The sequence below is a fragment of the Anomalospiza imberbis genome, chromosome 14 (assembly GCF_031753505.1).
Source record: "Anomalospiza imberbis isolate Cuckoo-Finch-1a 21T00152 chromosome 14, ASM3175350v1, whole genome shotgun sequence".
NCBI lineage: Eukaryota > Metazoa > Chordata > Aves > Passeriformes > Viduidae > Anomalospiza > Anomalospiza imberbis.
This window is the reverse complement of record NC_089694.1, coordinates 5,086,437-5,157,471: the sequence shown is the minus strand read 5'-3', so window position 1 is coordinate 5,157,471 and position 71,035 is coordinate 5,086,437. Positions and strand designations below refer to the sequence as shown.

Sequence of the window (71,035 nt, the reverse complement as noted above, 5' to 3'; positions counted from 1 at the left end):
CACATTAATATGTAAACACAGCCTATTGGAAACAGATGAGGCCTCAATATTTACATGCCCTTTCCTCTTAGTTTTGGGTGTCTGGTTGTCCCCCAGAACACACAACATCTGTGGTGTCTCATAAAACTCAGCTCAGGAAGCTAAAGGAGAGCTTCAGATAATTATAAAATCGCTGGTGCCATGGTGAGTCTCCCATCCCAGATGGATTTTGGGTTCCGGGTGCAGGGGGATGCATTTGCAACTCCTGTGGGGTTGTGCTACGAGCACTCGGTGACTGGAGCTGCACTTTGCAGTGCCACAAGCGAAGTCTCATTTTTTGGCATTTTCTGGATGAAATTTATAATTTTCTTTACTGCTGTGTCACTTGGAGCTATGACAGGAACCATGGCATTGCTTGGAATATGCAGGAACTTCATCCATGCCCACTCCGTGCTCCACCAGCACTGCACCCACTGGGAAAAACAGCTTTTAAAACATCAAGAACAATTTTTTTAATAAATTAATTTCCAAAAGGAAAAGGAAAAGCGCCTTCCTCACAATGTAAATAAAAGCTTTGACTTGTTAATCACCTTTTCTTTCACTGGTTTATTTGCATTTTGGGATGCAAACTCCAGGCATCCCTTTCCATGGCATCCCAGACCGCCCGGCCCAGGGAGTGAATGCCGATGGATGCAGCAGTCAAGGCTGTTGGGAATTACAGGGGCTGAGAGGACTTTTGCAGATGTTGGGAATTGCCCTGCAAGCTGTTTGTGCTTAATAGAGCTCTGGTCTCCCCAGGCTCATGGACTTTCTGAATTTTGCAGTTATTTATAAAGCCATTTCTCCACTGTGTCCTTTTGGTGACATTCCCAAGAAGGACCTATCGTCTACTTCCATCCATCAAACCATTTCCTCCCAGACTGCTGCTCCTAACGCACCAAGTTTTCAGTTTATTGTAGCAATTAAGTACAAGAAGGAGTCCAGGTTTTGAGAAGGACCCCTTGAGCTTATAAATCAAACACAAAGCAGCAAGTAAAAGTCAAGACCTTTCTGGAGAGGGAAACACCAGCAATAGGGAGAAAACTTCGGAAAAATAATTTTTGCTGCCTAAGGAGGCAGATCCTGAACAAAACCAGAGATGGGGGAAGGAGCTGAGGATGGCTTCTGGCTCTCTGAAGTCTGGATACATTTTGCAGATATTTTCAGCTATTTTCTCTTATTTCAAAAGCCTTGCTTTTCCATGTTTTCAGAGAATGGTGTTTTGGAGAAATTCACTTTTTCCTTCTTGGCACTGGCTCCAGATCTCACCTCGGAGCTGGGTCCCAGCTCCAACAATATCCTCAGGGCCCTTCCCAGCAGCTGGGAACACTTAGCAGCTCATCCACCCGCTCTGCTCACCTGCCTGAAGAGCCCTGACAGGTCCATCTGCTTCCAGTCAGGCCTCAAATAAAACCTCCGGCTCCAAGGGGAAGAAACGAGTCAGGGACTTGTGTGGTGACTTGGAGTTACTGCTGAAATTACTCAGCTGATGCTCCAGGGATGGATTCTGCCCTCAGCTCCTGGGCCATCAGAGTGAGCTGCTGCATCCCTTCCCCCTGGATCTGCAGCCTGAAACCAACAGAAATTTCCTTTTTCAGGCAGGTCTGGGTGGATATTAAACACTGAACCACAATCCTACTGTGCCCACGTCACCTCAAGAATTCAGTGGTTTAAACCATCACACAGTACTTTAACCACCCTGTAGGTTTAAGGCAGTTTGATAAATTTTGGGGCTGGGGCTGCATTTCATGTGAGTTTTCAATCCCAGGACAAAATGGTGTGATCCAGGAGGCTGGACTGGTTTTTTTCTCAATAGCACCACAATACCCTCTGTGCTGAGTGCCTTTTAAACTTAGAAAAGAGCATAAATCCAGATACAAAGCAATATTTCAAGTGCTAAGTGGTTCATACCCATATAATAGTGAAATATTATTATTATTATTACTGTTACTATTATTATTATTAAATACCAGGCAATGAAATGCAAGGAGTGGAGGCTCCTGTGCCCTCCAAAGCTGTGAGGACAATTAAAGGCACCTTCAAGTGAGTCCAGTAAGGTCCCATCCTCTCACAGGACTGCAGATTTGGGGCTGGAATTAGGGATTTTTCTTCCTGCAATGAAAGCATTTCACATGTCTATCCCTAGAAATATTCAACTAGGGTTTTAACACCACTGCCTGTGCAAAATAAACAAATTTAATTTTACACTGATATCTTAATTTCTTGCAGCAAACCATTATGTCTAGAAGTGTTAATAAACTTAAAGATGAGAATGCACAGTCTTAAAAAGTTTGATTATCAACAATTTTTCCTCCGTGGAGGTCAATCCATGTTGAATACCCAGCTGCCCCACTCAGGACATGCAGGTACCACATGTCTCCCTTCACCAGCAACACTTTTAGCTTTAGTCCTTTGCTGAATTCTTCCTTTATGTTCGTTAAAGGTCGTACTGTAAAATTAATCAAAGTCGATATGCTATTTCCTGTATCGTATTTCTTCTAACGTTATCAATATTGCTAATAAAAATAGAGATTGGAACAGTATGTTGTAATGTCCAGGATATAAGCCAGATCCTGCTGCAGCTCAAATAAATATGAATTTGGCCTTTGGCTTTCATAAAAGCAGGATAATGTCTCTATCTGGGCTCTTCTAACGGATAACATCAGCCCCCTTTGCTTCACTTCTCAGAATTCCCAGGATTTGAGAATTTAGGCTGGTAGAAGAAATAAAACTCTGTGTCCTGGAGATTTTCAAGATTAAACCAAACCAAAGTAAAGCAGAGCCCCAAACTTCATTCCCAGCTGAAACAAAATCTGGCATTTTCAAAGACTTTGCGCTTTGAAAGTGATGACACTTCCCATGTTGGCCCTTGGAATTGCAAATGAGGAGCTCTTGAGGGAAAGAATGGGAAGGAGAGAACAGGGAAGAGCTTATATGGATCTGGTCAGGTCCAGGTACTTCATCCCTGCTGCTGTTTCTCCTTCCCAAGACAATATCCCCTCTTTCTGAGGTGGTTTTTAGTCAAATTTTTGGTCAAAGAATTAGGAAAGAATTCTTCCCTGTGAGGTGGGGAGGCCCTGGCACAGGGTGCCCAGGGAAGCTCTGGCTGCCCCATCCCTGGAGGTGCCCAGGGCCAGGTTGAACAAGGCTTGGAGCAACCTGGGCTAGTGGAAGGTGTCCCTGCCCATGGCAGGTGTGGGAATGCATGAGCTTTAAGGTCCCTCCACCTTAAACAATTCCATGATTCCAGGAAATGGGTTTGGGTGGTGTTTGAGCTGTGTGTGCCAGTGAGGATTTTCCCCCTATGTCCAGCTCCTCTCGCCACCTTGAGGATCCCATGGAGTGTCAGGATTTCCTCAATCACACTTGTATGAAGGATCCATCTGGGAATGCATGGTCTTAGCTGCTGACCCTGGGAGTCTGCTTCCAGGTCCTGCTGGCGAGACAGCCAGAGCATCCCGCTCCAAACCGGAGCCTCCCAAATGACCAAATATCACTTATTTTTTAACTGGTTTTGAATATCACTCATGCATCTGGAGCCATGAGCTTTAATGAGCCATAAAAAGGAGGAATTTTGCTGGGTAGGTCTCCTGGACACAGAACAGAGCAGAGGATGGAAATGAGATCCAGCTCTGCCCAAGCCAAAACTTTCTGGAGGCAATGGTGAGTGTCTCTGTTGGCCATCCTGCATCGGGCTCGTGGGGCAGGGATGCTCCTGCATCCACTGACTTCTTCCATGACCCTGCATCAGATCCAGACCATGCTCAAGCTCCTGGGAAATCTTTCTCAAAAATTTGGAAGCTTCAGTGTCTCCTTGGGGTTGTATCTCTTACCAGAGCCATGGCTTGGAGGTAGCAGGCATTGGTCCACGCTCTTCCTGTGGATTTGCTCCTCAGCAGGTGAAAACAAGGATTTGCTCCTCAGCTTAAAAAACAACAACAACAAAAAAAAATTAACAAAAACACCTCTGGGGTGAGAAAAGTGTTTTATTTGCAGAAATTGGGCTTGGCCAGTTTGGATACTGGCATTCCTGTCCCAGCAGCCACGTGGCCCCAGCACCAGCCCCCACATTTTAATTCTTCCCCTATTTTTTCCTTAAAATAGGGCACACCTGTATGGAAGGCGAGTTTCTTCAAGACATTCCTGATCTGGAGCATATTAAACTGATATTTTTGTTTTGTATTTTGGATGATTTGCTCCAGTGATAACATAATAGCATGATATTTAGCCTGGGACTGATTAAAACATTTCTTTTGATCAGCGCAGCAGATTGGAACAGTTGTTTATTACTGGACAAAGCTTGGAGAAAAGGAATTAAGAAAAAAGAGCTGAAAAAAGAAACTGCTCTGGGTGGCTGTTGGATTTGGTTTGTGCTGGGATATTTCCTTTGGGAAAATTCTCTGTTCCAGCCGGGGTTTGGGAAGTGAGAGAAGGGAAGGATGATCCATCACACTGATGGACAACGGCTGAAAAGCTGGGCACTGGCTGTTAAAACCACACGTGTGGGGAATAAAAGTCATTTCTCCCTCTCAGGACACACCGGTGGCCCAGATCACCACCGATGAATTTCTACATCCAAATTTAGCATTTCCTAGTAGGAAACTTCTCAGCTACATCAATCACTGCACACTTCAAATCTGCCTATGTTTTAAAATATAAGATTTAACTTTAAAAACCTTTTATTTTGCTTTCTTGACCAAATGCAGAGTTGTTTTGTTACAAACCTACAACATCTGAATGTAAACGCGTTACTCTGGTTTAGCTCCAGTTCCTCTAAAGGCTTTTAAGGCTATAGATTTTAATTACATTAATATTTTTAATAAAATCCTCTTTTTAACTGCTGGCAAGACTGTAAGGGAAAAAACAATAATATCTGGCTCTGTCTCTCTGACAGAATAATTCTTCAAGTTGCATTTGCCACATCCTCGCAGCTGCGACCAATAATCCTCTGTCTTTATGATTCTCCTCCGATATGAAATTAAAATGAACTGGAAATGTTTATGCTGCAAATGGTGTGCAACACATTAAACAGATAATGCCAGCGAAGGGTTTGCTTCAAACAGGGGCTCCTCCTCCAGCAGAGCCCCTCTGTAACTTAATCCCCCCTTTTCCCAGGCAGCAGAAATTGCTGCTCCGCAAAAAGCCTCAGACACATCACCATATCTTCATTAAAGAGGAATTACTTCCATCTCACCATCCCCAGGTGCCACTGAAAGCAGGGCTTTGTTTCATGTGGCCCATTGCAATTCCTGTGTTTATAGCAGTAGATTCCTTGGCTTCATGGGACATTTGGAGATAAATCTATTTTGAGTCCTGTTTGCTTCCCCTGGCCTTTTCCCTGCAGCATGTTTATAGCTGCATATTAATTCCTCGGTCATGCCTTTGGAATTTTTCACTGCTTACAATAAAAAAAAAAGAGGCCTCATGCTATTTAATCATCTCAGCCCAATATGTTTTTTGCTTGCTTGCACCAATCGATACATTGGGCTAAATCAAATTCTTTCAGGTTGTTAATTCTGAGGGGCTCCATTCCCAAGGCCTGCACCTGCCCCATGTTTTCCTTGCAAGGGGACACCTCTCCCCAGCTCCCAGGGTGACTCCCTGACGTGTGTGCAAAAGGATCTTGGGGATGTGGAGAGCCTGGGGCTGGGGAGGCGAGAGTTGCGCCGTGGTCCTTTGTGTCACGTGGTGTCCCTCAGTGTCCCACAGCCAGACACTGTGTCAGTGACCTGGGAGGAAAAGGAGCTTGTCCTTAACTGGGGAATTTTTCCAGCACAACCTATGGGATTTTCATGTCCTGCTGCTTCCTGGACACCACCACCACCGGATGGTTTGGGTTGAACCATAAAGCCCATCCAGTTCCATCCCCTGCCACGGGCAGGGACAGCTTCCACTATCCCAGGGTGCTTCCAGCCCTGTCCAGCCTGGGCTTGGACATTTCCAGGGATCCAGTGGTAGCCACAGCTTCTCTGGGCACCCTGTGCCAGGGCCTCCCCACCCTCACCTCTGCTCAGAAACATGGTTTCTGCTACATGGCTCTGACTTGAAGACTGGGAAGTCCAATCAACTTTGCTTTAATATTTCAAAGTGTTGGGAATCATCACTATTTGTTCCTCCAGAGAAACCCAACCCCTCTAGACAGAACTGGCAGAACAAAAAAATTAGATTTATAGGAGCACATTGTCATTTTGGGTTGGACAGAGTTTATCCCACACTCTCTGTACAGCAGCATAAAACTGGCCAGGGAGGGAAGGAAGGCAATGGCAGCACGAGCTGTCAGCAACTCCCTGGGATCTGACAGAGTCCAGCAAACACTCCCCCCATCCTGACCCTGCCTGTCAATCAGCTTTTGGGGAGAAGCCCCTTCCCACCCTCCCCTCGGCCCTTCGGCGAGGAGCAGCAGCCAGCTCCAATTTGGAGTAGCTGTCATTTATCATTATTTCGGGGGGGAAGGGGCCAAGAAGGTTCTCCTCACCCCGAAGGTGCAGGCAGAGCAGAATTTGAGATGATGGGTGGGGATTTCCACTGGCACAAATGGGAATAAGACTCAGAGCTTTCCAGGCTGCACCAAAAATAGCGGCCCAATTTCAATCTCAATTAGAGCTCGGTAACCCCGGAGTATAATTCAGGAGTCAGCTTCTAATATTTCAATTCAGGATGAAGAATAATATTCCACTTCCCCCTCTGCAGCCCGAGCGATTTTCATTTCATAGGGGCTAATCTTGACTCGAACATGTGTTTCAGTGAGATGCTCAAGGATATGAGTGTGCTAAAGAAAATACGGGAAAAAGTTGTGTAGAAATGGCTGTGTAAAGGTCTATGGAGGAGTTAGCTCCTTGGAATCATCGAATCATGCAATGTTTTGGGTTGGAAGGGATGGTAAAGCCCATCTCATTCCACTAGCCCAGGTTGGTCCAAGCCCCATCCAACCTGGCCTTGGACAATGCCAGGGATCCAGGGGCAACCACAGCTTCTCTGGGCACCCTGTGCCAGGGCCTCCCCACCCTCTCAGGAAGGAATTTATTCTCAAAATCTCATCTAACACTCCCCTTTTTCAGTTTAAAGCCTTTCATTTATTTTTCAGATGTCCCTATTACTACAGAGCTCCCACCAACAAGCCTGATGGAAAAGAAAAATATGCAAAAAAACTCCCAGATTTATTCTTTATTTTGGAAAACATTCTTTTTCCAAGGCTTCTAATCAGTATTATTCTAATAGTAAATTCGTCTAAGAATTAACATTTTCAAACTACTGCCTGAAGAATGTCTTGCATTTTAGAATGTGAGTCTCAATCTGATTACATTCTGATGACATAGGAAATTAGCTTTAATATTCAAATTAAAATTATTATTTAGGAAACATAATATTTTTCACTCACATGCCTCACCCATGAGCACTTTTTTAGGAATTAAAAGTAAAGAGTTATTTGAAGGGATTGATCCCTTGGGCAGGAAGAGGGAGGAAAAACATACGTATTTTTGCAACAGCAAAATAAAAATTTTCCAGCCCTTTTGCATTTTGTCACTGGAAACTGCTGGGGTAGAAAAGCTCCTTCAGAGTTTTTGCCCCCCTCTGTGGACTTTGCTGCAGCTTTGGCTCGTCCCTCCAAACGACAAGGCCGACACGTTGGCGAGTGCCCCTTCCCTGTGCCGCCGGCGTTCACCCTTTGCCGTAGGAATTATTTCTTTGTTACTTAATCATCTGTAATTATCTCCTGGAGTAAATTCTGTTGGTGCATCAATTTTCAAACACAACAGTCATTTTTATCAGTCATGTTTATTTAATTTTAGCTGATTAGCACAGAACCTAACAAGTGGCTTAGACTAACAGTGTGTCACTGCCCAAGTATTTTGTAGGTAACAAGAAGACATGGAATAGTGCACATGTTGCTTTGTCTGCATTAATCTATTTACATTGTAATTCTTCAACTGTTTTTAATGGCTGGTTCAGCTGGAAGCAATTAGTTGTCTAAATTAAAGCCACATTTCTCACTTAGTGCACTGGGAAGGCTTTTTGCCGTTGTCTTTGCTTTTTGTTTTCCAAATCAAGACAGATACCGTTTGAAAATGCATGAAATCTTATTGAGGGGATTGATCTGGGTGTTTGGAGCTGAGTGTTTGCCTGGAAGCCAAAGTTTTGGATGGGCCAGGGAATGGTGTGTTTGGAGGTGCACCCTGGAGCAGGGCTGTCAGTACAGCAGCAGCAGCCGGGCCTCGGAGCGAGACCTCGGGGCAGCTCTGAGAGCAAGAGTGGAGCAAAGCCAGGAGAAGAGAAAGCACTGGATACTCTGGGCTGTCCTGCAGGGCCAGGAGCCCGTGGTTTATATATCTTAAATTAAAAAACAGGTTTGTGTTAAGTAGAATGTAATTTATGCAGCACTTCAGAGCACAGTGTCAGTGCGTGTTGGATCTCACCCTCTTTTTTATTTTACATGTTAAAATGTCACATTTTTAAAGCAGGCATGGAACACTTGGAGTTAGGCTGGTGTTGCTCCACCCCATCTCTGCTCATCTCATTCTATAACTCAATGATATTACAGTCTAATGTCTCCCATGAGGTTTGGACTTTCTGTGCAAGGTGAGAATTTTTCCTTAAAAAGTATTATTTTATATCATTTGTTTAAAAATAAAATAAAATAAAATAATAAAATAAAATAAAATGTTCTCCATGCATTGACTCTTGAAATCAATTTTTAAAGTCAATGACTTATGAAGGCAAGGAAAGAAAGCCCCACTGTGCCTTCCCTGGACTTCAGAACACCCTATAAAGTGGTACCCAGTGCAGCAGCCTGGGAAGGAGGATACCCCCACAGAAAAGAAGGATTTAAGTCACTGTGTCCCAATGCACCTCCAGGGCCCATTGGACAGGTTTCAGTTTGAGCATCATTGAAATTGACACATTTTATTTTCATTTTGGTAAAAAAATTAATTTAAAAAATTAATGAAATTCACATGTGGCCTAGTCCAGACTGAGTCTTCACTTGTCGATATTCCAGTAAATTAGGTTTGGTCCAGATTTCCTCCTAAGGAAGGTTTAGCTGGTGATCCAGCAAAACAAGGGTGAAGGGAGGGAAGGCTATCACCCTGTTTGCTGCTCTTCTCCTCACCTCCAAACCGTAAAGCCCCAGTGAAGAGTTCTCTGCCTTCTCTTCAGTTTGTGCAAAGCCAGGAGCCCCTCGTGTGTGTGTGTGTGTGTGTGTGTCTGCTCCTTCTCCCACAGACACTGTGTGTGTGTGCTCCTTCTCCCTCAGACATGGTGTGTGTGTGCTCCTTCTCCCTCAGACATGGTGTGTGTGCTCCTTCTCCCACAGACACCATGTGTGTGCTCCTTCTCCCTCAGACATGATGTGTGTGTGCTCCTTCTCCCTCAGACATGGCGTGTGTGTGCTCCTTCTCCCTCAGACATGGCGTGTGTGTGCTCCTTCTCCCACAGACACCATGTGTGTGCTCCTTCTCCCTCAGACATGGTGTGTGTGTGCTCCTTCTCCCTCAGACATGGCGTGTGTGTGCTCCTTCTCCCTCAGACATGGCGTGTGTGCTCCTTCTCCCTCAGACATGGCGTGTGTGTGCTCCTTCTCCCTCAGACATGGTGTGTGTGTGTGTGCTCCTTCTCCCTCAGACATGGCGTGTGTGTGCTCCTTCTCCCTCAGACATGGTGTGTGTGTGCTCCTTCTCCCACAGACACTGTGTGTGTGCTCCTTCTCCCTCAGACATGTGTGTGTGCTCCTTCTCCCACAGACACTGTGTGTGTGTGCTCCTTCTCCCTCAGACACCATGTGTGTGCTCCTTCTCCCTCAGACATGTGTGTGCCCCCATTCCCAGCCCATCCCAGCTGTCCCTCATTACATGCTCCGCCTGAGCCCCACGCAGGGTCGGGTTGCGCCGAGGCAGAGGTCAGAGGAACCTCCAGCCTGCATTTTGCCATCGCTTGATTATTCAGATAACAAACAACCCAAAGACTGACGGGGCTTCTCTGTGCCCACAGACAGGGCCCGATCACTGTAGCAAAAGAAAAAGGCCATTTCTAATTCTTCCTGGCTTCCCTCTATCCTGAATCTCCCAAAAATAATTCAGCGAGCAGATGGTGTTTGTGGAGCTGGTGCTTGGCCACAGACTCCTTGCTCTGCCACGTCCTGCTTTTAATATACTGCCCAGCATTAATCAAGCAGTTTAGAAGCATCCTGTATCAGTTGTGCAAAACAGGGCTTAAATGATTTACTGTCGGATTCTTTCAGCTCCTGTTAGGCTCCTGTTTTTCTTTCATGTGGGGAGCAGGGGTCAGTGGCGGCAGGAGATCCGTGCTTTCACTTGGCCAACATTTGCTGCTGTCATTCCGAGCCCGCTCCGGTCCCCGCCGAGCGACGGATGTGTTCATGCTCCCAGCCCTGGATGCTAATTGATTTTAGGGAGCCCATTCATCAGTTAAATTTAGTAGATCACCCACCAGGTTTGCTGTTCACTGTCAAAGGTAATTCAATTAAAACTCCACAAGTGTGACTAACCAGTGGATGGTAAATATGTTCACCAGCTGTGTTTGCTGGGCCTTCTCCACCCTATTGTGTCTGTGCCTGGTGGAGGATGTGCCCGAGCCCTATACCTTGGCTGATTAATATATACAACAAATCTGCAGCACTGCCAAAAAATTAAGTGCAAATGCCGTCTTTGGGATTTGAATGTCTGGACATAAAAGCCTCAGAGAAGAGAAATCCTCAGGTGTGTTCAAGGCAGCAGTGCTACAGTGGTTGAATTAACTCAGGTCTTGGGGTTTTAAAAATACCTTCCAAGGAATCAAATTAGTTTTTTTTGTTTTGAAAATAATTTCCAAAGAATCCAATTTGGCTTTTAAAATCCATTGACAGTTTGGTTTCTCCTCATTCACTCCCACTTTGCCCTCAGCCAGAGTTGATGTGAAACCATGGTGATGGTTATTTCCATCACCAGAGCCATGTATAAATCAGGGATGCATCACAGGAGCTCATGGAAAGATGTTTCTATTAAACCCTGAGGTGGGGGAACCTTGCTGGACCCTCCCGCCTGACCAACTGAGCTTTGAGTCTCCTGCCTGCTGCCATCGGGCGCTCACATGTGGTTTGGTAGTAATTAAGTGCATCGTTAACGATCCCATTGCACGCCATGGGACAAAATGGTGTGTCTGCTTAATAGATTAAAGGAAAACATTCTCTGAAAAGCACAGGTAAACAAGACACTCATCCCTCAACCTTTCACCCTGGAAGACCAAGGTTCACATCCCACTGGAGCACAAATAAATAGGGACTGGACTCCCCTGGCTCACTGCTGGGGGGTTTATAGTCATGGTGAGACTATTTTGGAGCATGACAGAGTTGGTGGGGATGGGAGAGGATGAATGGGATGTGGGCTCGGAGCAAAGAAATTCCTTAAATCCCTGCCCATCCAGAAAGTAACATAGATTTACTTACAGTCAATATAGTACTTAGAGTGGCTGCCCAAAATTCTTAAAAAATTAATTAGGCAATAATGTGGAGTTTGGAGTTTCCAGGAGCTTCCACAGCACAGATCCCATTCCAGCAGCCCCTTCTGCAAGAGCAGAAGCCCACACAACACTGAGATTTCCTGATTTCCCTGTGGCTGTAGGAAATAAATGAGCTGGAACGACTCCACAAACCACCGGCCTTCCTGCACATCTCTGTAGTGCAGGAGGAGGAAAACCTGTGTGGTAAAGAGTATCCTGAGAAAACAGCCAGATTTCCCAAACATCCCCATAAACCTTAATGAAGAGCTTGGGAATATCTGGTTTATTTATTACTCCAACCACAGGCTAAAAAAAAACTTCAGCAAAAGCATTAAATTTGGAAGAGAACCTGGGATATTCTATATTTGCTGCTTTAAACTCACTACACACCAGGCAGCTTGGGGTTTGGTGAGTATTAATCTTTGTATTTCTAAAAAACTTGAATGAAAAAACAGTACTATTGTTAAATGTAATAATTACCACTAATAAACTATTAATTCTACTCTCTACACATAAAACTACTCTGCAAAAAAATGTTGTAATTTTACATGAAAATATGAAGATTTTAAGCAGTGGTCAGATACTTACAGAGAGGTAACTGGATAAGGAATGGCTTTGATATACAGCTGCTTCCAGGAATTCTCTTTTGGTTGGTGCTGTTGAATCTCTCCCTTCTTCTGGCATTATTAAATAAAGGCACCTGCTCTACAAATCAGCAGAAATCTGGAAAATCATTATCACTCCAACACGGAAACGATGCCCATCACGACAGAACAAATGGGGAATGGAGCCTACACAGGACTTTAAAAAAGGGCTCTATTTGTCAAATTACCAGAGGAAAAGTTGATCTTACTGTTATGGACTTTATCCACTTCCAGGTCACATCAATTAGTCACAGCAGGCTCGTGGAGACTGGAACTAATTTACAACACTCTGAACAGGCCCGCCAGCTTCTCCGATGGATTTCCAGGCAAATATTGGGACTTCAGATGGAGCCTAGAACTGAAAAACCACCAGCGACAGAAATCCAGCTTAATGGTTCCAGTAATGACCTCTTTTGCAGCACGGGAAACAAAAAGCCCTGGTTGTGATAAGAATAAAGGGAAATATCTCCTGTAGAGAGTCCAGGGTTATGTTTATCTAATCTTTGAAAAATGAAAGGAGTCATAAAAGGTTTAATAAAAAATACTGAGCGTCTTTAAAGGAAGTTTTCAAATGCTTTCCTATCTATGACAGCTCATTTTGACAGAAATTGATTGTGATAAAGAATTATGAATCAGATAGCAGGGAAATTAAATTAAGCTGATTATTATCTTGTCAGATACACACATTATGTCATGTTCGTTGCTTTAGACTTTTGCAAAATGATTGTTTCATTCAGGTTTAATAAATTTAGTCTATCTAAGCAATACACACAGGCATGACAGTAAAACATCTTTTTTAGACATTTAGATTTTATTTATTTTTATATTTTTATTTATATTTTGGTTTATTAGTCTATATAATTAGCATATATATATAATTCTCTAGATTGTTTGGATTATTAAATATGCATATTTAGATTAGAAATCTGAAATATTTTATTCTCTGAAATCTCCCTTATTTAGGTAAGGGCTGTGAGCAGTCTCTGCGTTGAGTCTGGATCTGGCAGCTCCTTATGGTGACTGGCACCATTGGAAGACCCTGGAAAGCTTTCCCAAAGCATGGATCCTGCAGCCCCTTTGATTTTCCCTTTTGAACCATTTCGTGCAGGTGATCCAGGCTGAGTTCCCTAATAAAGAGCAGCAAAGGGAAGCAGGAGCCTGGGAGACTCTCTCAGTGCATCTTCTCCCAATGAAAGCAGCTCCAGTGGCACGTGAAATTAGTTACAGATTGTTCACGTCGGGCCTTTCCCTCATGGAAAGGTAATGAAGGGAGCTGCTTCCGAAACAAGCAAGGCCACTGACCCTACTCAGGGTTCCACTGGAAAAATACTGTTTGAAACAAGAAAGTTTTGAGCCAAGTGCTGTCGTGAGCTCAAAGCAGCCTGAGCAAGAGGTGAAGGCAGAACTGCAGAGAGAATCCTGAAATTAAAGTCAATCCGTCATCAAAGTAAAGCTCATCAAAGCTCTGATAAAAAAATAAAATTTAGCACTAAAATCCATTTCCATCAGTGCATACTGAGTGTTTCCTGTATAAACCAGAAGAATTATCACTGGTCAAGAGTAGAACGACAACAGCTGAAAACCCCCACGATTTAACTAAAAATGAAATTTAAACCCAAGTTTTAAGCACAAGGTTACTCACTATCCTCCTCACTGCTAACAGATCTCAGAGACCTAAATTACTCCCAAAGGCAACAAAGGACCTTTAAGAGAGTTTAGTGCAGTGTGACTCCATTCAGCTGATGGCCCCGTGGATGTGCTGCTGAGCTGGATTTTGGATCAAAGCCCCGGCACAGGTGCGTCCTACAGCGAGTGGATACTGCCCAAACAAAGGTTCCACGGGAGACACTGCTCCCGGAACCAACCATCCCTTAACCACTCCAGCCAGTCATTTCTGTAGGATCCATCAAAGCAAAGCCTCAGGTGCCCTCTGCTGGCTCTCAAACGACTGAACAGAAATGTTAAAATTGAAGATTTTTAGGTCTGGGAAAGCCAAACCCAATCCCAAACTCAAACCCACACTGCCTCCTTGCCAGTTTTCCAGTGGTCCCTTGCTCTGGGTGTAAGGGCAGAAAACCCTCAGAGATGTTTAAGCACGGGGCTCTCTCCATATCAGACTAAACATTTTTAAACACTCCATAAAATCAAAGTTTATGTTGTTACACTTAATAATAATTACTCCCCAACTGTCCTAAATCTCTCTCAGTAGTACCCTCTTTATTTTTTTCTTGTTTTCTCTCCACAAAGATTGAATTTTCTGGATGCCTTCCCACAGGAAAGACATCCCATCTGCTTGTACAGAGACCTGTTGCAGCCACACAACCTGGACACACACCCAGAATGAGTTGTCTGTACAATTTTATTTTCTACCTGCAGTTACATTTACAAACTGTCCCATACAAGTAAAGCAGTTTTCAAAGTGAAATCAACCAGAGCTACAAAAATTATTCTCTTCTCTATACACGGCACCAGCTTCAGAATTTATGCCTATACACAACTGCTGATTAACAAAAATTCACTATTTTTTGGCTTGAAGGATCTCCACAAAGGCAACTTTGTAAGTTTTATACCGTTGCAATCATGACATTAAAGTCCTTGTTTTTGTTTTGCTTCCCTCTCCTTTCATCTGAAGCTTTGCATGGCTTTGTTTTGGATTCTAATGAAGACAAAGCTACCACAAACCAGCAGTTTTAGAAATAGAGGATAAAAATGCTCAGCAAAACCATCCAGCAACATTTCAAGCAATGTTTCACTTTAGATGTGCCTGCTCATCAGCAGAAATATTGAAATTTTAACTGGCAATAAGGTTCCAGAAAAGCACAAACAAGTGATTTAACATGAAATGAACTTTACAAACAGTCAACTTACAGAGACAAAACAATGTTGGAGTGAGGAGCCAGAGCTGCTGAGGGAAGGGAAATGTTTTGAGGAGCCTGAAAGGGAGGAAGGATGAAACTCAAATATTGCTTTAAGAGTAACTTTCAGCTTTAAGCATTTCCAAATGCAGTAAGAAAAATGTATGTATTTAAAATATAACGTCAACCTTTCTGGATGCAGCTCCCAGCCAGGAGTGAAAGCATTTCCCCAGGAGAGGGCAGGAGTTCTGTACACAGGAGCTGCCAGCCCCAAACCCTGGCACGGCTGAAATACACAGCAACTCCTGGAGTGGAGTCAACAGGGGAAAAATTCCCTGTCTCAAACACCTATTTCTGCCTAAGCCTCTTTGCACCACAGTCCCCCAGACATAACCTTAATTATGTCAGTCAAACCTTTGTATTTGTTAATTCCTTTCAAGAGACAACAGTGGAAATCTGCACTGGTTCTGGAGTTCACCAGTCTGGGATAAGATCAAAACTCCACAACAATCAACAAAATAATGAAGCTTATTTAACCTTTCTGTCGCAGCAACCTCAGCCCCAGTCTATTTTTAAATCCCTCCAAGGCTCACAGCAAGGCAACAGACTGGGAAAATCAACCATGTGGGAGCTCAGAATTGCTGTCTGACCCTCAACTAATTCCAGAATGGCCCAAACCAGTCTAACAGCAGCATCATTTTTACCATTAGAAGAACCCAGACACAGTAGCTGGAGCTGTCTGCTTTCAGGCACTGAATCCTCAGTAGTTCATGGACAGCTCTGCGTAAACTCCGGTGTGGAGCAAATCCACAGCAGGAAGCTTCCAGCACTCCCATGATATGAAGTAACTGAATATTAAAAAGCTGAAGGAAGTCCAGCTAGGCAAAGGCACACACACAGTCACCCCAGCTGGGCAACTGGGTTGCATAGATACACCATGACCTTGGTTACAATGCTCAGAGCAGCCAGGGAAGAAAATGCAGGGAAAAGTTCCTTTCTAGGATGTTTTATTAATCATTTGAAGGAATCATAGCTAAACTACAACTGTCAGTATGTGGTTTCTAAACACCTTCCAGCTCCTCCTGTTTACAGGAGGAATACTCAAGGTGTTTACATTTATTTTAAAGACCACTTTCTTTCTAACAAGTGAAAAGATCCCATTTTAAACTCGGTACAGCTGAGTTTAGTTCAGCTGCCAGTATGAGAGAATCCCGCAACATTTCAGGTTGTTTTGTCTTATTTTCCCTATTTTTGCAGTAACCTTGATTACTTCAGTACATAACATCCTGCTCAACCCTCCCAGTGATTTGGGTAACACATTCAAAATAATGTCTGAAACTGCTCTGAAATGTTTCATCATTTTTGCACATTTTCACTGAAAAAATCCAGCTTGAATAAAAAACTGAGTTTTAACTTTTTCCTTAAACAATTCCCTAACACTGGAAAACCTAAGTAGCCCTGAATACCAGGCATATAAGAACCAATTCCAAGCCTGGTGCTCCACACCTTCCCTCACCCCTACAAAGAAAAAAATAAAAATGAGCCCAGAAAAACCAGGAAGAGAATTTAAACATCACTGTTTATCACAACACATCACAAGTGGTCTCAGGTACAAATTTCTACAACCATTTCTTATTTTACAACTGCAACAAGAGTTTGAAGCTACTGAGAGCAGCCAGTCTCTCTTACTATGCAGAAATATAAAGGGATTGCTAAAATTAGCTCCTCCATACAACCAGGATATTAAAAACAATGGGATGTTATCTGCAGAGAGCAAGAGAGCTGGCAAAGAGTCCAAAAATATACTTTATTCCTCCTGTGCTGAAGTGATACCACCATACAAGTCCCCAGTTATATGAAATCAGCTTTTGGTAACTGATTTTTGAACTAAACTGTTAATTTCAGCACATTTATCCTAAATTTTAAAGACTAAAAAGCTCAAAGTCCACTTATTTGTTTCAACAAGTGCATTTCCCAGGAGGTGCACGCTGTCCATCCCTGCGTGTTCCAGGAGTTTGGTTCTGTAGGAAAATGATCTCCAACAATCGTCTGAACCGATCCATCAGTTCTCCAACCAGATACAGTTCTCATAATTTAAAAAAATCACTTCATAATTTAAAATATATCTGACCCTCTGCTTTGCTTGGAACTAGAATGTACCACCATTAGTAGCTGACTTAGAACATCAACTTGAATTTGTGAAAAAAGTTTGCAAAAAATAGATCAACTTCCAAATGTACAGAAAAGGACGTTAGAGCTGATATTTTTGGGTCACTTAATGTATTTCAGAAAGAGTAGCAAGCTGGAAGTGAAGTACCCTATATTACAAATATTCAAACACCTAAGCTGGACTGTTTTACACCTCGAGTGTAGTGCAGGGTTAGTTCCAGACAGGGAATTTGGAAGCAGGTCCAAAGAACTGCAGCCCTGTTCAGTTAGACTTGATCACGTAGGCGGGCCAGTCTCTGTGACAGCTCATCCTGCACAGTTGGAAAACAAAAAGGGAAAATCAATCATCAGCAACAGGAAAAGCAGCTTTTGCCATCTCATGTCCAGCTGATAAGAAATTCTCTCATGGTGTAACAAGATTTGCTTAAGACCTCAAGCATGGCTGTGAGGAAAGAGTTTCAGAACACAAAATTAAGCAGGGAAATAATTTTTTTACAGAATGTGGAATATTTGATAGGACAAGAGGACTGAAATCCTCTGCTGGGAGGGCGGGAAGGTCCTGGCACAGGGTACCCAGAGAAGCTGTGGTGTCCCATCCCTGGGAGTGCCTAAAGCCAGGCTGGATGGGGCTTGGAGCCACCTGGGATAGGGAAGGGTGTCCCTGTCCATGGCAGGGGTGGCACTGGATGAGTTTTAAGGTCCCTTCCCTTTAACGTTCAACAAGTGTATTGTTAAAATTACTTTGATAGCAAGACTTTTAACCACACAGTTTCCTTGGAACAGCTGAAATAGAATTTAGCAATTTAGCATATTGTTTTGACTGAGTGAAGCATTAATTCTCACATCCCATTTCTCCAGAAAACATCAACCTCACTGAAATCCAACATTTACCTGTTCTGCTGAGGCCACACTTGTACCAACAGAACCTGTCTGTCCTTGAGGTAGTTCCATGTTCAGATCAAGGCTAACAGGAGAAAACAGAGCAAACATCAAGTCAGGCATGGGTGGATCAAGGGAGAAGCACAATAACTGACAGCAGAGGAATAATGAGACGGCACCCCCTGAGCACTCCAGAGTTACACATCCTGGTGAGTAATTTTGACTCACAACCAGGACAAGTCAGGTATGTCCAGGGGTAAAAGGAAAATTGAGTTTTTCCTCTGCTTCCAAGAGATAGCTTATAAAACAAGGGTATTTGACCTTAGATATAATCAGCAAGGGTTGTGGGAACCAAGATTTATTCTAAAGAAATAGAAACTTCACCTACCCTGCTTCATCTGCCATTTCCTGCAGGAGCATGTCCACTTGGTTCTAAAGGAAAACAAAATGGATTGTTGCATTTGGAGTTTCTGACAAACCTCTTGTTAGATTTTCAGAGGACAGGAATTATTTCAACAAAACTGATTTAAAGGTAAATGCCTTTGGCAGAATAGTTTTGGGCTTAACCACTAGAAGGTATGAACTCAAAAATAAGGAGCAGAGGTGCTCAGCAGTTAAAATTACATTAATTGAACTCTGCCTTGTAAATAATGCTTCTACAGAATTCAACTTATCTGTAAAAAACCCCAAACATACACCTGAGTGTTTCAAGTGCTTTTAATGAACAGTTTAGACACATAATTTAAGATCACCTGCTAAAATATATTTTATCATTCTTACTTGTGGCGTTGTTAATGTTGTAGTGTTGCTCATTGTGTCTTCCATCTGCTGTGTCTGAACATCCAGTGTCTCAAACTGATGCTCAAATTTGTCCATTAGTGCAGATATCTATGAAAAATATTAATCAAATCACTTATCTTCACATAACAGTAAAAATATATCTCAACTGGAAAACTCTTGATTGAATTTCCCTTTTTAAAACTTGTGCTTCAGCTTTTGATGTCAGCTCCAAGAAAATTAAGTCTGTTTACCTTTTCCAAGTTCATGCTCTTCAAGGTAGCATCCATAGACTTCACCACCCCCGCCATCGACTTTGTAACCTGAAACAAGGGGAAGGAAATTAGTACAAGGAAAAAAAGAGCAGTTTAGGAACAAATTCTTCCCTGTAAGGGTGGTGAGGCCCTGGCACAGAGTGGCCAAAGAAGCTGTGGCTTCTGGGTCTCTGCAAGTGTCCAAGAGACCCAGAAGTCCAAGGGTCCAAGGCCAGGCTGGATGGGGCTTGGAGCAACCTGGGATAGTGAAGGTGTCCCTGCCCAAGACAAGGGGTGGCACTGAATGGGCTTTAAGGTCCCTTCCAACCCAAATTATTCTGGCATTCTGCTATTACCTACTCAGCTCTCTTATCTGTATCCACAAAGCTTTGACAGTACCAAACAGGAGGGAACATATTATTGCCGTCTGGAATGCCAAATTTTAAATAGCTCCTACCATTCCCAGCTCTAGAAATTAATTCAGCCACTGAAATACACATTCTGAGGCAAAAGTCACTAAAAATGAGCTTTCTATGGCATTCATTTCTGAAGATTTGAGACCTGTCTCTGTTAAGGGATACATTTGGTCCACAGGTCACAATAAACTTTCCAGGTGAAGAGCAGTAAATTAGTTTATCTTAAACAACTATCTATTGGAATCACAACTTCTGCCTCATGACTTTATTTTGAAGGGGATCTTTGCGCACAATAATCTTGTGCAAAGAGCAGCTGCCAGAGGAATTCCAGCAGCCGATTTACTCTTGGCTACCTCTAAAACCGAAAGTGAAAGTTCCCAGCTTGTTGCAGCTGGGATGAAGCCACTCCAGAGAAGATGAGAGGTCTCCTCCTTGACCCTGCAGGATGGGGGGGGCCTCACCTTGCCCATGGTGACAGCAGTCTGGACTCTGGCTGCCACGGCGTCCACGCGGGCGCTCATGCGCAGGAAGTTGATGGCCTGGTTCTTCTGGCGGATGGCGTTCTCCGCGTGGATCCGCGCCACCTCCATGTTCCCCTTCTGGATGGCCTTGGCAAAGAGGGAGAGACAAAAGGAAAAGCCTTTTACCCTTCCCAGCTCTTGTACACAGGATTTCTGTGCAGTCTGTTTTGGCTTTGAAAGAAGCATTAATTAGTCACTATATATTTTTCTATTAAAGAAGTAAACAAATCCCTTCCTCTTGCTACAATAGATCCCAAACATTTCCAAGATGAGAACTCCTAACTTCTTTCCAAGGAAGGCTCTGGAAAGAATGCACTTCAAACAGGCAGTTTTGGAGAGCTGCAGAAACACAATTTCTGTTCCTGAAAACAGTTTCAGTCTCAAGACACAAACACAGGCACAGGTGGTACAGCTGTATCTCATGGGCAAAAACACAGCAAATCAACTCAGTCTCTCTCTTCACTACTTCAAGGACTCAAAAGCTGTTTTGAAGTTCCTCTCCACAAGCCCATTTAATACAAGCTGATAAACATGAAGTGGTTTTAACTCTGAGAACAACAGCCTCTACCGAAACACATACAAGACAATCCTCTAGGGAAGCAAATGCCACAGGCCATCCATGAGGATGCACAAGGATTTATCCTCATTTTTATTAATAAATACAGGAACCTTTATAGTCACGTATTTTAAATCACAAACATTGACCACAAGATTATTAGCATGCACACCAGGGAAATGGCAAAACACCAGATGTCTTCCTGCCCTAACAGGCAAGCAACAGATCTAAAAACATGGTTCAGACTTACCTTCTTAATTTTAGCTTTCTCAGCCTTTTCTTCTTTGTCGCATTTTTTGGAGTTCCTGTTGAGCTCCTTTGCAGCAAACTTCAAATTAAACAGGTGTTCTGCAGTGCAAGTTAAGGGACCAAACCTATTTCAGAGTGATAAATCCAACCACCAAAGACCCCCCAAGAGGAACTGAGAGTGGTTCTCTGCGGGTTACTTTCACTCCCATACCCAAAGCCTGTGACTCCCAGTGAAATGATGCAGTTTCCTGACCTGCCTGGAACCTCCCCATCCAGAAAAAGCCCAAAGCCACTGAAGAACACAACAAATGAACTGTGTAACAACAAACTGGCTCAGCTGGCCCCAGCCAGCTACAACCCAGTAAGATCCTGGATTTAAATTGTTCATCCAGCTCCTTCCCAGCCCTGGGTCATGTGAGTGATGCCAGGCTCCCCAACAACTCTGTCATCTGACTTCTGGGCAGAGTGTACTTCAGTCACGAAGAGAAACTTTAAAAAGAAAAGTTCCACTGCTCAACAGAAAGCTCCAAGAAAACAATAAGACAAGCCTTCAGAGTGATTTGGAATGACTGCACTAAACTACTACTGACAGAGAATCTGTGTGCTGTAAAAATAACAATCAAAAACATTCTCTTAAAATACTGTTGATGAAAGCTTCCAAATAATATCAGTCTTTCTCAAACAACATGTAAGTAAAAAGCCTTGTAGGTTTACTTCCTGCCACCTGTGATATCCGAAGAGGAAGATGCAGCAGGTACTAAGATGATTAACAATTAAGTGGAAGCACAAAGCTAAACATTACGACTACTTAAGATTTCTTCAATATTTCAAGCACATAAATTATTCCAGAGCTGTTTTCTGCTTTAAAGTCCAGCCATTCCTCTTACTCTAACAGCAACCTGGAAACATGAGGAATGTCTTTTGTTATCCTGTAAACATCACAAGCAGGCTACAAACAGGTAACAAACATGACTTTGCATTCACGATATCTATTAATATAGGTACCAGAACCAGAGCAGTTTATTTTGAAAGAACTTCCTCAGTTACTCAGCTAGGGAATTTACCTGACATTTAACCAGCTCACCTGCCACCTCCTCAGCTCACCCATCCCTGCGGAGCACATTCCTGCTCCTCCCTTCAAGTGTCTTTCTCAACTTGCCACAAAGTGAATAGATCCAACTTCCACCTCAGTTTGTGAGTCACAGTCAGCTGCTCCAGCAATCCTGTCAGTCCCAGGACAGCCGGCACTGCCTGCACATTCCAACCACACTGAGACCACTGGAATCCACACCGAGACCTCTGGGCTCTGTAGGAGTTTTCTGCCCGTGTGTGAAGATGGTTTTATACAGCAAGAAAGTTTCAATCAGCCCACACAGGGCTCCGCGTGTAAATTCTTTCCAAGAGCAGGAAGCACAGCTGACGTGGTGGCTGTTTTGGGGGACAGCCCAGCTGACATCACTCCAGTTTACAGACATGTATGCTGTCCCTGCTGTCCCATCTATACTATATTTAGTATAAATTGTGGTTTCTGCCTCAGGAACTGGGCTGTCCCTCCATCCACCACAGCCCTGCCTCTTCCTCCTCACACCTTGGGAAGAGACACCGAACTTCCCACTCACTTCCTTGTCCCTCCAGGGTGGTGAAACCACAGAATCACGGAATAACTGAGGTTACAAGGGACCTCTGGAGATCACCCAGTCCAACCCCCCCGCTCTGGACACAGGAACGTGTCCAGGTGGGTTTGGGATTTCCCCAGACAGAGACTCCACACCTCAGGGCAGCTGTCCCAGTGCTCTGCCCCTCCACGGAAAGAAGTTCTTCCTCGTGCTGAGGTGAACCCTTGGTTTTTAGTTTATGACCACCGCTTCTCATCCTGGTGCTGGTCACCACTGAACACTGCCTGGCACCATCCTCTGACACCCCCTAGAGATACTGGTTTGGAATATGAGATCCCTTCTCGGTTTTCTAGTCTTTAGAAGAGAATTCCGTGCTTGAGAGATCTCAGCCCCTGCCCGTGTCACACCCAGCTCTCCCGCTGCTGCCCCTCGGGCCCCGCGACCACCGCCGTGAGGGGGATTCGCCTCCTCGTTCCCCCGCGCCCCGGGGGCTCCTCCCGGCGGGGAGGCCTCGCTCGCCGCCACCGCCACCGCCACCGCCACCTCCCCCGGCCCGGCCCGGCCCGGCCCGGCGGCTCCCGGCCCGTCCCGCCCGCGGTCCCGCCCGAGGATACTCTCCATGTTGGACATGCTGGCGGCCCCGGGGGGAGCGGCGCGGCTCCGGACCGGGCTGGGGCAGCGCTGGGCCCGGGGCGGCGGCGGCTCCGGCGGCTCCGGGTTCCGGCCCCGTGACGAGCCGGGGCGGGGCCGCGCCTGCGGCTTTGGGCTGGGAGGGAGCGGGGAGCTCATCCCGGCCCTCCCCTGCTGAGGGCCGAGCCCATCCATAGGTTGGGGTGCTGGAAATCCCAGCCAGCCTGGGTTTGGACATTTCCAGGGATGGGGGAGCCACGACTTCTCTGCGAAATCTATTCCAGGGCCTCACCACCCTCACAGGGAAGAATTTCCTCCTAATATTCAGTCTAAATCACAGAATATCCTGAGTTGGAAGGGATCCACAAAGATCATCAGTCCCTCTCTTGGCCCTGTACAGACATCCCAACAATGCCACCCTGAGCATCCCTGGGAGCGTTGTCCAAACGCTCCTGGAGCTCTGGGAGCCTTGGGGCCATGCCCTGGGAGCCTGGACAATGCCAGACCCCTCTGGGGGAAAAAAAAACCTTTCCCTGATCTCCAGCCTGACCCTGGCACAGCTCCAGCCGTTCCCTGGCTCCTGTCCCTGTCACCACAGAGATCAGCGCCTGCCCCTCCACTTTCCCTCACGACGGAGTTGTAACTTCGCTGTGTCCCCTCAGTCTCCTCCAGCTGAGCAAACCAAGTGCCCTCAGCTGCTCCTCAAGGCAATTCACCATCTTCATTTCCCCTCCTTTGGACATCTCTCCTTCAGTTTGCATCCATCCCCCAGTTGTCCTGTCTCTCCAGGCCCTTGTAAATAAATAAATAGTGTCTCTTCATCTTTCTCGTCAGCTCCTTTAGGTACTGGGAGGCCAAAATTAAGTCACCCCAAAGCCTCTCCACAGTGGACACCCCTAGATCTCCCAGCTTTTCTCCAGAGCAGAGCTGCCCCATCCCCTCTAATCATTTGTGGCCTCCTCTGGACTGGCTCCAGCAGCTCCACATCCTTCTGGATCCCAGGGCTGGGGGCAGCTCTGCAGGGCAGAATTCCCCCTTCCTGCTGCCCATACTGGGATGAGCCCAGGACTTGGGGGCTGTGGGCTGGGCCATGTCCAGCCTCCCACCCGCCAGGATCTATATTTAACGATATTTTCTGCTGAAGCATCTCAGACAAAACTTGCCAGAGGAGTGATGCATCTGAGCTGGCAGTTCTTCCCAGGTGAAATGCATTTAAGAGTTGTGGATACGGTAATAACACAGGAGTGCTTGTGGCAAATGAACTGCAAAGTGTGTGGCAGAAGACACTTGAGCAAAGCCAGTAACTAATTATTCTTGCTGGTGTCTCAGGAGTCTGAATTTATAGTGATAAAGATCACTGAGTCCTGGCTGTGAAAGCTTTGAAACCGAACTGGTGACACCACAGCAGTGACAGACTCCATGTGTGTAATAGGAGAGGTCTGCAGGAAGGACCTTTTTATCCAGGAGATGGGAAAAGATGAGATTTTCTGGATCTGATAATTCTCAGTATCACCAGTTCACATAAGTGTTACTTTCTGTGGTTTTAAACCACATCTTGGGAGGGCTGCAGGAGAGATTTAACATATTTAATAGTTTTCTGTTTAAAAGATTCCATTCCTGCTTGGACAACCATCCTGTGTTCAGCCTCCTGGAAGCTTGCACAGTAATTCTCATGAGTAATAGTTCTTTAAATGAATAAGGTTTTCCAGGGTCAGAAGCAGACACTAGATCATTGACTATCCACCTCTTTTTTCTCTAATATTCCTGGAACTCTCTCATTAGGACACGATTTGGAGGTGGCGGTGATAGTAGATAGGAAATATTAGAGTGATCATCTACTCTGAAAAAAATGATTCATTTCAGGGCTGTCAAAGAGAAGTGAACCTGGCCTAATTACTCACAACAGTGTTAGAGAACAAAGCAGCAAAACCTGCTCGGAAACAGGAGCATGCAATGTTCTACCTCAATTAAACCTGGAGAAGCATCAATCAGTGTCACACAGGTGTCACAGGAGGAAACACACTGGGCTGCAGCTTCCTCAGAGCTGCTCAGGACATTAGCTCACAAATTCCAGCTGAAATCTCCCTTTCCTTTTGACTGCTGAGGAAACATCCTGATGGTATACCTTAAAAAGCTACCTGAGTTTAAAAAGAAATACATTATATTGGTTTGGGTTTTTTCCCTGACAATCATCACTGAGTTTTCATTATTTAAAAAACTCCAAATTTGGAAGAAACACATTACGAAGCAATTGTCTTCAGCAACCTGAATTAAATATGTTACCTACTGTGGGTGCAGGTGTAGAGACACACCAAGATGTCGGCACAGATTGCAATGAAACCAGTGTAATTTAATAAATTAGAAATATTTTCGTTATAATAACAGCTGGAAGTGTAGGAGGGTCCCTCCTGAGCTGTGCTTTGGGCACAGAGTGAGGCTTTGCTCACGGGAGCTCAGTGCCCAGACCCTCCAGCCTCTCTCACCCAGGAGAAAAAGAACAACTTTGACATTGGAGTCCCTGGTTTTTGACATCTGAGTCACCAATGGTTAGGAGGGAATAAAGCTGTTAATTAATCTCTGAACTCTTGGTATAGACCTTCTTCCTCTAAAATGAGGAGTTTGCTGTCCCATGCTGTCCCAGGTTGTGAAAGGTGAAAGTGCCGTTTATTGGCTGGCTTTTCCCAGCCAATAAAATTGTAAATAAATTGGTTTACCTTCAAACAATCATGGGTGCCCAGTACTGCTCATTAGACTGAAATCACCTTGCACAGACACGATTTCTGAACAGTTCCCTCCTGCATTTTTAATTTCAATTCTTGATAAATCCATTTTAGAGCCCCAGACATTTTGCACTGAGGTACCAATTCTCAATTCTCAAATCTCTAATCTCTTCCAAAAGCAGCAATTTCAAGTCTACCTCCTGCATCCTCCCCTCCTACACATCCTCCATCTCATCTTGGATGCAGCAAATATTTATTTTTCCTTAAATTTTATTGAGTTGTGAATTATATGTTGCTCCCTCCGTAGCACTTTGGAGAAATAAAACTGACAAACTGAGCTGCACAAAAAGATGAGCTAGGGAAGAAGCAAACTGAAAATATATTAAAAAAATCAGAATTATTAAATAAAAGTGCTGAAAACTCAGCAGAATTCAGTTTCCAGGCATGATGGAGGTGTATGGATTTGCCAGTTTAATGAGTGCACTTACAGGTGGTGATGGTGTTTAGGGCAGGAAGGAGGTGATGAGGTGGAAAACATTCATTACATAAAATTTTCCTTCTCTGCCTGTGGTGTTTCAGCTCAGTCTTTCTCTTTCTTTTACTCTGCCTCCATCATATTCTTTTACATCTATTTTTTTCCCTTTCCTGTGTGTTTTCACATGCAGGAATTGACCAGCCCAGGATTTGTTAAGTGTAATGAGCTTTTCAGTGCAGTGTGTTACAAACATTTGGCATTTCCTTCACACCTTTCAACCAAGCCCACAGGAATACCCTTCATGTTTTGCAAGAGAGAACAAAGGTACATTTTCTTTTCATGGTACCTGAGATCCCATATTGCATAAACCTCCCAAGCAGTGGCTCTTACTATAAAATGTCATTTTTGAAATATGACTTTGCCATTAGGCATAAAGGCCACAAACACAGCTTGATTCTTATTCTTATGATGATCAAATCCTTTAACTTTGACGTGGTGATGATTTTACTCTGATCAGTAAGATTCTTACCATGTGCAATGGTTAAAGGCGCAAGCCAAGTGAGCTCATGAGCGCTGGCTTGTGAACTGTGACACCAAGAGCGATGAGGATCAATTTTAATCACAATAATTGATCTGTTCCCTTAGTCACTCCCGGTGTCAGTCACGCATGAGGCGCAAGAGGCAGCAAATGTTAAATAGGAATTCAGGGGGTAGAACATCAGAATGAGCAAATCCACGTGTGACACAGCACAGCTGGGACTCTGACCCTGCAAGAACACTTGTCATTAAAATGCAGGTTTTAGGGTATGCAAATAAATGCAATACAAGGAATGGACTCGTATTTAAATTCTATATACACCAAAAAGAAATTAAGGTGATAAAGACACTGGGGGATGTGGGATCCTGGCTGCATCTCTGAGGCAGAAGCAGTTGGCCATGGGAGGAGGGATGATGTTATCCCTCGGGATGAGCCAGGCAGCTTGGATGGAGCAGCACTGGCACCGGGACCTGCACGCGTTGCCCACTGGCTATTTTGCTTTTCTACTTGCAGCAGATTCACCACAGAAAGAGGACTCTGCAGCTCACAATTACTGATGGTCCAAATGCTGGTGACTCACCAGATTTCCACTGCAGGTGGCTGGCAACTGCACGAGTCCAGTTCAAAGAGGGAACGACAAATCAGTCCTGGCTCTGCAGGAGAGAGATGATGGCAAAATACAGCTCTGCCCACTGTTTGGACCTGGATAAACAGGGATGTTCTGGTGGGTGTGAAAGGCCTTCTGATCCTGACAATGTTTGTACCACACATTGCATGGCTGCATCCCCAGATGAGCATTTCCATGACTCGATAAATTCACTACAAGTATAAGGTAACCATAAAACCATGGAGTGGTTTGGGTTGGAAAGGACCTTAAAACCCCTTCCCCACCCCATTCCCTGGTGCAGGGAAGGTGCAAGGACATCTTTCAGTATCCCAGGTTGCTCCAAGTCCTGCCCAAGCTGGCCTTGGCCACCTCCAGGGATAGGGCAGACACAGCTTCTCTGAGCGACTGAATGTTGTTTTGTTCAGCACTGAACTACTGGTTGTTCTTTCACCGAGACACTCCTGTAACAGTTCCACCTAAAAGACACCACTGAAAGTGGACAAAACTGAGTTTCTCTTCCACAGAAAACCCACCAAAAATTGTTCTCATTTAGAGTGCACACCAGAAATGGTATGATTTTCCAGGAAAGCAGAGTCCAATAATTAATGTTTTAGAAAAAAAAAACTGATTTTCTTATTTTTAAATTTTAGCTGTTTGGTTTTTTTTCTTTTTTTTTTTTTAATTTTTTTTTTTATTCACGGTCCTCTTAGTCATATTCCATGTTCTTTAAACATCATTGCCTTTAAGACCTTCTGGCTGTCCTTTGAAATGTTGCCATCTCCTTCAAAGTTTCATGGCAAGAAAACTTCTTCCACCATGGGCATTATTTATCTGAAGCACCAGAGGGATTTCTCCTGTCTTTTTGTGGAACAATGAAGACAAACAGGACTGTAATGCCCAGGATGAATTGTTTAGGAATTCAGAGCAAACCAGAGGATCTGAAAGGCAGCAACCAGAGGGCACGAAAGAATCAGTTCAATAAAACCATTTAATTCTCCAATAGCAGCATTAATAATCTGATTCTCCACCTCTGAGGTCCCCCAGATTGTGTCATTTTCAGAAAAATTGGTGTAAATCTAAGTTAGGTCTTTTTGAAAGCCAATAGGACAGGGAAAACCAAAGGGTTCTACATCACTTGGCTAATTTATTTTTACTACTAAGTTTTTTTCCCTGTTCTATTACCATGAATTTCCTGAATAAGCTTCATTTCCAGCTTATCTCTGCCAGGAGCACTGGCACCTTCTACTGAGCTGTGCTGGTTGTGTTCTGCAATGGTTTGTGGATGTGGATGTTCAATTTAAAATAGGGACGTGGGATTTCACTCAAAATAGATTGAGGAAAACAAACTGCTAGTTCTGAAAAAGATTTGAGTGTTTATTTTTTTCCCTAAAATGCCTTCTGTCTGTTCTTAAACAGATTAATATTTAGCCTTTGAAAATACTCTGTTAACCACTGAGCAAATGAGAAGCCTGGGACAGATTTCAGGAGAAAATTAAACTTAGTGTAACAGGGAAGTGATTTTTCTTCTGGAAAAAGACTAGTGGAAAGAAGCAGTTAAAAAAACCAGCATGAAGATAAAAAATCAAAAATATTTATTTTTAAAAATTAACCTCCTTTCAATAATAAATCAATACAGCAGCCAGGAATGGCTCTGCCACTACTTGGGGTTGTATAACTGTGGTTAAACTCAGCCCAGCCTTGGAGGAAGACAAGAAACTCCAAAGGCTCAGAGACTTCAAAAGCTTTTATGTGGGATAGCATTTTTTTTCAAGGTAAAACGGTGTTTTTATATCCTTGCTTTACCTTTTGTAGCATTTTAATTTGGGGCATTTAAGAAATAATCCTCCACAGTACTTTCAGGGCTTTCCCCCTTTTTTCCCCAGCTGTTATCATGTGGCAGGGAACCTCCAGGAGCCTACGTGACTGCTCTGTGCTCCGGGGATTCAGATTTCTGCTGCCAGGGCTGTCTGTGCTGTGTCGAGTGTTTCAAACATGTTTTCTCAATGATGATCAAAACAAATCCTTCCTCTCAGTGCAGCATTTATCAGAGCTGCTGATTCTCTGAAGGAATCGCTCAGCATTTGTCATTCTTTGGGATTGCTGCAATATTGCACAACTCAGTAAATAATAATACTGGGCTCCGCTGCAGCTCTTTTCACACAAAGCCCATGAAACTGTTCCTTGTAGCACATGAATCCCGCTGCAGAGCCTGGCGCTGCTTCTCCCTTAACGATCCCATCCAGTGTGCTCTAAGCCTTTCCCACTTCGCAAATGTGCAAACTACTCCTGTTGTTCTGCTGCCCGGTGACTCAGCGCTGCTGCCGTCACGCTGAGGTCAGTCCCAGCTGCAGGTCTGGCCTCGGGCTCCGGCACGGAACAGTCACTGGGACACCGGTGCCGCCAGCGGCCTCTGCCCCCGCCGGGACACGGGCTGCTCCAGCCTCTGCCCCGCTGGACGGGAAGGACCATCCCGGCTCTTTTCCCCGCGGGTCCGAATCGATGGGAAGTTGGATCTGAGTCAGCAGTGCCCTGACAGCCAGGAGGGACATCCCTGTCCTGGGGGACACAAGGCAAGGGAGGGATTGTCCCTCTCTGCTCTGCACTGCGGCGGCCTCACCTCCAGTCCTGAGGGAAGTTTTGGGCACCACAAATAAGAAAGACATTAAACTATTAGAGAGCGTCCAAAGGGGGCAAAAGATGGTGAAGGGTCTTGAGGAGTGGCTGAGGTCACTTGGTCTGTAGAGCTGGACAAGAGGCGCCTGACAGGAGACTCATCACAGTTACAACGTCCTCACCAGGGGGAGAGGGGGATAATGGAATTTACAGGCAGTTAATGCTGTTACAGCACCAGTGAGTGCAACAAACCTACAGGAAGGTGTGTGGCCAGGTGTGACCCCGTTGGGGACACTGCTGCTTCCAGTGGGGGCCAACATGCCAGTGGTGCAGTCCTGGCTGTGGGGACAGCCCCAAAGGAGGGACACAGTCCTGCTGTGCTCCCCTCAACAGCTTGGGGTGGCTGGAAAAGCCCTGGAGCAGGAGATCACAGAATCACAGGATCATTGAGGTAAGAAAAGACATCCAAGATCATCGAGTCCAGCCTGTGCCAAATCCCCACCCTGTCACCAGCCCAGAGCACTGAGTGCCACCTCCAGTCATTCCTGGAGCACCTCCAGGGATGAGGACTCTGCCACCTCCCTGGGCAGCCCTATTCCGATGCCTCACAAAACATCTATGGAATGTTTCATGGATTTGTGTGTCCTCACCTGGATCTGAGGGTGAGCAGCAGCAATCTCATGACGTACTCAGAGCACTGATGCAGGAAGGCATTTCAGCAGTTTCTCTGCTCATCTACAGTATTTCATTCTCATCCCTCAGGTGCTCCAGAGTGACCTACACAACACAATCAAATTATTGGAGCTCTACTAGGAGAGAAGATTGGATTAGCAGCTAAACAAACCAGATCAGGTTATAGATTTCTGTGCAGTTTTATTTTCTTCCTACCACCACAGGGATATGTGTAAACAGGCACATATACAAAGCCACCAGCATTTGCCATCCAGGGACATCGTGCTATAACAGCCACACATTTCTGAAGTGTAAACATTTTTAATTTGGGATCTGATACAGGAGTCAGAGGTGAAGGGCACACACAGAGCTTGTCTTTCCTTCTGACTGGACAGGCAGGAAACAGCATTTTCTGAGCTTCCCAGCTGTCCATTGATGACGAATTCCTGCTTGTTCCCATTTAGCCCAGCTTCAGCTGGCCTGAATATATTCTATTTAAAAGTGCCCTGGGATTAGTTCAGGTTGCTCCAGACTTCAGCGTGCTGACGTTGGAGGAGATAAACAGAAGTAATTTGCTGATTCACCATTACAATTTTCATAAAATATGACTCAAGGTTTTCTTCTTTCATGTAACACGGAAATCGGGTTACCATGCCTTGCTGAAGACTGTGCTGCACTGTGTGTGTTCCCAGTAGCATCTCATGTTCCTGCAGTATATTTTTGGAAGTATAACCAGATTTATGAGGCCACATCTTCTCCTGTTTCCCTTGGCTTTCCAACACACTGGAACTCACCACTCTTTGCCTTGAGTTAGAGGCCTCTTCTTCACTCCATTATAGAGTCATGATCCTGAGTGGATTTTCTGCAGCCTCTCACCTGCTGGACTGTTAAACCTCTGTTGAATTTCAATTCTTCCACGAGCTTCTCCAAACCTGGACATCTGGAGCAAGACTAGCTGAGTGCTCATGGCAGAGGGGCTAGAGCAAGGAAATCTTCAAGGTTCCTTCCAACTCAAATCATTCTGTGCTTCATGTCCCAAGATCCACCTCAGATTCCAGAGTAGGAAGACACCTCTTTCCTCAGATCTTGTCTTCACCTTGGAGCAGGGTCTTCCTGGCAGCCCTTGCATGTGCATTCCCCCTTGGATGTTTCTTCCAGGTTCCTGCTGTTGCCTGGCCAAACCTTGCCCTCCTTGTGACTCTGACGGCGCCTTTCTGGTTTAACACAGAGTAAAATTGAAGTGGTGACTGGAGAAAATGACATCAGCATTTAAATAGATTTCCTGAGGAAATTTTTAATGGTCATTTTTATAGCTTATTTTGTGCTTTTTAACTTTTTTCTCTGTGGTCAAAGGTCAAGGAATTATTTCATACACCAGTACAGGAAAAGAGCTAATTCTGACTAATCTCAGGGGGTTGATTGTTTTGATTAATTTTCATTCTGAGCATTGATGGCCTTCAGAGAGTTTCTTTGGATGAATCAAAATATTCTCCACTTCTGGGTTTAGGCAATATAAAACTTAACACGTCGCTTCACATTTAAGAGTAAAACTCCATAAAAGGGAGCAGGAGCTATAAAACCCCTGACCTTAATGGACTTCTTGGACTTTCTTAAGAGAAATTTGCACAGCAAGGAGCTCTCAGTACTTCCACTCAGTGGCTACTAAATTGAATATAAGTTCCTTCCGAATCCTGGCCAAGTGCTCAATCCAAGGTGCTTGGAGATGAGAGGAAAGAGTTTACAGTGCTCTGAGAGTCCTGTGTGCAATCTGGCTTCACTCTGGAAGGCTGGAAAGAAAAATTTCCCATGGTTCTGTTCTCTTGGTGTGTGTGTGTGTGTGCAGAAGTGAATGTCCAGTTCACCTGGGAAATGCACTTTTACGCGCTCCCATGCTGGTTCAGCAGCCTCTGCCTAAAGTTAAGGCCATGGGGAATGTTTCTTCTGGGGTGATTTCCTTTGAGACAGAATATGCATCATTCATTACATGAAATTCTGAAGTTTTAGAAGGAAAACATAGCCTTGTGATGGAATTTTCCAAAGGTAAAGATGATTTTCTTCCACCTTGCTGAACTGCAGAGCACTGAGCTAAATGCACAGGGTATCTCAGATCTAAATACATATGAGAATTGGGGGAGTGCAGATCAGGCTCTGACCTTTACATTTCCAATCATCAGCGTTTTACAACTGCCTTTATTGCTCTCACAGTTTGAACTTGTTCTGCACAGCCAAATCCCTGTGAAATTTGACAAAATCTCCAGGTAGGGCTGGACCCCATCATTGCTGTGGAGGATTTAGGCTCTGTTATTCCAGCAAAACATGACCTTGCATTAGGTTATCTGTGGCATACTACGGACCTTGAGCTCTGCATTCATAAAATCCCATGAAGGGCACAGTTCCAAGCTCTGTGAAAAACTGGCTGTGCTTCTACAATTTTATTCAGCAAGAAATCAGTGCTGTGCGTCACTGGTCAAAAGATGACTAAGCTCTGGTTATAAATGATAGAAACTGTGAGGATTTACAGCTCGATTATCCCTTTTTACTCCTTTGGAGTAATACCTTACTTCTTCACCAAGGAATTAGAGATAAGCAAATCTTTAAATGAGGTGTTTGCTCAAGAGTTTGCCGGTGGGAAATGTATTTATGGATATATTAAGTGTTTTCTGGAATTAGGGCCAAAGCAAGAGGAGGCAGCAAGAGTCCAGGTTTAGGGATTGTTTCTTGTACATCAGCACAGGAGACCTGGCCTCAGGGGTGGCCTTTAAAATCCTCATTTCCAAACCAAACAAAAGGAGCTGGGTGAAATCCCAGCTTTACTGAACGCAGGAGCAGGAGTCCCAGCAACCTCAGTGGCCCTGGGATGTCATCAGAGAGATGTCCTTGTCCTTCACCCAGTCTCCTGCCACTTTTCCCCTTGGAGAATGTGGTGCTGCCAGCCCTGTGGTGGCATTCCTGACCTGCCTGCCTGTGGCCAGTCCCAGCAGCATCGTGACATCACCATGGCACATTTTTACATCTGCTTCCCTGAAAATGTGCAAAGAGGTAAAGGCATAATTCCAAGAGGATCCAGCTCTCCCTGCCTGACGTTAAATTGGGTTCATTGCCCATTGAACATGAGCTTTTCTCAGTGTACTGAACACTGTTCCCTTGCCCAGCCCTGCCGTGGTGCTGCAACTTTCTAGTGATAAAAAGTGGGAAAAAAAGAAAGATATGTATATTTTCCTAAGTGCAGGAGGACCATTAACTAATTAATTTGCCAAATTAATCACTCAATAGCTACATACAATGGCTGGGCAAGCCATGGGCTTCATCCTGGCACAAGTTAAGAGTTAAGATGCTTTCCCATCCCATTCCTCTTTCCAGCAATGCTGCCTGTCCAGGGCCTCTGGGCTCCCTCCAGCTTGGCTCTGGTGGCCCAGGAACCAGGCAACTGGAAAAGAAACCTTTTGGGGCTGAGATTTGGTTTTTGTTTGGAATTTAGGTGATTTTCAAATGTTTCCTTGCCTATTTCACTTAATTTGTGAACTAGGAATATAAATTAATATAGTAATAATAAACAAAGAAAATAAATAATAAACTAGTACAATAATATAAAGTAATTTAACTATAAATGCTTTTCAGAGCTGGGAATATAAAATATTATAAACTAGCTTTATGACATAAAATGAAGTTGTCTCCAGAGTGGATTCTTTAATTGTGAAGTGCTTTGCAGTAGCTGCAATTGCTCCATCATAAAACTATTCCCAAGAGGAAAGATGTTTTTAAGGGCCCTAAAGAATAACAGCTGGTCTGGGGACTTTTATGCTCAACAAGGGTCGTATTTCCTTGCTGTGGATTCTTTTAGGAGAAAAGGTTAAAATCCTGCTTTGGTGTAATACCCAAGAGCCAGCCTAGAAGTATCTGGGTGTTGGAAGGTCAAGTACAGACACAGCTATTTAAGGTAATTTTATATTTCCTATGATAAAATGCAGTTTAAAATACTTTCATGACCTTTTTTTTACTCATTGTTATGAGTCACTCTAGTACTAAACCTGCACTTTTTTTCAAAACTAATCATGGCTTACCCATTTGGCATATTTTCTCAGAACAGTTAAGTAAATTATCTCCAATTTTAGGTCTGTGTCTGAGCAAACTTAAACATTGTACAGCAGCAAAGGTATTCAGTGTCACAGTGCAATGGAAATTACTAAAAACGGCACAAATGCCATAATCTCATCCCATGCCAGGTTTTATCCCATCCAACCAGTGAAGTAATTGATCAAAGATAATAAATTTTAGAAGGTCACGTTGGAAAGCTTGGATTTTAAATTGGGTGTTTGGAGCCAGAACTGAGTCTGTGACATCATGCCTTGTACAGGGAGGAGCATACAGAATGTTTACAGTGGGACCATCTCCAAGTAGAGCCACGCTGGAGGAGATCCTGGTTCCAGAGCTGAGGATCACACAGCAGCCAAGCACTTTTCTGCTCAGGGAAGGGCAGAGCTGCAGGTGAGGCACAGTTTGGGGGACTGAGTGGCCAAACTGCAGGTGCTGGTGCTCACATCACTGATTTCTCCTCAATCATCTTAATCCTTCTATTTGTGCTTCTGAAACGTAGGTTTCCTTAGGTTTCCTGTGCAGGTGTCTTGCCCAGAAAAGCTGTGGCTGCCCCATCCCTGGCAGTGTCCCAGGCTAGGTTGGACAGGCCTTGGAGCAACCTGGGATAGTGGAAGTGTCCCTGCCCATGGCATGGTAGAACAATGCCCTTTAAGGTCCCTTCCAACCCAAACCATTCCAGAATTTTATGAAATAGTGAGGCAAATACCACAGACTATTTGTGCAGGAAGGACCTCAAAACTAAGTAAGTTTAGTTCTGACTTTTCTTGGATTCAGTGATCTGAGAACTGGATCATCAGGATAAAAATGTTTGCCACCAACTCAGTGGGACCTTCTTTCCATGGGCTGACAGGCCCTCATGTTGCACCAGGGAGGGTCAGGTTGGATATTAGGAAAAAATTCTTCATGGAAAGGGTTCTTAAAGCATTGGATTGGACTGCCTAGGGTGGTGGTGGAATCACAGAACCATGGAATATGCTGAGTTAGAAGGAACCCATGAAGATCATCAAGTCCAGCTCCCGGCCCTGCACAGACATCCCAACAATCCAACCCTGTTCCTGAGAGCGTTGTCCAAGTGCCCCTGGACCTCAGTCCCCATCCCTGGAGGGATTTGGCAGCCATGTAGATGTGGCACTTGGGGACACGGATTAGTGGTGCGTTTGGCAGCGCTGAGGTCTTTCGGTGGCCTTAGCGGGCTTTTCCAACCAAAACAATTCCCCGATTTTATGCTTCTTTGATTCCACGCCTCCACGGTTCTGTGCCCTCCACCGGCAGCGTGTGGCAGGGAAGGTGGACGAGGCGACGGCGGCCGCGTCCTCTCCACGTCACCGCGGGGCACAGCACGGCCGCGGTGCCGGCGTGCGGACCCTCGGAGCCGGGGCTGCGGGTGTGCAGGGGGTACCGGCTGTGACAGCGCTGCCGGCCGTACCGGGGATCCCGGGGGGGCCGGGCGGCGGCGGGCGCGGCCCCCTCACGGCGTTGCCATGGCGGCCGCGGCGCTGCGCTCCGCGGGGGCGGACGGGGGCGGGCGCGGGGCGGGGCGGGGCGGCCCCTTCAGCACCAGCGCGGCCGCGGACAGCGGCGGCCCCGGCTGGAGCGGAGCGTCCCGCACACCGGCACGGAGCGTCCCCTGCGCCCGCACGGCGAGTGTCCCCTCACGGGTGAGTGAGTGTCCCCTCACGGGTGAGTGAGTGTCCCCTCACGGGTGAGTGAGTGTCCCCACAGGCGCTCGCTGCGTGAGAGTCCCCGCAGCCGCACGGTGACTGAGGGTCCCCCGCAGCCGCACGGAGCGTGTCCCCTACAGCCGCTCGGTAACTCAGCGTGCCCGCAGCCGCTCGGTGAGTGAATGTCCCCCAGGGCCGCTCGGTGGATGGGGGTCCCCCGCATGGCGAGTCCCGCAGGCCCGCAGGGACCGGCGGGTCGCGGGTGCCCGCGGCGTTGGGCCGGGCGGGGCCGTTGCGGGAGCGGTTGGGCTCGGTTAAAAAACTTGGAGAAACCCGGAGCGCCCGGCTCGGCTCGGGCCTTTTCCTTCTCTCTCCGTAAGGCGTTTTCCTTAGAAACTTTAGGGGTGAACTTGTAAAAAGGGCGGCTTTGGCGGCGCGGCGGTGCTGGAGGGGACTGTGTGTGCCTGGCTGCACGTGAGCTCCATCCCACTACGGGCGTTCCTTTGCCTGAATCCTAAAAGCTCCCTGGCTTTGGGCAAGCCCTGCCTCGCCACATTCGTAGTAGCGGTAGTAGGAGCGTGGCATTCCTTACTCGCTGTTGGAAGCTCTGTCATCCCACTTAGATGATGACAGCCCCGGTAGCTGAGGCCTTTTCCGTGTATTCTGCAAGGACCATCCGTGTTTTGGGGGAGGTCATAGCCTGGAGGTGACAGTGACACTGAAGTGACAGTGACAGCAAGCTGCGATTCTGTGCCCTGAACTATTCGGAAGTGCCTGCATGCAAAGCAAAACTGCTTTCCAGCAACTCGGGGCTGGAATTCTGTGTCTTCCCAGACAGGAATCACTCTCGTGTGCTCCCTGCTTTCTCCCACAGGCATCTCTGATACATCTTTAAGCCACTGCAAATCTGTAATAGCATTAATTGCTCCCTCCGAAAGAGGAGGCTGGGCTCTGCAGGCTCACACGTTGTGTTCCGTGTGCTGCCTTGAGAGTAACAGCCTGTTCGTGGCTCCCATGAAAAGCAGCCAGGTGGGAATGAATGGGGGTGTGCCGAATTCTCTGCTGAAGGCCGAGGGATGAATAATAAATGACAGTGACTCCAGAGCAGGGACTCTCCCATGCTTCGTGCTCCTGACTTCTCTTTAAGCTCTAGAGGCAGATGTGATGTGTCTGTCCCATTCAGAAATGTTAAAAACAACCCCCGTGCCCTTTCATCCTCTGTGTGCTGTGCCTGCAGCATCCAGTACTTGGGAATATGGGCTTGATGTGTGGAGGGAGAATAGCTGTCTGCATTATACCTTCTATTCCTTATGTCTTATCCCTCTGGCATTCCCACAGCTTAGTTCAAAGGGAGCACCAATAATTCCTGTAATTTGCAGTGCTGCAGACCTTTGACCTCGGGGCAGTGCTGCCTGCACACTCTCCCTGCCCAGTTGTGCATCCCAGGCACGACTTTACAGTAAATTTAGTTTTGTTGCCTCATTAGGCACCAGACACCCTGGGCTGTTGTAAGGTCTGTGTGCTCTGGAATGATTCAGCTGCCACACAGAGACACGTTGACCCTTGTGAGAAAAAGCCTGACCCTAAATTCCTGCCCTGCAGATCAGGGCTTGAGCTCCTGCTCAAGCTCAGGAGTAACTGCTGACACAGTAGAGTCCCATAATTTATGAATCGATCATAAGTCAGGGAGACAGAAGTAGACCAAGTTTCTTGAAAGATCACATTGAGACTGAGTAATTTTGGAGAGTCAATTAAGCAGCATTTAGGTTGGCAGTATAAATTAATTCATTAATTGACAGTGCTTGAAGGAATTAAATTCTACCCATGTTTCAAAACACTCCTAATCCAGAGTGGTTTCGTGGTTCTGGGCTCTGATGATCAGACTGCAGGAGGGGTTTGCCTGTGCCACCCATACTTGGCCACAGCAGGGGGGGAATTTTGCTATCTTTTGCTCTGTTTTGCCTTCTCATTTGTGTTGAAAAGCCCTTGGTGGGTCCTCCTGAGGCTGTTGACAGTGTTTGCTGAGTTCTCAGTAACTTGATGGTCTCTGCATATGGGGGTAGACTTTTTTTAATGGATTTAACACTTAGTTATGTCTTCCATGTCATATACATGTCTTCCATGTCATATATCTCTTATGTGTCTGTGTTTAACCCAGTGGTTTTAATAGATGAAAGTCAACGAACAGTCAGAGGATTTGCAGGCAAATTCCAAGTCAAATTTCACCATCAAAGGATGGGTAATATGGAGTGAGGGATGGTCCATGGAGAGTGGAAGCCAACCCAGAGTTTATATTGCAGAACTCAGATGCTCAGCCATGAACAGCGAGGCCAATTCTGCTCCCATTTACACCAGAGCAATTCCTGCTGAACTGAATTGTTATTCAGTCAATTCCTTTCTCAGGAACTGTAGTGGTGGAACAGGAAATAATAATTTTGAACTGAAAGATGGCAGATTTCACTTCAGTATATGGAAGGAATTGTTCCCTGTGAGGGTGAGGAGGCCCTGGCACAGGTTTCCAGATAAGTTGTGGCTGCCCCAGGATCCCTGGAAGCGTCCAATGCCAGGTTGGATGGAGCTTGGTGCACCCTGGGATAGTGGAAGGTGTCCCTGCCCATGGCAGGGGGTGGAACTGGATGGGATTAAAGGTCCCTTCCAAGCCAAACCATTCCATGATTCTATGAATTTATGCCATTTGGATTCAAACATTAAAAAATATATAAACATTTTGGGAATTGCAATCTGTCTTTTTGCCTTTGCCACCATGATCTTCATGCAAAAATAATTATTCAAAGCATCAGCAGAGAATCTTAGATGCCCCAGGGAATCAGCAATGTGCCATTGCCTATGGCCATGCTGAGTTAGTGTGGCACAGCAAAGGAGAATCCAGCTGCAAAACTTGAGCATAATATTGAGCATGATTCCTTCATGTTGCAGAATTGCTCACAGGTAAACCATCATTTCAGTTCTTTTCTAGAAAAACTTATTTTAGAAGCTCTACAAACTTTCTTTCAGTGTGTACCACCAAAAGGAGAGTTTTCCTCCATAAAATGCCACAAACGGGTACAGCAGATGTTGATTTATGTCCACATCAGCTGATTTTCTTCTCCATTACCCTTTCTGCTGGATCTTTGCTTATCCAGCAGGTCCTGTTGCCCTGACATCCGACGTCAGGTTGAATGTTTTTGCACATTTGGTGAAAGCTTGACTCAGTCTTTCTCCCCAACTTGGTGTCATCAGGTGCATGATGGTCATTATGAATTATTGATAGTGATGGAAAAGTCACGAATGCACAGCTGTGCTGCAGGGCCTGGGCCTTTTTCTTGGGTTTAATCATCACTTTATCTCCTCTCTGCCTTTTAGTAATAATGTCAACAGAGATTTCGTGCTGCCTGCACCACAAAAGAGGAGCAGTTCCCTGCTCTGCTGCTGCAGCCAGAATCCTTTTTCCTGTTATAGTTTACCCAGAGTTCTGCAGATTTCTCAACTACAAACTCTAGAAAACATTTCACTTATCAAAAAATTATTTTCTATGGAAATCTTGGCTGTTACTGATGCAAAATTAAACATAAACTCCTGTGCGGCAAATACTTTGAAGATAATGAATATTTCATTTCTTTTTCCCCTCTTTTACAGTGTAACTCATAAAATTGGGAAAATGGCATTAAAATGAAATCCCACTGCTGTGTTTTGTATTCAGAGAGTAACTTTCTAATATAAGTATGGAAATTAATTCATAAAAATATTAATTCTATATGAACATTGTAAACACAAATAGCAACATAATTAAATAATGGAAGACACAGTAATCTTTGAGTAGCCTGTGAGACACAGTCCTGTGGAGGTGCCAGCCCATCCTGCTCCAGAACACAGTTGTTTTCCCAATTGAATTTGAACTCCCCTCTTGCTGTAGGAATAGGGGCGAGCCTTTAATTGGAGGGATCCTAAACTGCTTCACAAATCAGCCTGGAGCCTGGGCCTGGAGCTCATGGCTTCTGCCATGAAATGAAAATACTCCTGGAGTGGAACAGAATAATTGCTCAGCAGAAACACTTTTGTAACCTGTGCAGAGCGGAGCAGAGGTGAGGCAGAGAGGCCCTCAGGGTGTATTTCTTTCATCTTTGGGGCTCCTCCCAAGGAAAACTCCAAATCCACTCTGATTGAACCATCAAAACCCACCCTCAATACCCAATGGCTCGGTACTGGTTTAGAGGGGAAACCCCCACACTGCATTGACTGAAGGAACTAAATGCAGCTTCCAGCAAGGGGTTTTGGGGTGTGATCAGCCAAAAAAGAGAAACCCATTCAGTGGATGTGGTTGTGTTGGAATCCTCTCAAAACAGAGAGGATCCTGGAGGATCCTCTCAAGGTTTAGTGACCGTAGGAATATTTGATAGTTGTCCTTCGGTGTAGATGAGGGGAAGATGGTTCTGGAGAGTTCCTGAGGAGAGCCTTGACTTTGTAATGCCCTTTTTACCTGAAAGCAGCTCAGCTTTAGGGCTGCAGTGGTACCTGGCATCGCTCATCCCTCTTCCTCCAGCATTTGAAGAGGAGAGATGATTATGAAGATGGTTAATGGATGGAAAAGAAGGATTGTTTCAATTTTTACCTTGCCTGCTTTTGCTGCAGTTTAGTCATAATAATGAGAGTTTTTGATAAGTGAGCTTTGGATTGAGTCACTGGGATCTCGAGTGAGTAAATAGATTTTGGGATTAGTCTGAGGAGCTGAGCAGAGCAGTCAGGGGAGGCTGCAGCACACAGGGAGAGGAAGGAATCTCTGGGACCCTTGGCTCTTGTTCCTGCCAGTTCAGGAGGCATCACCTCCTGAGAGGTGAGGGAGAGCTTATGAGATGTCTGAGCAACCTCCACATCCACCAAAGATTTGAGGTCTACCTGGAAGGTTTGAGGGTCAATATTCCTTAGGGTGGGACCTGGGAGTGGGGACACCCAAAGGAGTGACCAGCTGGGAAATTGTGGCACAGAATCCAGGGCACAGAGCCCACATCATCCCCCAGTCCCTGCTGGATCTCAGGATAGTCCTGTGCTCCTTAGGCACAGAGACACCAGGGGAAAAGGCTTGGGAATGGCTTTGTTGGTGCACGTTGCCATAATTCACATCCCAAATTCAGCAACAGGGAAATAGTCTCTTTATGACACAGGGTAATTTTTGACATCGTCATTTTTATTTTTGTTTTTCCTTCAGCTGAAAAAATCCTGGGAACCCTGAGCGTAGAGTAAGGAAATGATGCTTTTTCCTGTGGTGACTGAGCCAATAAAAGGCAGCTGTTGGGAATAATGTCCCAGTAGGCAAAGCAGCTCATCAATCTCAGCTGCTGCTTCTATGAACATATTATATAATAATGCCTCTTCTTCTACAAAAAAAAAATGCTGTAAAGGTCTCTCTCTTCTTCCCCTAAAAATCATCAGGGGAAGCCATAAATTCTGCTCCAGTGCTAATCTGTTCTATCACAGTGATATATCCATTAATGGATATCATATATCCATTAAACCTTCCATCCTTGCACAGAAAGAAATAACAATATTTCAGTGTTAAAAAGAAGGGGGTTTTAAAATTTTTTTTGCAAAATGACTGATTTGTCTGACTTTTCCAGACTCCACATGCTGAGATCCTTTTATCTAAGCAGACCAGAACTGTTCCCTTTGCCATCAAGGCCTAAGTGGCTGCTCACTGCCAGGCTCAGAGCAGAGCTCAGCCCTTGCCAGACTTAACCCTTTATTCCAGCTGTCAACGTGAGTCGTCAGTGCACGGATTTGGGAGCAGGTCAGGAACATGCATTCAGCTAATTAGTGGCCCATCAGGAGTTGGAAAGCAAATGAAAGCTGCAGACAGGCCCTGGCACAACAGACAGGTCCTCACAGGGTGAGCAAAGCAAGTGCTGTGCTTCTGGCAGCACTAAAATGGCATTTTCAGGGATAAAAATCTGCCTGCTGTAGCAGGGAGGAAAAATCCATTATATTCCTAATAAAGGAATAACACAGTCTATACCTCCTCAGGCTATAATTTCATCTTTTCCTGTAGATTATGCAGATATTTACCCTTAAATCATACTTTAAATATTATCTTTAGTGAGAACCATATGTAATTGGAGCATAAAAGCTAAGACTGTGGAACACAACTCAACAAGAAGAAAATTCCTGTGAATATCAAACCATACAGTGGACAGGCCCTGCTTGGGATAGTCAGGGAACTTAAGTGGGTGGTGTGAGCTTTGCAGGATGGGGTGCTGGAATGGGAGGTCCTGCAAGGAAAGCCTGAGAATACTGACTGTCAGCACATGTTTGAAATGAGAAACAAATATAAGGGAGTGGAGTACCTTTATGATAGCAGGTGAATATTTACAGAATATTTCATTCCAGCACATGGCATGAACATGGAAATTCTAGCAACAGGATCCTGGGCTTACTCTAAATGAACCGACAACCTCATGTGCCAGGAAACAAGACCTTCCTGTCAGCTGCACACTCTGATGGAAAGAATCTAAAACCACTACACAATTCATAATACTTCATTTTGCTGAATTATTATTAATTCTAAGTTTTATATGATTCTACCACATCCCTGCTAATTTGCATGTCTATTTATAATATTAAATTCCCACTCAAAATCCCATAGGGAAAAAGGCAGGTTTGTTCATATCCTTGCAGAGGATTAAGCATGACCTGAAAGTCAGAGTCTTTATAAACCCTTTGGTGCTTTTCCCACTACTTTTCCCATACCCTTCCCAACTTCAAAGTCTGTTGTTAACACCTGCAGGATTGCCAGGCTGTAAATGCATCATTTATTGTGTCCAGCAGGTGACCGGTGGTTAACATTGATCTCCAAATGAATGTGATTGTTTGTTGGGTTTTATTTCCTGCAGCTTTCCCGGGGAGCTTTGTGTTTCTGTCAGCAACAAGATGACAATTCATATTTCTACCAAATGATCCAGTGACTCATCCTATTAACTCTGCTGGAATACACACTCCCAGTTGTCCTGCCACGGTGAGTCTGTGGGATTTTGCATTCTTGCTGGGAATATTATTCAGGATTTAGTCCGTAAGTATGTGTTTGGTAGTACAAATAAGCTTTTCCTAAAGCAGGAACTTCCCAGGGATGACCATAGCCCCAAACAGACCAAATACTGCATATGGCAGCTATTTTTTAGAAGTTATTGAAGTATTTTAGAGCAATTAAGATACTGCTGGCCTCATGTTTTTTAAAGGGCTTGGTTGGTTTGGACTGGAGGCCCTGTGAGAAGGAGCCTCATGTGTTGTGGGAACTGATATCAAGTAATGATAAATAGGCCCTTGAAAAAGTTGAAAAGGGGATCCCCATCTGGCTAAGAATAAGTCTACCATGAGTCATGATGGAGAAATGGGACTTCCAAAACAACCCAAATATCCAGCATGACAGAATATGGATTATGATTTCATATTGGGTGCCCAAGTTAAACTCCTCATTTTGTGCCTCCTGAAAACTCCCAGCTCATTGAGCCAGTATCCTCTAATATTCCAGTAGAAACAGAATCCCAGGATGGTTTGGGTTGGAAGGGACCTTACATCCCATCTTGTTCCATGGGCATGGAAACATCCTAGTCTGGGATGCTCCAAGCCCTGTCCAGCCTAGCCTTGGACACTTCCAAGGATCCAGGAGCAGCCACAGCTTCTCTGGGCACCCTGTGCCAGGGCCTCCCCACCCTTAAAGGAAAGAATTTCTTCCCAATATCCCATCTAGCCCTGCCCTCTTTCCCTTAAAGCCATTATCCATGTTCCTTTTGTTGGGTGGAAAAAGTAGGACACGTTTTTGTGGATCAAGTCTCGTCCTGTGTTTACTTTTTGTGTTCTTGAAGGTGCCATCCTGTGGTACGGCCCAAGCCCACAGCTTTGCAGTACATTTTGCCCACCTTGCAGCCTTATCTGCCAGGGAGGAGCTGAGCTATCATTTGATGTCCCAGGGAAACTCAGTGGGAACTGGACTGAAAACTGATGGCAATTCAGGCATTATCTCTTGATAACAGGATAAATAAACACTGCCTTCACCACCTGCATTAACATTAATGGAAGGAAAAACTCATGGAAAGCACTGTCAAACCAGTTTAAATATGTCCCCATTTAAGTTTCGCAGATGCTTTACTGCTTCTCCTTGTCTCGTCTGGGTTTAAATTACGACTGGAAGTCCCTCCACATTTGACATTCCTGCCTTTGGAGCTTATGCCAGCTGCAGTTCTGAAGTAAGTGAGCAAAATACTTCCAAATGTCCAGCTTAATAAAGAAATGGATCTTTGAATTAAAATAAAGCTTTAGCAGGAGATCATGGACATTTATAGTGATGTTTATAATGTGTAAGCAGGAAAACCAGTGCAGAGGTGAGAGGAATGGCAGAATTTCTGTGGGTGTTTTTGGACCAATCCCCCAAAACAAGGCCACCACAGCAGCTTCAAAGACACTTTGCTACATCTCTTTTTTAGCCTCTTCTCCCAGGGAACAAGGGACAGGATAAGGGGAAACAGCCTCAAGGTGTGCCAGGGGAGGTGCAGGTTGGAGAACAGCAGGAATTTCTCCATGGAATGGGTGGTCAGGCCTTGGAAGGGGCTGCCCAGGGAGGTTTGGAGTCCTCATCCCTGAAGGTGTCCAAGGAAGGGCTGGAGGTGGCACTCAGAGCTGTGGGCTGGTGACAAGATGGGGATCAGGCACTGGTGGGACTCGATGGTCTTGGAGGGCTTTTCCAACCTCACTCATTCTGGAGTTCTGTGATCTGTGAAAAGTCCCTGCACAACTGATTTCAAGTGCAAAGTAAAAAGAATTGGAGCATTTAAGTATTCCCAACCTTTATTGTAAACAGAAAAACATGGGAGAAATAGAAGCAAAGGGAAGAGGATGGAACTGCCACAGCTGCACAAAAACTATTTCAGCTGTATCCTGCCTGAAAATGCCAGCACATGGCAAACCCTTTGAAAACACACTGAAGCAACATTATGGAATATATAAAAAGAGAATCTAAACAGTTTATCAGTAAAATATGAGCTAAATTTGATGAGACTGTTCTCTAGACTGCAAGTATCTGTTTCTATGAAAGTTGTGGGGAGCATGAAGGCTGTCATTAGCATGGCAGATTTGCTTCATTCAGATGTAAAGCCAGATCTGCTTGGATTTTTTTTGGATGAAGCTCATGCACAGTGGAGTGCTAAGAGGTGGTTAATGAAACATTTTAGCATCATTGTAAGCCCAAACTCAGAGTTGCTTGCTCCAAAAAGAAAATTAGAGCCTCTAATTTCAATAGGAAAATAAATTATAAAATTTAACAATATGATGTTAAAGTATCCAAACATTTTTCCACATTGTGACTGCTTTATCAGGTGAAGGCGACCACTCAAGGACTAGTTGGAAGTTGAGTCAGGGAAATATTTTTCTAACCTTATAATAAGGATGATATATCACAAAACGTGACTGGGTCTGATCCATCTTATTCTGTTCTTCTCTAGCCGATGTATGTAAAAGAAAACACCCTGAAAACTGCTTTTCCTCATCCTTTTTTTCTGGCAGAGATCTTAAATGAGATGGGATTCAGGGTCTGTTGCAGTTTTTGGTAACATTTAAAATCCCATAAACAAAAAAACTTCAGAAAAATCACTAGGAGAGACTCTCAGTAAATTAAAACATTGATGAAGTGTTGGGAAAAACACCCTCTTTTGAATTTCATTGCCATGGTGGTGATGTTTGTGTAGCTTCCATTTGCCTATGTGCAGATTTTGGGACAAGAAAACCCTGAATGTGGAACATGTCAGATGCTTTGGGGTATTTGTGTGGAAGGAGTTTCACAAAGGGAATTTGGCAAGGTGCAGCTGGGAAGGCTTAGGGACAGCTGGGATTGGGGGTCCCAGTAAGGGATCTGCATCCAGGGATCACAGAATTCCAGGATGGTTTGGTTGGAAGGGACCTTAAAGATCATCTGCTTCCAGTTCCACTTCTACTATCTCAGGTTGCTCCAAGCCCTGTCCAGCCCGGCCTTGGACACTTCCAGGGATCCAGGGTCAGCCCCAGCTTCTCTGGAATCTGTGCCAGGGCCTCAGCAACCTCACAGGGAGGAATTTCTGTCTAATTTAATCTAAACCTCCCTTCTTTTGCTTTAAAACCATTCCCCTGTTCCATCACTCTCTTCCCATGTAAATTGACCATCCTCCATTGCATACAGCAGCAGTTTCCAAGGAATAAAGAGATTTTCCAGCCCCTTTTCTAATTAACCAGCTCAGTACTCATGCTTGGCTTCATCCAGGTGCTGTGGTCACGTGCAGGGAGTTTCCTTCCCTTCATCCCAGGAGCTCTTGTTTTACACAACACTTTGTCTAATTACAACCTCAATGTTGCTGCTGATGTATTGTAACTGAGGCTAATTACGTTAATTATAACTCCTGGCGTTAACCTGAGCACCTCAGTAAGTAAATTTGCCCCTGCTTTGAGAAATCAGGTTCCCAATGACTATAAAAGTGCCTGGAAATTGTTCTTTTTGCCAGACATGACTGAAGAAAAGAAAAAGATAAAATCCTTCTAGGAGAGTGCAGGGTTAAAGTATTGGGTTGCAAACTGGTAGTAAATTAGTAAATAATAAAAAATACTACTACTGCTACTAATATTTATTTAGGCTTACCTGCAAATTAATTATTTTTTAAAATAATTTTGAAAACTGAATTCCTGGGTTTTTTTCCTAGTACAATTTTCTCACTTGTCAGAATTGAAGGTGTTATTTCAGCACGGAATTCTTTAATATTTATCATAAAACATTAATGATGAGACTCTGAGCCTCCAAAACCTCCTCAGATTCTCCAGGAATCACTTCAGAAAAATGGCATTTTGAGGGATGCCTCTTCAACACAAAAAGAGAGATTTACTGACATTACCTTCTCCTTTCAGTTTCAAACCTCAGGATATTGCAATAACGTCTGAAATACCTAAAAACATGTAGCAATAAAGGAAGGATTTTTAAGCTTATTTAGGGATACATCCATCTTCTGACTTTCCAAGTGTTTGAAGAGGGTCCCTCTGCTAAAAGTGGGTTGAATTTCAACATTCCCCTCTCTACTCCCTTTTTTTTTTTTTTTTTTTTTTTACATCACAGCATCAGCCTCAGAAAGGTCAAGGCTTTGCAATATCAAACAAATGCCGTAATAAAAACTACTGCTTAGACAACAATTCTGACAATTTTAGCTTTGCTAGGGGATCATTTGGGCTGCTCCACCATAATCTGGCGTACAAAAAGCTGGACTTGATGATCTTGGAAGTCTTTTCCAACCTTAATTCTGCGATTCTATGAATGACTAAGGTAACAACATGGCAGCATAAAACATTTGAACAAAATCCTCTCCTTCCAATCTGCCTCCATCCAAGGTTGTCCCACTTCCAGAATTAACAGTAGCTGTCTGTAAAAGCTGGGTTTTAGGATAGACTTGTACCGTGTTGTCATAAAGGCTCTGAAGGATGCACAGCTATAGTTTTAAAGGGATAAGCATGGAATTCTAATGAATATTCAATGGTGAAATCATTAGCATGTAAAATTGGCAGTGCTGTGAATGGCAGTTTATCTCCTTTTCTGTTCAAATGCTGTGTCCTCTAAATGCCTACAGGAAAAATGTGGAGAGTTTTGAATACACCTGAAAACATACCTGTTATGGGTATGGAATTATACACTATCTACATGATGCCAGGAGCTACATCGTTGTGCCCAGCCTGTGGGACTGATTCCAAGACCTTCACACTGTCAAATAAATTCCCAACTTCAGTCCTGCTTTAGCCAACTTTTAAAACATTCCTTCAACTTCAAACATCTGGTTAGTCCCATTCTTTGTCATGAGGCCAGGAAGGTGCTTGGAATTACATATGCTCCTGATCAGCTTAATGGGAGCTGAAATTCCAGCAGAAGTATGTGAAATAGAGCTCTGCCACATTTCCCAAGCCATTTGGCAGCTCACAAGTTACTTGAAATTACTAAAATATTCCAGAACGTGGAATCTGAAGGCGAGGGAAGGGGAATGTATGACAACGTACATATGGAGTCACCACTGCTTAAGAAACAACAGTGGGGACTTTACAGTAGTGTTGTTACTTAGTATGATTTTACTTTATTTTTATTCTTGAGCTTTGGCTGAAAGAATATGTTTGAGCCATCTGGCTGCAGAAACTCTCTAGGGTGTTTCGGAAGCAGGTTCTGGGTGCTGGCAGACTCCCAAAGGCACTTCTCCCACCCGGCTCGTGCCTCACTGAGCCTGCTCAGATGCCACCTGGCCACCACCTGAGTGTCTCATCTCCTTGTTAAATGTGATGCTGTGTGAATTCAAGATATCATTTTAAACTAAGAAATTCCCAAAGCTGAGCTTTGTCCCATGTATTCTATAGGTGCTTCTTTCTTGAGGTCCATTTTCCACAAGACTGGAAGGGGTTTTCTCACCAGATCTGCAAACCACGACTTGCAGCATTGATACATTAATGTAAAACATGGCTTATGGCTTAGAAGGGAACTATTTTCCACAGAAACATCATGGAAGCAACTTGACAATTATCAGATATCCAGTCCTTAAACCACAAGTGATATTAAAAGATGTGTGTGTTTAGATGATCCATAGAGACCAAAGTTCATCCAAGGCATATGGCTGGATAAACAGGGAGCAGGTTGCAACATTCCTGGTTTTCACAAAAAAACTTCCTGGTCTTTTAGTACTTTTAAGTATTCAAGTCACTGAAGATCAAGGGAGATGTCTAGGCAGGACAGAAAGAACAAATTTTCTCATTTCACTCATTTTATCTCTTCACGGTGAAATTTATTTGGAGTTCCATTAGAACCACCAAGTACTTCATATTATTAACCTTTGAGTAGTTTTAAATTGGGTCTATATGGTTTGCTGCATTTATTTTGAGTCATGGGTTATACAATAACGTGATGGCTTCTCAGCAGGATTAAAACCTGAGTACATTAAAATTCAATTAAAAGCCTGTGACAAGTGCAGTGGTTGACTCAGACTGTTAACTGGGGTTGTGTCTCTAAAATGAACAGCTCTGTCACTACACAGAGGGAGGAAGTTTGGTATAACCAAGTAAAATGTCCTCTCTGGTATTCCAGAAAATTCTAACATTTGTCCCAAATTCCTCTTTCTCCCTGTTTAGCCAACCAATATCACAATGACTGAGGACTTGGACCACAGATTCAGTTATCTCACCTGGGATCAGATTAAAATCCTGGATCAGGTTTTAACTGAGGCTATACCTATTCATGGGAGAGGAAATTTTCCAACCCTGGAGGTAAAGCCAAAGGATATCATCCATATGGTAAAGGAGCAGCTCATTGAGAAGCAGATCCATGTCAGGGACATCCGCCTGAACGGTTCCACTGCCAGTCACATCCTGGTGAAGCACAATGGCACCAGTTACAAGGACCTGGACATCATTTTTGGAGTGGAACTTCCCAGTGAGCTCGAGTTCCAGGTCGTTAAGGAAGCAGTTCTCAATTGCCTATTGGACTTCTTGCCAAAATGTGTTAACAAGCAAAAAATCACGGCTCAGACCATGAAAGATGCCTATGTGCAGAAGATGGTCAAAGTCTCTACCGACCACGACCGCTGGAGCCTCATCTCACTGTCCAACAACAGCGGCAAGAACGTGGAGCTGAAGTTCGTCAGCTCGCTGCGGCGGCAGTTCGAGTTCAGCGTGGACTCCTTCCAGATCATCCTGGACTCCATCCTGGCCGTCTACAGAGCCTCAGACCGGCCCCTGACACAGGACTATCACCCCGCCGTCATCGCCGAGAGCATGTATGGGGACTTCAACCAAGCCATGGACCACCTGAAATACAAACTGATCTCCACCCGGAACCCGGAGGAGATCAGGGGAGGCGGCCTCCTGAAGTACAGCAACCTCCTGGTCCGTGACTTTAAGCCGGCGGATGAGGCTGAAATTAAATCTCTGGAACGTTACATGTGCTCCAGGTTCTTCATTGATTTTCCTGACGTTGCCGAGCAGCAGAGGAAAATCGAGTCCTACCTGCGCAACCACTTCATCGGGGAGGAGAAGAGCAAGTACGACTACTTGATGACGCTGCGTGGGGTGGTGAACAAGAGCACAGTCTGCCTCATGGGGCACGAGCGAAGGCAAACCCTCAACATGATCACAATTCTGGCTTTGAAAGTGCTCGGAGAGCAGAACATCATCCCAAACGCGGCCAATGTCACGTGCTACTATCAGCCTGCTCCCTATATCAGTGACAGAAACTTCAGCAACTACTACATTGCCCACGGACAACCCCCTGTGTTCTACCAGCCCTATCCTTTCCACATACAGCTACAGAGCGGGATGGTGTAGGAACACTCCAACCTCCAAGCACTCACCACTCCTCTCTTTCCAGTTCTCTCCTTAATAAAGGCCTCATTAAAGCGAGTTTTATCAGCACTTTTGAGTTAAGGACATATTTTTGTGCAAGTTGCCAAAGTTGTTTGGTTGATCAATGTCTAACTCACCATTAAGCAGGTGAAATAAGTGAAGCGTCTGTCATTCGTGAAGTGTTTATACCTTGATGTGTGTTTGGGCTGTATTTTTTTGCAATGAAAAGAGAAGGATATAAATTATTCTAATTTTATAAAAATGAAATGCACTAAGTTCTGGGTTCTAAAAAAAAAAAATAATTCTTAAGCAAAATTTAAATGGTGTCAATGAAATACCTCTCTGTAGAAATGCCTGATGTCAGAAGGGACAGTGCTCTGGGTACGTCAAAGTCAATCATCCCTTGGTTTTATCCATGCAGTTCCAGCAACATTTATTTGCAGCACTTTGAAGACACACATTGATGGGTCATCTCTTGGTGGCTGATCGTTCCTCAGGTCAGTCAGACACTCGGGGTCACTCCCCTCCCCAGAGTACTGGTTTGTACTGGTGAGCAGGAAATGCCCCTAGCAAGAGCAGACTCAGCATTTTGTGTATCTGAAATTTCCACTGATCCCAGTGAAAGATTTGGCTGCTCAAGTCAGGCAGTGTCAGAGCCCAGGATCTGCCTCACAGATAACAAAAGCTGTAAGAGGTACAACTATTCTGATGAATTTGGTTTTGAAAACCAAGGCAAGAGAATGAGAAAAGGAAGTGAAAATTGAGCAGAACGGGCTCACTTTCTATTGCTAATTTGTTATTGATCAGAGCTGCTTTAATGCACAACAAACAGAGTCAGGAAAAAACTCCAAAAGCCCAGGACTGGCGCTATTTTTAGGTGAATTAAAACAAATCCTTGGCAGTGGCATTTGAAAAACTATTTTATACTGGTAAAGTCCTGTCTGTGTTTAGATACCTGCACACATCCACCGGTAGCAAACAAGGATTTACGATCAGGAAGAAAAACATGAATTACACATTTGTATGTGTGTGAGTGTTTACCAAAGATAAGTTTTAAACATGTCACATAAGTGCCTCCCTGTGCCAGTTGCTCTATGAAATGCTGGAAATGGTGCCAGAGAGCTCCTAAATTATGGAAAGGAAAACATGGAAAGGGAAACACGCCCTGGGGTTGCACTGTGTTTGTAGCAGCGATGGGCAGAGAGTTTGCTCCAGGATGAGAAGGTTTGGGACAGATGGATCTAAGGTGGTGTCACCAAAACCAAACATGGGAAAAGGAATATGGAACAAGAAGGACTAGTGGGAAAAGGAAGTTTGGAAGGGGTGTGGGTATAAAATGGGAACAGCCAACTGGAAATGCAAGCTGTAGAGTTTCTTACATCGACTTTGTGTGTTGCTGTGTTGTCCCTGTCACTGTTCATCCTCATCTCCTCTTGCTCCAGAGCAGTGGCTGCATTGCATCCATTTACAACAGGTGTCAGGCCTTGGGAATTTCTTCTACTTGGGCACAAGAGTTTGATTTATTTTACAGAGAAATGTGGTCCGTAAATGTGGTGTTTTGGATCAAACATTTTAAAATTTCCTAAGGTCTAGGAAGTCCGATTGCCAGTGAAATGTAGCTTCCCTTTCCCCCATTGTATTCCTGTACATTTGAACAAAGAATTGTTCAAAGACTGTCATCACTAAAGTCAACTTTTTCCTGTAAAATACAGTGCAAAAAATTGGTATTTCTACAACATAAGAAGGGTTTACTGATGAATCTGATTCATTTTGTGATGTCTTTCATGAATAGAGTACTGTTACTTTTGCTGATTTTTCAGGTATGTCTAATTTGGTGTCTAATTTGATGTCTGAAAGCACACTTAATTCCACTTCCACTAAGATCTTTCCATTGGTTAAACTATAATTAATAAAATTGTCAATACTAATTGCTCTGTGAACAGCTATGGTAACACCATGTTTGCATGAAAGCACTTCTAGGGAATTCCCCCTGTCAGGAGCAAAATGGAGTGAGACATGGTGGATTCCTTTCTTTTCTGTTTTAATTGAACTGTCGGGATGACAAAGGGAACCTTTCCATTTAATTTGGTGTTTGCCATGTTAAATAGCACTGTGAAATTCTGTAAGAGCCTTACGTGGGTCATGTCCCTGCTACTGCTTGGGATCTGCAGGGATGAGGAGCTGAGAGCTGGACTGGGGAATCTGTGGGAATCAGGCATCCAAATGCCTTAAATTTCAGGAGGAAGGAGGCTCCTAATCTCTTTAGATTTGTTGGAAAGTCTCAGTCCATCTGCACTGACCTGTGACCTTAATGTAGTTTTGCCACATTGATTTATTACTCCTCTACTCCTGCTGAATCTGGTTGCTGGGTGAAAAAAATGGGTTGATTTTCCCAAGAACCAGGGAACAGGTCAGGCAGGAAGGAGCATTTTCAGTGTGTCTTGCATGGCCAGTGATCCAAAACCCAGAGAAATTCTTCACTAAGGAGTTATTTAACCAACAAGTAGAAACATGCATTGGGTAAAGCACTAAAATACTTCTTAAATCAAATATTGTGGCAGTATCAGGAGTGGTGAACTCGCTGTGGATTTGTATAAACCAGACTGTGCACTTGTACAGATCTTTACTTAAATATAGATTGAATTCTGTCACCTCTCTCTTGATCCAGGTTAGGTAAGGAAGGGCTCAGCCAAAGTCCATGGAGCTGGTGGGAAGAACCCACCTGGCTGCAATGGCCTTTGTACCCCAGGAAAGAGGAAAGACTTAGGGGAGCACCTACAGGCAAAGGTACAAAGACATCAATATGCAAAGATCTCTCAGGTATAAATAAACCCTTTAAATTTATGGAAAAAGGTTTTATATTTCTTACCTAGAGGTAGTTCAGTTCTGAAGGTTGAGATTGTGATTTTGTATATGTAAGCATATATATATGTAATTTATTTAGCCTTACATATATAAAATCTTGTGCATCTACACCTACAGGGGCAATTAACAAAACCTGATGGTTTTAATTATTTCCTTCCAGATGTTCTATTGATACCTGGCAGCAGTAATTGACTTGGAGGGTTTTTTTTTTTTTTTTTTTGTTCAAGGTCATAATGACTCTGTAAAGTAATATTAAAAAGGGGATGATGTATTGACTGCTGTTTGCGAAACACTGCTATCAGTGTGTAGGATGAAATATTGGAACCTCTTCTCCAGTTGTTACTGATTTTTTCATGTGCAGATCTAAATCTACAAAGAATTGAGAGTTTTCTCAGTGCCAGTCTCCTGAGCTTCATGTTTGCATTATAATTATATCTCGTTGTTACAATCTGTTCAATGATTATAATGCCTGGGAATTGTAATGCTGATTTTATTTAATCACAAAACTTGTTAGAGTTTACACCTTAAAGTAATCTAATGTTGTCAGGACCTAAGTGTTACAGTTTCAAGTGCTTTCCTAAAAAAAAAAAATGTCCTTTGAATTTTGTGTTTTGTTGTAAAAGGTCTATTTGAAGCAATTACTTTATGGTAGTTCCTTTAAAATGTATTTTGTGAGCTTTATACTCGACACGTTACAGAAGTTTTGGCAATGGATAAAAGAAATGCAAATTGTCCTCAGTGGAGATGTTCCCTCTCCATGTGTTACCTGGAGCCTGAGGATGAGTGAGGGCATTTGGGTGGTGTTAGAGGAGTTAGAGTGATAAATTGGAAATAAATTTGGAGTTATACAGGTGTGGATTCAAGATGAGCTGCAGAAATACCTGCAGAAAGGAGGTCAGCGAGCTCAGTTTTGGTTTGATCCTTTTTCTATTAAATAATCACATGGAAGGGTGTTCAGGACAAAGCTGTTGCAGATGAAATATTCCTCTTAATGTGCCATCTGAAGCTGTGGAAAAATTATTGTAATGCTACAAATGTGTAAGAATCCCACCAATTTGTAGGTCATTAGTCCACGGTGTTGACTGGTGCCTTTGGGTATTGGGGGGTGATCATTAAAAGAACATTTTATTTAACGTGTGGTTTCCTGTAATCCCTTGATTGCTCCAGCTGGAGCAGGCAGGTTCCTCCAGGAAGCCAACCTGGAGTGTGGTAACTGCAAGAGAGATGCAAATTTGGTGACAGCTCCTCAGGTGGATACAGCACAGGCTCAGGTTCAGCCTGGCAGACCCACAGGGAAGGTTCCAGAAGGGTTCCTGTGGATCTGCCATCCCTTGGAATGGCTCTGTGCTCCTTGTCACCAGGCTTGTGTCAAATTCTCACATTTGAAGTGTCTACATCTCTATATTTATATAATCAAAACCTCACTGTCTGCTGGGTCAATGAAATTTAATACTTCAATGACAAAGGATTGGACTTTACATATGCACATCCCCATAAATCTTATCCCATATTTATCCAGGATTTCTGGTGGTGTTGCACCAAGGTGGGAGAAACTCCCACAAACCTGTGGGTTTTAGCTGAGCAACATAACCACACTCATCACAGTTACACTTCTGCTTGTTTACTTGGATTTTCTGGGTTTTGGGGAGTGGGTTTGGGATTTTTTAGGGTTTTTTGGTTTTTTTTTTCATGGGTTGGGTTTTGCAGTATTGCTCAATATTTCATTATTTTATTCATTATTTATTTGTGTTCTGTTGTAAACTGAATTATATAATAATTCAGTTTTTAAAGAGGACAAGACAATATTGCTCTTTCTCTGGGGGAAGTGTCATAGCTGTTAAATCCCATGGACTCTCAGAGTCTTAAGAGGAGGGGCAAGAACATTCCAGAGGTTTTGACCCCATGTGAGAGCTTGGAAATTCCCAGTTGGCTCAAAATGTCTTCAGTGCTTTCCCTGGCTCTGCTCAGCTCTTCCTTGGGCACTGGAGCCATCCCAGGCTCTGGGCATGGGAGGGCAGTGAGACCCCTGCACTCCAAGGAAACCTTTTTTCCTCAGTTTTATCCAACATTGCTCAAAACAGGGGTTTTCCACCTCCTTTTCACTGTGCAATGGGCAAATTTTTGTAAAAGCCCTCCAATTATTTTAACCAGAAAACACAATTTAATAATAATTTCATTTCCTGACTTTTTTTTTTAAATACAGTTGGATTTTTAAGAGTTTGCCTCAATAAAATGGGAAGTGGGGAAGTGAGAAGGCAGCACATACTGGGGAGATTCCCTTCCTTAAATATTCACCAGATGCTTTCCTGAGGAATTCAAAATCTGAGGAAATACACAAAGCTGAGAGAGCTGCTTTGTGTCCTAGTCCCTGCCACCCCCATTTTTTCTGCTCCATCAATCCCCACCATTAAATACCATTTCATAAGCAAGTGATTTTCTTCTTCTCAGCTGCCTCCATATTCAGCTCCGTTTCATCTTGTGCCATTGCAGAACCTGTGCCTCAGAAATCACAATTAGTTACCATGGAAAGCAACTCAAGACCATAATAAATACACTCGAAGGCTGCTCACTCTGCTGAGGATTCCAAAATAAAAGTAAAAATAAGTCCTCTGGAGAACTGGATGCAGATCATGGACGTTTATGGGCAGTGTGTGTTTGTACATCCCCAGGTTCATGTCATATTTATTTCATTTTCCTCCTGTCTGGGTGCATGGGAAGAGCAAACCCCTCCACGATGCAGCCCCACTCCCTCCCAAGCCCACCCTCCAACAGGAACCCCTTCCCCCCATCCTCTATTTCATTTTCCCATAAATATTCCCCTCCTGTTGTTGATAGGAGTTTATTCACACTCCTCCTGGTTTGCTGCTGGGACAGACAGGGACAGGATGCTGCCCATATGTTCCTGGATTTCTGCACGCACAAACCCAGTGGCATTTCCATATCCCAGGAGCTGCCCAGGGCCAGCTTTGCCCTCCCGTTTTCCCCATGGAGCAGCAGGAGGATGACAATTCCCAACTCGAGATGATGAGACCCCGCAGAGCTCTCACCATTCATGCCAACAATTTCTTCCCCCGGCGTTTCCTCAGCTCCTGACATGTTCCAGACAATGGGCTGGAATTGCAGCTCGTGGTTCTGTCTCAAGGATCCGAATGGATGTTGGAATAGATCCCTTTATATCGTCCTCCCTGCTTATCCCTGGGAGTTCCCAGGGAATGGCATTGCCCAAGCAAGGATCTGGATTCACCACCAGCCTTGAATGGCTGATTTACCCCCAGATCAGGAGAGAGAGCTGTGACCTTCCCATGTTAAAGTACCCACAACTCACTCCACATCCTTAAAACTGATTAAACCCAAAATTCCATCCCAAACACTCAGTTGCAGAACACAACAATCATTTAGGTTGGGAAGTACTGAAATACTGTATCCAGTGACTGAATTTCTCAACTCTTATTGCAGGAAAACAAAGTGTCACAAGTGTTTTTATCCAAGGTGTGATCCAGGCAGGTGTGCTGTGCTTCTGTCACTGAAACACGGCCCTGGGTACATTTAGGTGCTTTCCTGAACTGAAATGGGATTGTTTCCACATTGTTTCTAAGTAACATAACAAGAAAACAGGTTCTAGGACAAAAACTAAGGAATATCTCTGGGGGAGAGTGGTTTAGGTAAAACCCATCTGTGCTTCTGTGAATGGACAAAACAAGGGGTGTTCAACGCCTGTGGGCAGTCAAGGAAAAAAGATCCCAGCCTGGAGCTGCTCCCTCGGTCCAGGTGAGGCTGGGTGATCTCAGCTTGGCTGGTCTGGGAGGCAGAATGGACCCTCTGGCCGTGTCCGTGTCCTGCCTGGTGGCCACAAAGGACACAAAGGACCCTCTGTCCCGCTCTGCCGGGCCCGCGGCTCTATGGAAACACTGCTGGACGTCTCATTCATGGCACTTCAGTCACCCTGGAAACAAAGCAGCTGCTCCCAGATGTGACTTTTAACACAGCTAATTATATCATTAGTGTCAGAGCCACTGAACCACGGCCGTGTCCCTTCCCTGGGCCGGCACTGTCAATGTTTCCATGGGAATGACCGGGCTCCACACCTCGGAGGGGACGCGCCCGAGATGCAACAGGAGCAGGGTGAAGTGCCACAGCTTTCTGCCACTCCTCCCAGGGCAGGTTTGGTGGCTAATCCCAGTCCTGCATTGGCTAAAAAAGACTATTTGGAGAGCAAGAAACTGCTGATGAACTCAGTCTGATTTATTGAGCACTCTGGCCTGAAATGTTTCTGGTGCCATCGCTGTGTGTGGGACTTCGGCAGCGCTCCCACCTCAGAATCCACTGCAGCAAAAGAATTCATTCAATAAAAGGTAATTATAAAAAAAAGAGCAAAGTGAAAGCTTTCCTCCCTCTTTCCCAGGGCTTCCTGATCAGCCCCAGCAATGCTGATCAGCACTTAAGGGTTTCAGAATGACTCAGAGGAGATTTTGGTGGGTGTCCAAACCATTCATTGCCTGGCACAAGCCACTGGTGCCATGGGGAATGTGACCATGTCCAAGAGCCATGTCCAGCCAGTATCTGATGCAACAAGAGCCTGCCAGGCTCCTAAGATCCACAGGCAAGCAGGAAAACGCTGCTGTTTACCTCCTCAGTTGTTCATACCTGGGGCCAAATCACTGCTGATGAGGTTTTGTGAAGTTTAACAGCATTAGAGCCACACACTCACAAAGAATATTGGCTTTAGTTTCTGAGTGAGAAGCAAACAGCTCTGTAAAGAGCTAATAAATGATGCTTGGAAGAAAAAAAACCACTGAATTATTAAATCCCTGTCCCAAAGGCTGCATAGGTTGGCTCTGCAGCCTTACGGAGCTGCTTCCCCCGAGGAACAGCCCTGATGGATGGGCTGGTGGGTCTGGGGCTGATCATCAGCATCCAGCTGTTCCACAGTGGTGCTGCCACCATGAGTGGCTGGGGCTGACAGCATTTTGGGGTGATCAGTGTGTTTTGAGAGGCTGATCCCTCGCCAGAGCTGCAGGTGGTGGTTTCTGAATAAGGGGAAATAAGAGGAGGGATGGATGGGCACGTTAAAGATGAAAACTGGAAACAGCACTTGTGGATTTAGAGAAATTGGTCAAAAAATAATGAAAATCACTAAAGAGCCACTGAGAACCACATGAGTCTGGTTCCCCTCGCCTGGGAGAGATGGATGGCCTCGTTAGCAGGTGATAACCAACAGATCCAGCACTGCTGGAGGCACAGGTTTAACCAGGGAATATGGAAACCACAGGGAGATGGATGTTGTGGAGATGTGCCCAAAGCCCTGAGGATAAGCCAAATGCCTGGTGGATATTTTTCAGCAAAGACAAGTAGTGCAGTTGGGGACTGTTTTGCTGGGGTTCAGCTCCGTGGTTTAAGTGCAATGGGAGTTTTTTCCCCCTTTTGGGGATGTTTCTCTTGTTCCCATCACCCCATATGGAAAATCCCTGGACCCAGCCATGCACGCACCTCTGACATTCCTTTACAGCCACTGGAGTTCCTGAGGACCCTCTGCCTGCTCTGTGCTGCAGCTGGTTTTTGCTCTAAAGCAGAAAAAAAAAAAACTGGCAAAATGACGTGTCTTTGCAGAGGAAACAATGTCAACATGAAATTACTCCAGACTGGAAATAAAAGGAAGCAGGTGGCTCTTGACTGGAAATCCTTATTGCAAGGTTTGGAGGGCCCAAATTCCTGCAGCCACCCCATGCCTTCCACCCCAGCTCTGGGAAAGGCAGTGGGACCAGAGGCTGGGCACTGCCACCTCAGTCAGCAGAGTGGGTTTGGGCTCCTCTCCCAGATTCCTGTTGGGAAGATCTCATGGAAGGTGGGGATGAAGCACACCAGCAGAGCCTGTTCCTTGTCACGGTTCTCCTTGGACAGAGGGGAATGGGGCAGGAATGGCTTCAGAGGGCAGGGCTAGGTGGGATAGAATTGGGAAGAAATTTCTCCCTGTGAGGGTGGGGAGGCCCTGAAATGGATTTCCCAGAGAAGCTGGGGCTGCCCCATCCCTGGAAGTGTCCAAGGCCAGGTTGGACAGGGCTTGGAGCAACCTGGGATAGTGGAAGGGTCCCTTGGCAGGGGGTGGGATAGGGTGGAACTGGATGAACTTTAAGGTCCCTTCCAACCTGAACAACCCTGGGATTGTTCTGTGCTGATTCCAGGTGCTTCTCAGTGCTGTGCCTGGAGTGACAGATCCTGCTGTACATCCAAGGACACTCTACAGCAGAATTCCTGCTCCCACCAAAATCCCCTGGCAGCCTCTGCCTCAGGTGCCAATTAGTTCAAACCTGACTCCAGCTGAAGAGCACCTGCTCATAAATATCCACAAATCCTCCCACATCCTGTTTGCATCATCCTCCCTGTGCTTTGGTGGGAGAGAACATGAGTAAATGACTGACTCACAAGGTCTTATTTCCCAAATTTCATGCAGTTTTCAAGTTTTCCTTGTATTTTGCATTAAGAAGCTTTTATAACCTTCATTACACAGAGTACAGACCCAAATAGCTCTTGAATTCATAAATATGGAGCAATCAATGTATTTTATTTTGCAATTATTGGGACAAACAAATAGAATATTTTGGAGCTGCTCAGATGTGCTCTGTAAGTGATGCCTCCCATTGTCCTTTAATTGTAAGGATTTGGTAAATGAGCTTTAAAGAGTCTATTAGTATTCATTAGGCAGAAGCTCCCATATATTTTCTGCAAAATGAATGAAATAGAACTATTTCCTCTGCTGATGACATGGCTGAGCTGCAGCCCAGCTCAGTGCAGGTTTATTACAGGTATCTTTATTTGGTTCTGCCCAAATCCTGCTTGGGAGGGTTACAAAGTGGCTTTTTTCAACTCCTGGCTCTATAATGAACACAGGGGTGGGCACCCAGCAATTTTCTGAGGATTTTCAGGGTAGAGTCCATTGCCCATCTGGGAAATGATGCTTGAAATCCAACTGGACCTCGGAATGCTAAACCAGCATTACCAAGGCAACAGCTTTGGGGTGTCCCAGTGCTCCCCATGGTCAACCCCAAAAGTGCAGAAGGTGCTGCCAGTGCTGGGGTGAGGGAAGAGGAGGTGACCCCTGCCCAGGGGGGTGTGGAAGGCAGCTCTTCTCTCCTCTCTTTTTTTTTTTTTTTAATATGATTTTACATCAAATACATTTAAAACAGTTTGCAACTGTTATTTTTTTTGGTTGGGTTTTGAAACATAAACCAAACTTTATTTTTCTTTTTAAATAAAATCAACCGTAACCGAAATTCCAAAGCTACACAAGTCCAGAAGGATTTATAAAACCCCAGGTGAAGAGCTGAGGACTCTTTCCTCGCAAATTAAGGAAAACCTGACCTAAGGAGAATTTTAAGCATCTCCACCTGGTGGAAAATTCTTGAGGAGGTAAGGAAGATGAGCTGAGGCCGAAACAGGTTGTGCCAAGGAGTGACAATTCCACCAGCACACCCCTCATGGATACATGGATCCATGGATTCACAGATTCGTGGATTCATGAATTCACAGATTCATGGATTTATGGATTCATGGATTTATGGATTTATTAATTCATGGATTTATGGATTCATGGAAGAGGAGGTTTTGTGGGAACATCCACACCAGTGGCTTTGTCAGGAGCAGGAGGCAGCACATGGGCACAAACCTTCCTGCGTCATCCCTGGAAAACAACACCCACTCCCTGTCAGGGTGTGAGGACATAACATAATAAATTAATTTATAATGGAGCATATGAAAGAAAAATAACCCCAGCCATGAATGGCGAGCTCTGCTGACAGGAGGTTTGTTGTGGGTTTGTTGTGGAGATGGCAGCTCAGGTCCTGGCAGGTGATTAATGACCCGGAATTGGAAAGATCCTGCAGCCAGTGCCAGGAGCTGAGTGAAAAACGAGTGAGGGCAGAGGCTGCAGAACGTGACAGGTTCCTACAGACAGAGGTAAAAAATGACTGAGGGGAAGGGTAGTTAAAAAAACAACTCAAAACCAATCAGGAAAGCTATAAAAGAAATCAATTACCATATAATGAAGGCTAAGACATTCTGAATTTTCCTCTTCCCAAAGTCTGATTAAATCAGCACAGGGAGTGGAGGAGTGTGGGCTCTCATCCTGAAGGGAAACACTTGCTGGAACAGTGATCCATCAGACTGGGAGAAAAGTTCATCATGAGGGGATTACTTATGGCAAAAGAGAATGCCAGCCCCAAGTCACAGCAAACTGTGGGATTTGGCTCTAAATCCCAGTGGAAGTGGCAGAAGGCTCATTCATTTATCCAGAGGATCTTTTTAATAAAGAAGGGAACAGGTCAAGCAGCTGATGGCTCTATATAAATATTTAAATGGCACCAAGGCAGCCCAGCATTTGTGTTGCTCAGTGGTTTAGGCTAAATAAATGAAATTGGCCTTTCCCACCTTGTCTTCTGTAGCTTGGTAAATATTTGGGGTGCTCAGCCACCGAGAACAGAGTTTGGGAACAAACCCACACCAGGCACTGAATTTAAGAGCAGATTTCTCCACGCTCCCACTCTGAGAGAAGAAATTATTGCTGCTCTCTGGTTAAGTCAGAATAATAAAGAATTTAGTAAATTTGCTGGACAAAGGCATCTGAAATTACAGATAAATGATGTAAACTGAAATCTTATTGATCTTTTGATCCATGTCAGGGTCAGGCGAGGACACGCAGCTCCACGTTTCTGGCATGAGATGTTAATGCACGGAAAGACAAACTCCAGCCTGCTTTCCCTGACCAGGAGGAACTCTGCTGGGTTTAATGGACTTTGAGGCATCCTGAGAATTCCATTTAGGACCTGGGCTGTGGTGTGTAGGTAAGGCATGAATGAGTCAGGGGTTTTTCTCAGTTGGAAGAGGCACAAGAACCTCCTCCCACTTTTCAAGGGCAGAGCAACACATTGATCCCATCCCTGCCCGAATCAGGGATTTTGCACGTCTCCATTCAAGGCAAAATCTCTCCAATCACCGTGTGAGTGTTTTTTTCTCCCCTCCAGCCCACGCAGAGCAGGGCAGAGGCTCAGCAGCACCAGCCAGGAATAGAAACACTCATTTTATTGCAGAGCTTGAACTCCCTGCACTTCCCCAGCCTTCGCCTCAGGCAGGGAATGGCCACGAAATCATTGCATAACGGGGCTGCTGCAGGAGCTGCGGGGCTGGAGACCCCTGGAGGGGTGGGAAGGGACAAATCCCAGCTGGAAATTTCCTACTGAGCTGTCTGGGGTTCGGGCTGGTGGCAGGTGTGAGGGGAGCCAGGGGTGAAGTGCCATGAGCTGAAAGTGCCTGAGTGGCTTCCCTACAAAGCAAATTTAAATGTTATCATTTTATGCACAATGCAAAATAAGAGGTATTTTGTGGAATCACAGGATGGTTTGGGTGGGAAAGGATGCTCAAGATCATCCCATCCCATGCCCTGCCATGGGCAGGGACACCTTCCCCATCCCAGGTTGCTCCAAGCCCCATCCAACCTGGCCTGGGACAGTGCCAGGGAGGGGGCAGCCACAGCTTCTCTGAGAAATCCATTCCAGGGCCTTCCCACCTTCACGGGGAACAATTCCTTCCTTCATAAATCCTCCATTCCCCAAAACAGAGCCCAGTACACCCTCCTGTAACAGCACAGGGGCAGGAGAAATGCCTGGAAATGGAACTCCAGTGGCCAATGCAAACCTCTTCATCCAACCCCTGGCTAGACCAAGGCAACACAAACATACACTGAGGGAGTAAAACTGTGATCAAGGAAATAGATATTCCCCCAGCAGCTTGACTGGGATCAGAATTTACCCACTGGGTAAGGCAGGAGGGTATGACAAGGAAACATCTTTTCTGTCCCCTCCATGGCTACCTCCCCTCTCCTTGGGGGCTCACCTTATTGGGATAAAAATGGGGAATTGTACTGTATTGATTTAAATCCTGCAGCTTGTTTTGCCTCAGAGGAGCTTTGCTGGCTGCAGTCAATTATCCATTTGAAGTCTCCACAAGAATTACTTTCAGGGGTGGGAAGGAGGGGCTTGTATCCCATTAATGATTAAACCTGGTCCTGGCTGCTGTGAGCACTGGGATCTCACCGTGGCCCTGCAAACAGGGAAATAAACTGGTGCCAAATCTGGAATAGAATCCTGAGAGTGCCCACAGGCCTGGTTCCTCCCTGCCCAGGCTGCCACAGTCAGAGGGGGATTTGAGATTGAAGAAAAGTATGAATCTACACTGGGTGATAGAAAAGATGAGATTTCTCCTAAAATGAGCCTTCCCAGCTCTATGAGGTGTGGAAAAATTCACTCTGAAGAGGAAAAAACTAAGCCATCATCACTGTGAACACTGCTCAGAGACATCTGCAAGAGCTCTGCTGAAATGTCACAGATAAATGAACACAATAATGTAATATTGATAAATGAACACAATAATGGGATATTGCTGTGCACATCGTGGGAGCAGAGACAAAACATTGAAATGAGCAATCCCTACTGGATGTCAAATTTGCAGTGCCTGGGGACCCTGTGTCATCCCAGGTCACATTTCCAGGTGGGCTGGGACGGATGAATGTGTCCTCCTTGACTTGGCACATGGTTCTGGAGACTCTGCTTTGGCATTTAATGGGATGTGGGCAGCAAAATACCCAGGGAGGGATCCTGAATGGCACCCAGGAGGCCTCTCCCCCCCTCCTCCTCCTCTTCCTCCTCCTCTGGCCCCTCTGAGTTCATCCAAGGTTTCCCACCGGAGCTAAACCCAGCTCTCCCACCTGAGCTATGAACACTGGGGATTTTTTCCCCCACCCCTCTCTTTCCCATCGCTGCATATTTTTAGGAACATCAAATCCTACAAACTCTTTACAGTTGGGTTAACACACACCTTTTATAAAGAGAAAATCCTACACCCACCATATAAAATTATTCATAGATGATAAATATATAAGTAATGATGAGGGGGAAATGAAAAGAATGCAGTGGACTTTCATCACAGGGCAGTAAAGGAGAGCACAGGAATTGTGTGTGTGGAGGGAATTTGCATCCTTTCACCCCAGAATAGCTCAGACCTGTCCCACTTCCACAGTGTCCAAACAGGAAAATGAAAACACAACCCCACATCCACAACTGAATGTCTGCAACAGCCAAATTCTGGCTGTTTGTCCAGAAATAGTTAATTTTCCAGTGACGGGACCTGCAGGTGGCAGCCTGGATGTGGCACTGGAAGCAGGAGCTGCCAGGGGCATGTGATGGCCCCAGATCACCTCTGCCAGACAAGAATAATTTGGGGTCTGTTTCATCACTTGAGCGGCGTTTGCTGTTTCTTCCAGCCTTTAATTCCTCCTAAAACCAGTTTCCCTGCCCAGGTTTTGGGGGCTGTGACTGCTCAGAGGACTCAGAGGTTTGCATCCTATGGAGAAGGCTCATTTCTGCTCATTTCGAGCTGGAATTTTAACCACACCTGGAACACAGAGGTGTTTTTGTCACCCCAGGTGGGGTGGGGTCCCAGGGGCTTTCCTTCCCCAGCCTCATCCCCTGGCAGGTAACCAGGGACAAGCATTAAGCATTCCCAAAAGCTTTTAGCAGATTCCTTGGTTTGTTTTTCAGGAAGACAGAAACACCCGAGTTAGATTTACTCAAACAAAGGAACGGCAGAGCAAAACAAAAAAGGACATTTGCCTGCAGAGCCAGCCAGGAGACAACACTGCACCCGAGGCACAAACAAGAAAACTTTAATGAAATAATTACAATTTGCATAAAATTGAAGGCAAAGAATTTCCAGAGACCCTTATAAGAGCTGCCTTTCCCAGGGCTGGGAGAAAGGACAGGACTAGCCCAGCCTCTCCTGTTATTTACTCAGAACACCTGGTAGAAATTTCTCACAGGACATAATTAGCTTTTAATTAGCAGGCAGGTCATTTGTTACCTGAACCTACTGAGCAACACCCTGGGTGCTCCAGCTCTGGGCTTGCTTGGTGAGGGACCTTTGCTCGCAGGAGCTGAGGTTGTGTTTGAGGCAGTGCCTGCTATTAAAAAAAAGAAAGTTTATTCCTGGTATTATTTGCTGTGGCAGTGACAAGGCTGTGGTGGTTTTTATCTGCTGTAATGAGCTGGATCCCGGGGGTTGCTGGTCTCTGTGGGGACAACGAGCAGAGAAAGGGCAGGGCTGCTCCAGGGGGAGGGAATTTTTGCAGAGCTGTGCAGCAGCAGTGCTGCCTGCTTGGATGTTTTGTCACCTGATTCCAGCTGTGCCCATATGGTTTGAGCTGTGCTTTAGGGCTTGGACCAGCCTTTAAAGGAATTTCTGCCCCAGATCAGAGTGGAGGGGGCTCGGGCTGGGGTCTGTCAGAGTTCCTGAGTGTGTCACAGGTGTGCAAGAGGCTCCTGCCCCTGCCCCGCTGCTCCGAGGGACTGGGTGGAAAACCACAGCATGGAGAGGAGCTCTGGGGAAGGATGAGGCTGTCTTAAGGAAAGCCATTTGTTAATTAGGGTGGAAATCTACTGAGGAGAGGGGACCCATGGCTGTGCTTTCCTGGGTGCCTGCTCAGAAAACATCCTCGTAATGTGGGTTAAAATTCGTGCACTTTAACGTACCTGCTCATCCATCTGATTCACCCAAACACTTGGAAGCTTTTCTCTTGATTTTCTGTGAGGGGAAAAAAAGCTGAGTGAATATTTTATAGGATGGTTAGGAAGGGTAAATTTGGTTAGGGCAAATCATATTGGGGGATTATTGCCTTCCTCTGAGGTGCCTCTATAACAAACTGCTCCTTCCTTGATCTCCCTGTCCCAGGCATGGGCTCCTTCACTGGTGCAGAGTGTGCAGGAGAAAAGGAAACACTAAACTTAGGGGAATGCCATGGAGAACTTTCTCTGCTGATAGCTGGGGGCAGCAGAATGCTTCCTGACATGTATTGATTCAGCAGAAAGTCTATGATATATAATAATGCCACTTTGTCATTTTATATCCAGTTATTTCTGCTCCACATCCTTGGGGTTTCCCAGCTGAGCATTATGAAGTGGGCAGAGAGCAGCCTACACTTTTTAGCTTGCTTAAAAAACACAGATGCTGCTGATCCTGGAGGAGCAGCTGAAATTCTTCAGTGTAGACTGGGCGAGAAGTCCCCTCTCACGGCCAAAATGCCCTTTTCTCATCTTTGGGATTCCCCTAAAATTGGCTGCTGCCCTGATTTTCCCGGTCTTTGCTGCTCTCTCCTTGCAGGAAGCCAAGCTCTGATGCTCCCTAAAATCCTCTGTGCAGTGCTGACACAGCAGCCCCTGGGTGAGGGCTCAGACCCCTCGCTGAGGTCGGGAGCAATCTGAGTTTCTGCACAGATCATCACTCACCTGAAATTCAGCCACTCTCACCTGGAACAGCTGCAGTAACTCCAAACACTGCCTGAGCTCATTACACAAATAACCCAGATAATGAGCTTTAGAAATTAATTGCTATTGATGCTCAAAACCACTGCAGAAAGACCCTGTGCTTGTGACTGTTGTTCCAATTAAAGTTTTCTGCTCTGAAAATCTGAGACTTGAATTAAATTTAAAAGAATAGCAGTGGAGAAGATTCCTGTGTGCCACTCACAGCGCTCAGTGAGTTGTTCCTCATGCAGCTGTGATCTGAAAATCATTTTGGGCTGAAGGAGAGCAGGTTTAGATCAGATATTGAGAGAAAATTCCTCCCTATGAAGGTGGGGAGGCCCTGAATGGATTTCCCAGAGAAGCTGTGGCTGCTCCATCCCAGGCCAGGTTGGACGGGGCTTGGAGCAACCTGGGATAGGGGAGGGTGTCCCTGCCCATGGCAGGGGTGGATTAGGTGATCTCTAAGGTCCCTTCCAACCCAAACCATCCTGGGATTCTATGGAATGACCGGAGAAGGTGTGAGGCAGAACACCTGGAGCCACCAGGGGAAACCGTGTGGCTTTGTATCCTCTTCCAAGGAAAAAACATCTCAAATACCAGCGGCCAATACCCAGAACTGATCCTTGCAATGACAGATCACCTGCACGTCCACGTGTCCCTCTCAGTCCACCTTTGGCCATTTCCCACACAAAGACAAAACCCTGCCATGCAGACGAGCTGCATTTCCCGGGAGCCGATCCATTCGTTTTCCCTCTGATATCACAATTATTACTTTCCGTGGCACACTCGCCCCTCGCCGCCTCGGGCCATCATTGCCATGCCGAGCACGGGCTCTTTAGGAGCTGTTAACATTCATTAGCGCTCCAGGTCCTCCCGCAGAGCCAACCTTTCCCGGCTCATTGTCATTCTCCCCGTGACACCGGCGGAGCCGGGAGCCGCCGAATTCCGACGGTGGCTTCGCCGGGTGACATCAGAGCCTGCGTCACCTGGTCCTTCACAGTTGTCCCTGGAGACACGAGGAGTCTGGGGTGGTAATTATTTAGATTCCTCTTGAGCTCCAGAGGTTTCCGAAGGGTTTCTGCTCGCTGTCCTGTGCGATCCCGTTGTCATGGTGACCGGGGCGGGATGCTGGGCACCAGCCTGGCTCCCCTTCTCGGAGGATGGGCTGGCTCGGAATGGAGCTGGTGGTTGCCGGTGGAATTTCGCCACGCCTGAGGAGAAACGTTAAAAAAAAAAAAAAAAAAAAAAAAAAAAAAAAAAAAAAAAAAAAAAAAAGCAGGGAAATCTGCTCTAGAAATTACTTGGAATTTTTTGCTTAAGCCTGATGACCGGGGATTCGAGGTTTTCATTATTTTCGTAGATTCACAGAATGGTTTGGGATGGAAGGGACCTCAAAATCATCCTGTTCCAAACCATGGCTAGGGACATCTTTCACTTGTAGCTTAAATACAAAGATTAGAAACCTAATCCTGCGACTGGACTGAACTTCCCATGGATGGAGTCGTTGTGGAGCAAAGCCGAGCTGGGGTTCCTCTGCGTTGCGCCCTCGCGCAAATTTACCTCCCTCCACAGGTGATCCTCACTCCTGTGACCACGCATGGTCCCAGCAGGATTGAGGCTCCACAACTCAGTGCCCTGCCATGCTGATCCCTCTCCATTTCAGCAGGAAAGCACAATTCACCTTCCAAACAGCTGCAGAGGTTTCTGCTGCAATGTCAGGTCTCTCACAGGACCACGTGTCCTGGTGGTGCACGGAGAAGTGCCTTTGCAGTTTTGAGCAGGTCACTCTTTGTGACCTGGTTTTTGTCAGAGCAGCTCAGTTGACGTGTTCTGCTGGACACAACCTGTTTGTGGAGTCACTGCATTCATTAAACACGAAGAAACCGAAAGAACAAAGATTTTGCATTATCTATTTACTCGCATCTCCCAGACCAATTGTTTATTTTGGTGGACTTCCAATGCCCCAGGCAGACAGGTCGTTGGAACCACTAATAACATTTTCCTCCTCTGCTCAGCCTGTAATTATTATCCTTCTCTCCCTTCTATCTCTTCTCTGTAGTAATAAAGTTCTGGTTCTTCAGTGGTACCTCAGGATGTCTGACCTACAAGACAGATGCCCAAAGGGATGTGCTGCCACCAAAACAGGAGACGTCTCCAGCTGAATTTTAATGGGATGTTGTCACTTCAACAAGAAATCTGCTTTTTCTTGCTGGTCAGATGAAAGCTTCCAGGCGTGGGGAAGTTGGTGACAGAGGAAAGCAGGAGTCTTCCCTGCTGCCCAGGGAAGTCCTCGTGGACACCAATTGCTCACGGGCTGGATGAAGTGAGAGGAGATGGATCTTGCTTACAGAATTTTCCTGGATCAAGCTTGCTGCAGGGTCCACATGGCCAAGGGTAGAGTGTGGTGATTATGGAAAATATTTTTATATTGTCACATTTCACTTAATGAACTGTGGAGTGTGGGACACCTGGAGAACACTTCACTGTGGGCAGGTTTTATCTCACTTTAACTGTGTCACCCTGGCACCAGCTCACCTCATCTCCAAGCCCTTTCCCTCTCCTCCACGAGCTCTTGGATCTCTGTGTCAGTGCAGGACCACCCTTGGCAGAGGCACCACTCCAGCTCCACTCCTGGTTTGCTCCTGGTTGGTTCTGCACTCTTTGGGAACTCTCCTCATTTCTGCGCTGCTTTTGATTACCCTGAGCTTTCTGGGGAATGGTAAAAGCTCCTGCTGAGGTGATTTTAGCCCAGAAATACCCTAGGAAAAGGTCACCTTCCTTTTCTGGATCCTGGACTACCTCAGGCTGCCAATTTTAGCAGTGCCAGAGCTGAGGGTTTGTTCTTTATCACCTTTCAACCCCTGATGCTCCATAAACACCCAGGGCTTGACCTCAGAACAGCCCAATCAATATCTCCTTGGATCTGTGTTGCACAGAAAATAGATAAAATATCCCAAAACCCTAAAGGATGTTGATCTTAGGGAAATTAGTGAAGGCCAAGTAGCTCCTTTGTGTTTTTCTATTACCAGACAGATGTTAATCCGTAATGAATTATGTTTGCCTGAATCCAGGAGCACCATTTATCCCTTGTGACCTTTGCTGAGCTGAGTTATTAAGTGTTATAAATAACTACTCTTAATATGCAGGCAGTGTCCAAGTGCTTTTTATACTGATTCAAGAACAATCACAAACTAATTCCCCACAAATAATTCCTCAGATATTTGAATAAAAAGAAGACTGCATTTGCATTTCTGCCCAGAAGGAGCTCATCCCCCTGAAAAATATTCTGGTTTGCAAACTGAGTTAGTCAATGGCTTTAACACAGTCACTCTCACAAGAAATTATGCTAATCCATGTGGGAGATTTCATTTTCTTTCAAAAAGGATGGAAGCACAGTAAGACACAGAGCAGCCCAAATGACTGCAGGGAGAGGCGCTGCCATAAGAAATGGATTGGAGGATCTACTCAAATAAATCATGGTTTGTCAGGGACAACCAGTCAGCAGGTTGGAATCAGATATAGCTATGGACAAGTATTCAATAGACAAATAGAATTCAGGATTTAATTAGGATATGCAGGTGTTGTGTTACACGTGTGGGACTCGCTGGGCTTGGCAACTGAAAAACTGAAAAATAACCACTTGGAAATATCCAAGAGAGAATCACAGAGTCCCAGAATGGTTTTGGTTGGAAGGGACCTTGAAGCTCATCTCATTCCATTCTCTGCAATGGGCAGGGACACCTTTCATTATCCCAGGTTGCTCCAAGCCCTGTGAAACCAAAATAGCTGGAACACAACTTAAAATCTCATGGACCATTTGGCTGATTCACCCCACATATCCTCACAACCAACAGAGCGGAAAATAATACAAAAATCCTGGGATTCTGTGATGTCTGAGTTATTTAATTTTGGATTCAATGAGGAGGACAGGGAGAAGCTCAGCGTGACCCTGTCACAAGGCACCTGAGGTGACCTGCAGAGCTCAGTTCCAGAGTTTGCTCCTCACCAAGT

The 71,035-nt window shown here is 45.1% G+C and overlaps 2 protein-coding genes and 2 long non-coding RNA genes across 5 annotated transcripts; 2 read left to right on the top strand and 2 right to left on the bottom strand.

The window, feature by feature from the left end:
• Positions 1–17,270: 17,270 nt before the first annotated feature.
• On the bottom strand, positions 17,271–23,216 carry CHMP1B (charged multivesicular body protein 1B). The gene is made up of 8 exons (XM_068204606.1): positions 23,059–23,216; positions 20,830–20,927; positions 19,964–20,110; positions 19,087–19,155; positions 18,836–18,943; positions 18,444–18,487; positions 18,068–18,140; positions 17,271–17,487 (listed from the first exon to the last, which is right to left on the bottom strand). The coding sequence occupies exons 1-8, from the start codon at positions 23,072–23,074 to the stop codon at positions 17,443–17,445; spliced, it is 600 nt and encodes a 199-aa protein (XP_068060707.1). The 5' UTR covers positions 23,075–23,216; the 3' UTR covers positions 17,271–17,442.
• A 7,247-nt stretch (positions 23,217–30,463) lies between these two features.
• Positions 30,464–43,459, top strand: LOC137482339 (uncharacterized). Its single transcript, XR_011004018.1, has 5 exons — positions 30,464–30,478; positions 30,790–30,879; positions 31,539–31,916; positions 34,992–35,184; positions 43,337–43,459. It is a non-coding gene; the product is annotated as an uncharacterized lncRNA (long non-coding RNA).
• On the bottom strand, positions 31,001–34,981 carry LOC137482340 (uncharacterized). Its single transcript, XR_011004020.1, has 2 exons — positions 32,562–34,981; positions 31,001–31,913 (listed from the first exon to the last, which is right to left on the bottom strand). It is a non-coding gene; the product is annotated as an uncharacterized lncRNA (long non-coding RNA).
• Positions 43,460–44,525: 1,066 nt separating the features above from the next.
• TENT5D (terminal nucleotidyltransferase 5D) lies at positions 44,526–50,885 on the top strand. Of its 2 annotated transcripts, XM_068204593.1 has the most exons (3): positions 44,539–44,686; positions 46,729–46,887; positions 49,608–50,885. In XM_068204593.1, exon 3 carries the CDS (start codon positions 49,623–49,625, stop codon positions 50,796–50,798), a length of 1,176 nt encoding a protein of 391 aa, XP_068060694.1. In that variant the 5' UTR covers positions 44,539–44,686; positions 46,729–46,887; positions 49,608–49,622; the 3' UTR covers positions 50,799–50,885. The 2 variants fall into 2 exon arrangements, with proteins under 2 accessions (XP_068060693.1, XP_068060694.1); XM_068204592.1 differs by lacking the exon at positions 46,729–46,887 and having other exon boundaries at positions 44,526–44,686.
• Positions 50,886–71,035: the final 20,150 nt, after the last annotated feature.

What these genes read in the sequence shown, in the direction of transcription:
- TENT5D (XM_068204592.1), top strand. Translation starts at nt 49,623, where the DNA reads ATGACTGAGGACTTGGACCACAGATTCAGTTATCTCACCTGGGATCAG.
- CHMP1B (XM_068204606.1), bottom strand. An exon ending in AGAAAGCTAAAATTAAGAAG is followed by an intron (nt 20,111 to 20,829) that starts GTAAGTCTGAAC and finishes CTCTTTGCCAAG; the next exon opens with GCCATCCAGAAGGGGAACAT. An exon ending in AGAGCATGAACTTGGAAAAG is followed by an intron (nt 18,944 to 19,086) that starts GTAAACAGACTT and finishes TATTTTTCATAG; the next exon opens with ATATCTGCACTAATGGACAA.